At 43.5% G+C, this 72,089-nt stretch overlaps 2 protein-coding genes across 8 annotated transcripts; both read left to right on the top strand.

Annotated features, from left to right (window-relative positions):
* The first annotated feature begins 21,544 nt into the window (after positions 1–21,544).
* Positions 21,545–41,026, top strand: LOC125543687 (ARM repeat superfamily protein). Of its 7 annotated transcripts, none has more exons than XM_048707137.2 (30): positions 21,545–21,729; positions 22,565–22,593; positions 22,877–23,186; positions 23,727–23,887; positions 24,892–24,957; positions 26,320–26,437; positions 26,548–26,657; positions 26,751–26,846; positions 27,172–27,295; positions 29,666–29,733; positions 30,707–30,793; positions 30,878–31,030; positions 31,127–31,228; positions 32,710–32,769; positions 32,835–32,956; positions 33,042–33,129; positions 35,581–35,685; positions 35,784–35,888; positions 35,962–36,014; positions 36,097–36,163; positions 36,251–36,385; positions 36,467–36,579; positions 36,661–36,754; positions 36,871–37,090; positions 37,539–37,669; positions 38,445–38,597; positions 38,875–39,003; positions 39,082–39,180; positions 39,291–39,329; positions 40,407–41,026. In XM_048707137.2, the coding sequence occupies exons 3-30, from the start codon at positions 22,937–22,939 to the stop codon at positions 40,542–40,544; spliced, it is 3,186 nt and encodes a 1,061-aa protein (XP_048563094.1). In that variant the 5' UTR covers positions 21,545–21,729; positions 22,565–22,593; positions 22,877–22,936; the 3' UTR covers positions 40,545–41,026. The 7 variants fall into 7 exon arrangements, with proteins under 7 accessions (XP_048563094.1, XP_087402966.1, XP_048563098.1 ...); XM_087546840.1 differs by having other exon boundaries at positions 22,565–22,619; XM_048707141.2 differs by having other exon boundaries at positions 22,565–22,783; positions 35,787–35,888; positions 36,100–36,163.
* Positions 41,027–53,704: 12,678 nt separating this feature from the next.
* Positions 53,705–57,159, top strand: LOC147979323 (protein FAR1-RELATED SEQUENCE 5-like). The gene is made up of 6 exons (XM_087516729.1): positions 53,705–53,819; positions 53,954–54,280; positions 54,737–55,001; positions 55,132–55,822; positions 55,928–56,385; positions 56,482–57,159. The coding sequence occupies exons 1-6, from the start codon at positions 53,779–53,781 to the stop codon at positions 56,869–56,871; spliced, it is 2,172 nt and encodes a 723-aa protein (XP_087372855.1). The 5' UTR covers positions 53,705–53,778; the 3' UTR covers positions 56,872–57,159.
* The last annotated feature ends 14,930 nt before the right edge of the window (positions 57,160–72,089 follow it).

Below are 72,089 nucleotides of genomic sequence, written 5' to 3'. Positions count from 1 at the left end.
GGTATTTAAACCTGAGGACACACAGTCCCGGACACCCAGTCCTGAACACGCAGCTCAGGACACTCAGTCCTCACCGTATTCCCCTTGAGCTAAGGTCACACAGACCTCGCCCAATCACTCTGGTAAGTCTTCAAGGTAGACTTCCAAACCTTCACAGACTTCGTTCATGGGAGATCCACAATGACTCTTGGATGCTCAGAACGCGACGCCTAACTGGCTGGAGGATTCACAGTCCTCAAGTGTAATAAGTCTTCAAATCACACAGACAGGAAGACTTCAGTGATGCCTAACACTCTTTGTTTCTGGGTGTTTAGGGCTTTATGCTCGCAAGGAATTCTCTCTCAAAGGCTTCGAGGTGGGTTGCTCTCAAACGACAAAAGCCGTACTCTAACTCTGAGCAGCCAACCGTTTATGGTTGTAGGGGGTGGGCTATTTATAGCCACTGGGCAACCCGACCTGGTTTTTCCGAAATGACCCTTGGTCACTAAGGAACTGACACGTGTTCCAACGGTCAGATTTCAAACACACACGACAACTTTACTTGGACTACAAGCAAAGCTAACTTATCCAACTCTGGACAAGATTTGCTCTCATAGTCTTCACTCGAAGACATAGGATTTTGGTTAAGCATCACTTCAGTCATTCTGACTGGTTCTCTTGGACCCACTTAACAGTACGGTGGTTCCTATGACTCAACAAAGAAAAACACAGAACGACGAAACTGCTAAGTCTTCGCGCTCCATAGTCTTCACGCGATGTCTTCTCTTATCATAGTCTTCAATGTGAATGTCTTCACATACCACCTCTGACTTCAATGTCTTCATACATTTTTAGGGGTCATCTCTGGTAGGAAAACCGAATCAATGAGGGACTTCTACCTGTATTATCCTGCAATTCTCACAAACACATTAGTCCCTCAACTAGGTTTGTCGTCAATACTCCAAAACCAACTAGGGGTGGCACTAGATGCACTTACACTTGGGCATCCCCAAGCTTAGGCTCTTGCCACTCCTTATTTCATAGTCCATCGAATCTTTACCCAAAACTTGAAAACTTCACAACACAAACTTAACAGAAAACTCGTAAGCTCCGTTAGCATAAGAAAATAAATCACCACTTAGGTACTGCCGTGAACTCATTCTAAATTCATATTGGTGTAATATCTACTGTATTCCAACTTCTCTATGGTTCATACACTCCGATACTACTCATAGATTCATCAAAATAAGCAAACAACACATAGAAGACAGAATCTGTCAAAAACATAACAGTCTGTAGCAATCTGGAGGTTTTGAATACTTCTGTAACTCCAAAAATCCTGAAAAATTAGGAAGTCCTAAATAATTTGTATATTGATCTACTGCATTTGGAATTGGTATTTTATCGCTCTCTGGTAAAAAATGAAAATTATTTTCGTGAGCACATACTTTCTGTTTTTATCAGCAAGATCAAATAATAATCACCCAAGAAGATCCTAAAGGCTTTACTTAGCACAAACACTAATTAAAACATAAAAAACACAATATTAACATAGGATAGATGAATTATTTATTACTAAACAGGAACAAAAGGCAAAGAACAAAAATAAAATTGGGTTGCCTCCCAACAAGCACTATCGTTTAACGCCCCTAGCTAGGCATGATGATTTCAATGATGCTCACATAAAAGATAAGAATTGAAACATAAAGAGAGAATCATGAAGCATATGACTACCACATTTAAGTCTAACCCACTTCCTATGCATAGGGATTTTGTGAGCAAACAACTTATGGGAACAATAATCAACTAGCATAGGAAGGCAAAATAAGCATAACTTTAAAACTTTAAGCACATAGAGAGAGGAAACTTGATATTATTACAATTCCTACAAGCATATATTCCTCCCTAATAATAATTTTCAGTAGCATCATGAATGAATTCAACAATATAACCATCACATAAAGCATTATTTTCATGATCCCCAAGCATAGAATTTCTATTACTCTCCACATAAGCAAATTTCTTCTCATTCGGAATAGTGGGAGTATCATAAGAAACTCGAATACTATAAATTGTTTCCACATTAAAAGAGTAATGTTCAGATAAAGGGTAATCATAATCATGACAAGTTTGATAAATATAATCATCACTACTTTTTATAGCATAAGTGTCATCACAATAATCATCATAAGTAGCAACTTTGTTCTCATCATAATCAATTGAAACCTCTTCCAAGATAGTGGAATCATTACTAAATAAAGTCATGACCTCTCCAAATCCACTTTCATAATTGTCACAATAAGATTCAACACCCTCCAAAATAGTGGGATCATTACTTCCTAAAGTTGACACTCTTCCAAACCCACTTTCATCAATATAACCATCATAAATAGGAGGCATTCTATCATCATAATAAATTTGCATATAAAAACTTGGGAGGTTAAATATATCATCTTCATTAAACATAGCATCCCCGAGCTTGGGACAGACATTAATTGCAGCAAATAAATTCTCAACATGTCGTTCTCATCCAACATAGCATCCCCAAGCTTGGGCCTTTTCATATCATAAGCATAATCACTCTCATCATTAATAGTATGGATAGCACCAATAGTATAGCAATTATCATCATCACAATGAGTAATAGGAGCAACATAATTTGGGAGGGATACCTTTTACCTTTGCTTCTCCGTCTTTTCTTTTTCTTCTTCACATCATGTGTGAGTTTAATCCTCTTTTTGGAGCTCCTTATTAATGAGATTGGTTGAATAGAAGGCTCCTCCTCGTTACCTGACTCGTCATAAGAAATAATAGGAGGATATTGGGAAGCCTCTTCCCTTTCATTAGTATTCTCTTCATCTTCTATTTGTTTTCTTGTCTTTATGTAATTGGCAACATAAGGATTTTCAATGCAATTCACTGCACAATACATATAAATTTCCTCTAGATCAAAATCAAGAACTTTATTAAGGACAAGTTCTGGAAGATCCTTAGTTATACGTTTCATTTCTTCATAACCCACAAGCAAACTAAGTTCATTATGATTCGCAAGGGAAATCAAGTCATCACAATTTTTGGACACGATTCGATCATGAAACAATTTGCATTGGGTATTTAAACAACCACGTTCATTGCAAAGTTCACAAGGATGGCTAAGAAAATTTAAATTTTCAGCACAAACATCTAGCCTTTCTTGCAACCATTTAGTTTCTAAATACTTATGCCTCTTGCAAAATATATCTTCCCTATTTGGTGTGTACTTGCAAACTCTATGCACTCCAAAAAAATTGACATGCTTATAAGAGACATTTTCATCATAACTAGTGTAATCATCATTAGTACTATAGATATTCAAAGATTTCCTACTAACAACATTGCAATCATGCTCATCATTCAAATATTTAGTGCCAAACATTTTAATGCATTCTTCTTCTAACGCTTTGGCACAATTATCGGAATCCTTATTTTCACGAAAGACAATAAAAAGATGAAGGATATGAGGCAACCTCAATTCCATTTTTTTGTAGTTTTCTTTTATAGACTAAACTAGTGATAAAACAAGAAACTAAAAGATTCGATTGCAAGATCTAAAGATGTACCTTCAAGCGCTAACCTCCCCGGCAAAGGCGCCAGAAAAGAGCTTGATGTCTACTACACAACCTTCTTCTTGTACCTTGTTGGGCCTCCAAGTGTAGAGGTTTGTAGGACAGTAGCAAATTTCCCTCAAGTGGATGACCTAAGGTTTATCAATCAGTGGGAGGCGTAGGATGAAGATGGTCTCTCTCAAACAACCCTGCAACCAAATAACAAAGAGTCTCTTGTGTCCCCAACACACCCAATACAACGGTAAATTGTATAGGTGCACTAGCTTGGCGAAGAGATGGTGATACAAGTGCAATATGGATGGTAGATATATGTTTTTGTAATCTGACAATATAAAAACAGCAAGGTAGCAAGTGGTAAAAGTGAGCGTAAACGGTATTGCAATGCTAGGAAACAAGGCCTAGGGTTCATACTTTCACTAGTGCAAGTTCTCTCAACAATAATAACATAATTGGATCATATAACAACCCCTCAACGTGCAACAAAGAGTCACTCCAAAGTCACTAATAGCGGAGAACAAACAAAGAGATTATTGTAGGGTACGAAACCATCTCAAAGTTATTCTTTCTAATCGATCTATTCAAGAGTCCGTAGTAAAATAACACGAAGATATTCTTTCCGTTCAATCTATCCTAGAGTTCGTACTAGAATAACACCTTAAGACACAAATCAACCAAAACCCTAATGTCACCTAGATACTCCAATGTCACCTCAAGTATCCGTGAGTATGATTATACGATATGCATCACACAATCTCAGATTCATCTATTCAACCAACACAAAGAACTTCAAAGAGTGCCCCAAAGTTTCTATCAGAGAGTCAAGACGAAAACGTGTGCCAACCCCTATGCATAAGTTCACAAGGTCACGGAACTCGCAAGTTGATCACCAAAACATACATCAAGTGGATCACGTGAATATCCCATTGTCACCACAGATAAGCACATGCAAGACATACATCAAGTGTTCTCAAATCCTTAAAGACTCAATCCGATAAAATAACTTCAAAGGGAAAACGCAATCCATTACAAGAGAGTAGAGGGGGAGAAACACCATAAGATCCAACTATAATAGCAAAGCTCGCGATACATCAAGATCGTGCGAATCAAGAACACGAGGGAGAGAGAGAGAGATCAAACAAATAGCTACTGGTACATACCCTCAGCCCCGAGGGTGAACTACTCCCTCCTCGTCATGGAGAGCGTCGGGATGATGAAGATGGCCACTGGAGAGGGATTCCGCCCCTCCGGCAGGGTGCCGGAAAGGGTCTAGATTGGTTTTCGGTGGCTACAGAGGCTTGCGGCGGCGGAACTCCCGATCTAGGTTATTTTCTGGAGGTTTCTGTATATATAGGAATTTTTGGCGTCGGGAACAAGTCAGGGGGGTCCCCTAGTCGTCCATGAGATAGGGCGGCGCACCCGGGGGGGTAGGGCGCGCCCCCCGCCCTCGTGGACGGCCCGGGACTCTTCTGGCCCAACTCTTTTACTCAGGGGGCTTCTTTTGGTCCATAAAAAATCATCAAAAATTGGCACGTTAATTGGACTCCGATTGGTATTCCTTTTCTATAAAACTCAAAAACAAGGAAAAAACAAAAATTGTCACCGGGCTCTAGGTTAATAGGTTAGTCCCAAAAATCATATAAAATATCATATAAATGCGTATAAAACATCCTAGATGGATAATATAATGGCATGGAACAATCAAAAAATTATAGATACATTAGAGACGTATCAGTCTACATAGTTCTCGAACCCGTAGGGTCCGCACGCTTAACGTTCGATGATGATTTGTATTATGAGTTATGTGTTTTGGTGACCGAATATTGTTTGGAGTACCGGATGAGATCACGGACATGACGAGGAGTCTCGAAATGGTCAAGAGGTAAAGATTAATATATTGGACGATGGTATTCGGACACCGGAATGGTTCCGAAGTGTTTCGAGTATTTTTCGGAGTAGCGGGAGGTTATCGGATCCCCCCCCCCCCCGGAAGTAATGGGCCAACATGGGCCATAGGGGAGAGAGAGAGGAGCCCGCAAGGGGTGGCGCACGCACCCCATGGGCTGTCCGAATTGGACAAGGGGAAGGGGGCGCGGCCCCCCTTTCCTTCCCCCTCCCCCTCTCCTTCCCCCTTTCCCCCTCCGAAAGAAGGAAGGGGGCGACTTGGACTAGGAGTCCTAGTTGGTTCCCCCCATGGCACGCCCCCTTAGGCTGGCCTCCCCCCTCCTCCTTTATATATGGAGGCAGGGGCACCCCAAAGCACATCAATTGTTCTCTTAGCCGTGTGCGGTTCCCCCCTCCACAGTTTACTCCTCTGGTCATATTGTCGTAGTGCTTAGGCGAAGCCCTGTGCATATCACATCACCATCACCATCACCACACCGTCATGCTGATGATACTCTCGCTTGACACTTTGCTGGATCAAGAGTTCGAGGGACGTCATCGAGCTGAACGTGTGCAGAACTCGGAGGTGTCGTACGTTCGGTGCTTGATTGGTTGGATCGCGAAGATGTTCGACTACATCAACTGCGCTAAGCTAACGCTTCTGCTTTCGGTCTACGAGGGTATGTGGACACACTCCCCCCTCTCGTTGATATGCATCTCCTAGATAGATCTTGCGTGATCGTAGGATTTTTTTAAATTGCATTCTACGTTCCCCAACACTTTGAAGATGTCCTGGCGGGTGCCCGAATAGTAGAGGGTCAATGCTCAAAGGATGTTATGTTTGAGTGGATGTATTAGGGCTGTTAAAACTTTGTTTTGTAAACCAAAGCTTGTAATATATTTTATGCCTTTATCTGAAGTTGTTTTCCTCCCGTGCGGCCATTTTAATTCTAAAAGATTGCCAAACATCGGCTCCAGTCCCCACGTAGATGCTACCGGGATGTTCGGTGTGGCACATAATCACACTTGACCCAACGTCTTGGTTCGTAAAGGAGGTGTTTGCGGCTTTATCTCTTTCACTTAGCAATAGGAGTTTTATGGTGGGGCTAAGTGCTAGCCCTTGGTGCGTAAGCGGCCGTCCGGAATAGGATGCCTTTGTCGCATGACTGGGTGAAGACCAGCTCTTCTCATAATCACAGAGTAAATCACAAATGATTTGTTGTAAGTCACCGAATCGCCGACCAGCTCTCGCCATATCATGACAATCAATTTTCAGCTTTCTCTACTAAGGTGTTTGACCGGACGAATCAGAAACACAACCACAGTAGTTCTCCCTTTACTACCTTAGCCGAACTAGCGGAACGTAAGGTGGTAACCACAGGAGCCGGGCAACCCAACTATAGACCAAAGACATGATTCAGAGCTAATGCATATAATGCAATATTCGGGATGCCGAAGTATACCCAAAAGAGGTCGGACTTTTGAAAATATATGTGGCCGAATAGAGCCCCCGGCATTTAGGCTGAACCAAAGTATATGTGGTAATCTGAAGCAAGGAGGGAATACATATGGTAAAATAAGCCAATACCGAACAGGGGCTAGCGATAAACTGTTTCCTTTATACTTTGATTAATACGTCAAGACGTGCTATTACAGATAATGCCATAAACATCAAGGCTATTTTACATGCCGAGAATTTGCACACAAGGGAAGCTGTATACAGGGCCTAGAAAGAAAAGGAGTCTTGAAGATCCCATTGATGCCCTGCCGCACGTCTGCGTCGTTTCACCTTGGTAGAGAATCCTTTAAAAGGAGCAGTCGACGGTCGTTTATACAAAAGGATCCTGGAAAAGAGCCCTTGCCTGACCGTAGGGTATCTAGGTTATAATGAACCTATAGTATGAGAGGAAAAAAGGATTAAGGTTCAAATAGGGTCGAGTCGCACTATAAACCTTGTCTGCAGTGTGCCTCCGTCGGTGCCCAGGGTATTGTAAGTGCGTAATTATGCACGCGTGGTACATATGCCGTGTTTTTACCGGTGACCGACGGAGGCGAAACTACTAGTCCTACTCTGGATCCACCAAGCTGTCGTTTTGTAGAGTAGGCCGGGCTTGCTTAGCAGTGTCTGGGGTCTTGATGACCGATGAAGTGTTCGGCTTGATGAGGCCGCTCTGCACCTCGGCCACAAGGGCCGCGGTGTGCTCCTCAGTACGGAGGGAGCGCTCCATGTTTCCATTGACCGTGATAACCCCGCGCGGTCCAAGCATTTTGAGCTTTAAGTAAGCATAGTGCAGGACTGCGTTAAAACGGGCGAAGGTAGTTTGTTCGAGCAGCGTGTGATAGTCACTACGAAAGGGGACGATGTTGAAGATCAAGTCCTCACTTCGGAAGTTGTCCGGCGATCCGAAGACTACTTCCAAGGTTAATGAGCCCGTGCAGCGGGCCTCTACGCCTGGTATCACTCCTTTAAAGGTGGTGTTACTACGCTTGATTCTTGAAGGGTCAATGCCCATCTTACAGACAGTGTCTTGATAAATCAAGTTAAGACTGTTGCCGCCGTCCATAAGGACTCGAGTGAGATGGTATCCATCAATGATTGGGTCGAGTACCAGGGCTGCCAAACCTCCGCGATGGATACTGGTTGGGTGATCCCTGCGATCGAAGGTGATCGGACAAGCCGACCATGGATCGGATTTTGGGGCGACGGGATCTATGGCGTAGACGTCCCTTAGTGTGCGCTTGCGCTCCCTCTTGGGGATATGTGTGACGTATATCATGTTCACTGTTTTCACCTCAGATGGAAATTTCTTCTGTCCCCCTGTGTTCGGTGGGCGGGGCTCATATTCGTCCTCGCTTTGAGGCCCTTTCCCCTTGTGTTCGGTATTTAGCTTACCGGCCTGTTTAAAAACCCAACAGTTTCTGTTGGAATGGTTGGCAGGCTTGTCGTGGGTGCCATGAATCTGGCAAGGCCTATCGAGTATTTTGTCCAAACTGGATGGACCATCCCTATTTCTTTTGAATGGCTTCTTCCACTGACTGGGTTTAGAGCCACTGAATCTGGCGTTGACTGTTGTATCTTCAGTTTCGTCATTGTTGTTCCGATGCTTGTTTTTGTTACATCGTGGCCTTCTGTTACCACCCTAGCCTCCAAAGTGCCAGGTTCGCTGGTACTTTTGCTTCTATGAGCCAACCAGCTATCTTCGCCCGTGCAGAAGCGGGTCATGAGTGCAGTAAGAGCTGCCATAGTCATCAGCTTTTCCTGATGAGGTGTCGGCAAGCCACTCATCATGGATGCTATGTTTAAAGGCCGCTAGGGCTTCGGCGTCCGGACAGTCGACGATTTGGTTCTTTTTAATTAAGAACCGAGTTCGGAGTTTGCGGGCTGACTCTCCGGGTTGCTGTACTATGTGACTAAGGTCATCGACGTACGGTGGCCGTACATAAGTACCTTGGAAGTTGTCTCGAAAGGCATCCTCCAAATCTTCCCAGCTGCCAATAGAGTTTTCTGGGAGGCTGTTTAACCAGTACCGTGTTGGTCCCTTTAGCTTTAGGGGGAGGTATTTAATGGTGTGGAGGTCGTCACCGTGAGCCATGTGAATATGGAGAAGAAATTCTTCAATCCATACAGTGGGATCTGTCGTTCCATCGTATGCTTCAATGTTTACGAGCTTAAACCCTTTTGGGAACTAGTGCTGCATTACCTCATCGGTAAAGCACAAGGGGTATGCGGCGCCTCTGTATCGGGCGACGTCACGACGGAGTTCGGATGACATCCATGTTCGGTTTTTGGCCCGAGTTTGGTTATGCTTATCGCGCCAAGCTTGATGGCTATTGTCTCGTGTTGGGGCACGTCCCCTTGATCCGTAGATTGATCTAGTCTGACCGGCTCTATTGTCCAGGTCCTAACGTAAGTTGTAGGTGTAGCCCGGAGCCGCTACCTCTTTGCCTTGATGACAAGGTGGCACATGCTGGTGTTCGACATAAGCGGCCGCTTTGTCCCGCCCACATGGTGGTCGGTCTGGTTTGTTAGTGTGATTATATCTTGACGGTATTGGCTCGAGGGCCTCGTCATCAAATTGTGATAATAGCCTACGTTTCGGGTAGCTCTTTGTTGGGCGCTCAAGGCCGTATTCTTCAGTGGCCAGGATCTTGGTCCATTTGTTATTGAGCGTATCATGTTCAGCTTGAAGCTATTGTTGTTTCTTTTTAGGCTCCTCTCATAGTGGCGATTAGCTATTGCTTGAAGCGCTCTTGCTCGAGAGGTTCCTCTGGCACGATGAAGTCTTTGTTGCCGAGGCTGACATCCTCCTCAGAGACCGGTAGATAGTTACTATCTTCCGAATCCTCATTCTCGACAGGTTCGTCGGGGTTAACTTGTCCCTCCTCCCGTTCACCCTGCTCGGGCGCAGGCTCGGCGGGGTCTTCGGGGTCTTCGGCATCATCCGGAGTGTTGTTGTCTCTGGTGCCGGTATTGCTTTCCTTTTCGTGACGCGATCGAGAGCGGCGCCGCTGACGTCGGTATTTTGGTGGTCCCTCGACAGGCTTGTCCTCAATTGGGTTTTTAGCGCTGTCGTCGTCCTTCTTTTCGGGGGTATCCACCATGTACACGTCGTAAGTGGAAGTGGCCATCCAACGCACAGTGAATGTCGTGTTTTGGCCTAGTTCGGCTCCGGCATCATCGTCCATATCGTCGATGTCTTCGGAGGCGTAGTCTAGCATGTCGGTCAAGTCCTCGACTGTGGCTATTAATGTTGGAAATATGCCCTAGAGGCAATAATAAAATGGTTATTATTATATTTCTTTGTGCATGATAATTGTCTATTGTTCATGCTATAATTGTGTTATCTGGAAATCGTAATACATGTGTGAATACATAGACCACAACACGTCCCTATTGAGCCTCTAGTTGACTAGCTCGTTGATCAAAAGATAGTCATGGTTTCCTGACTATGGACATTAGATGTCATTGATAACGGGATCACATCATTAGGAGAATGATGTGATGGACAAGACCCAATCCTAAGCATAGCTCAAAGATCGTGTAGTTCGTTTGCTATAGCTTTTCCGAATGTCAAGTATCATTTCCTTAGACCATGAGATTGTGCAACTCCCGGAGACCGTAGGAGTGCTTTGGGTGTGCCAAACGTCACAACATAACTGGGTGACTATAAAGGTGCACTACGGGTATCTCTGAAAGTGTCTGTTGGGTTGGCACGAATCGAGACTGGGATTTGTCACTCCGTATGACGGAGAGGTATCTCTGGGCCCACTTGGTAATGCATCATCATAATGAGCTCAATGTGACCAAGTGGTTGATCATGAGATCATGCATTACGGTACGAGTAAAGTGACTTGCCGGCAACGAGATTGAACGAGGTATTGGGATACCGACGATCGAGTCTCGGGCAAGTAACATACCGATTGACAAAGGGAATTGTATACGGGATTGATTGAATCCTCGACATCGTGGTTCATCTGATGAGATCATCGAGGAGCATGTGGGAGCCAACATGGGTATCCAGATCCCGTTGTTGGTTATTGACCGGAGAGTCGTCTCGGTCATGTCTGCGTGTCTCCCGAACCCGTAGGGTCTACACACTTAAGGTTCGGTGACGCTAGGGTTGTTGAGATATTAGTATGCGGTAACTAGAAAGTTGTTCGGAGTCCCAGATGAGATCCCGGACGTCACGAGGAGTTCCGGAATGGTCCGGAGGTGAAGATTTATATATAGAAAGCCAAGTTTCGGCCATCGGGAAAGTTTCGGGGGTAATCGGTATTGTACCGGGACCACCGGAAGGGTCCCGGGGGTCCACCGGGTGGGGCCACCTATCCCGGAGGTCCCCATGGGCTGAAGTGGGAGGGGAACCAGCCCCTAGTGGGCTGGTACACCCCCCTTGGGCCTCCCCCTGCGCCTAGGGTTGGAAACCCTAGGGGTGGGGGCGCCCCACTTGGCTTGGGGGGCAAGCCACCCCCTTGGCCGCCGCCCCCCTTGGAGATCCCATCTCCTAGGGCCGGCGCCCCCCTAGGGGTCCTATATATAGTGGGGGGAGCGAGGGCAGTCGCACCCTAGCCCCTGGCGCCTCCCTCTCCCTCCCGTGACACCTATCCCTCTCGCTAAGCTTGGCGAAGCCCTGCCGAGATCACCGTTGCTTCCACCACCACGCCGTCGTGCTGCTGGATCTCCATCAACCTCTTCTTCCCCCTTGCTGGATCAAGTTGGAGGAGACGTCTTCCCAACCGTACATGTGTTGAACGCGGAGGTGTCGTCTGTTCGGCGCTAGGTCATCAGTGATTTGGATCACGACGAATACGATTCCATCAACCCCGTTCTCTTGAACGCTTCCGCTCGTGATCTACAAGGGTATGTAGATGCACTCCCCTCTCCCTCGTTGCTAGATGACTCCATAGATTGATCTTGGTGATGCGTAGAAAATTTTAAAATTCTGCTACGTTCCCCAACAATGGCATCATGAGCTAGGTCTATGCGTAGTTTCTATGAACGAGTAGAACACAAAGCAGTTGTGGGCGTCGATATTGTCAATTTACTTGCCGTTACTAGTCTTATATTAATTCGGCGGCATCATGGGATGAAGCGGCCCGGACCGACCTTACACGTACGTTTACGTGAGACTGGTTCCACCGACTGACATGCACTAGTTGCATAAGGTGGCTAGCGGGTGTCTGTCTCTCCCACTTTAGTCGGATCAGATTCAATGAAAAGGGTCCTTATTAAGGGTGAATAGAAATTGGCATATCATGTTGTGGTTTTGGCGTAGGTAAGAAACGTTCTTGCTAGAAACCTATAGCAGCCACGTAAAAACTTGCAACAACAATTAGAGGACGTCTAACTTGTTCTTGCAGCATGTGCCGTGTGATGTGATATGGCCAAAAGGATGTGATGAATGATATATGTGATGTATGAGATTGATCATGTTCTTGTAATAGGAATCACGACTTGCATGTCGATGAGTGTGACAACCGGCAGGAGCCATAGGAGTTGTCTTAATTTATTTATGACCTGCGTGTCAACAGAAACATCATGTAATTACTTTACTTTATTGCTAAAGCGTTAGCCATAGTAGTAGAAGTAATAGATGACGAGACAACTTCAAGAAGACACGATGATGGAGATCATGATGATGGAGATCATGGTGTCATGCCGGTGACAACGATGATCATGGAGCCCCGAAGATGGAGATCAAAAGGAGCAAATGATATTGGCCATATCATGTCACTATTTGATTGCATGTGATGTTTATCATGTTTTACATCTTATTTGCTTAGAACAACGGTAGCTTAAATAAGATGATCCCTCGTAATAATTTCAAGAAAGTGTTCCCCCTAACTGTGCACCGTTGTGAAGGTTCGTTGTTTCGAAGCACCACGTGATGATCGGGTGTGATAGATTCTAACGTTTGAATACAACGGGTGTAAGCCAGATTTACACACGCAATACACTTAGGTTGACTTGACGAGCCTAGCATGTACAGACATGGCCTCGGAACACGAAAGACCGAAAGGTCGAGCATGAGTCGTATAGAAGATACGATCAACATGAAGATGTTCACCGATGTTGACTAGTCCGTCTCACGTGATGATCGGACACGGCCTAGTTGACTCGGATCATGTTTCACTTAGATGACTGGAGGGATGTCTATATGAGTGGGAGTTCATTGAATAATTTGATTAGATGAACTTAATTATCATGAACTTAGTCTAAAATCTTTACATTATGTCTAGTAGATCAAATGGCCCATGCTAATGTTGCCCTCAACTTCAACGCGTTCCTAGAGAAAACCAAGCTGAAAGATGATGGCAGCAACTATACGGACTGGGTCCGGAACCTGAGGATCATCCTCATAGCTGCCAAGAAAGATTATGTCCTAGAAGCACCGCTAGGTGACTCACCCATCCCAGAGAACCAAGACGTTATGAATGCTTGGTAGTCACGTGCTGATGATTACTCCCTCGTTCAGTGCGGCATGCTTTACAGCTTAGAACCGGGGCTCCAAAAGCGTTTTGAGCAACACGGAGCATATGAGATGTTCGAAGAGCTGAAAATGGTTTTCCAAGCTCATGCCCGGGTCGAGAGATATGAAGTCTCCGACAAGTTCTTCAGTTGTAAGATGGAGGAAAATAGTTCTGTCAGTGAGCACATACTCAAAATGTCTGGGTTGCATAACCGCTTGACTCAGCTGGGAGTTAATCTCCTGGATGACGCGGTCATTGACAGAATCCTTCAGTCGCTTCCACTGAGCTACAAGAGCTTTGTGATGAACTTCAATATGCAGGGGATGGAAAAGACCATTCCTGAGGTATATTCAATGCTGAAATCAGCGGAGGTGGAGATCAAAAAGGAACATCAAGTGTTGATGGTTAATAAAACCACTAAGTTTAAGAAAGGCAAGGGTAAGAAGAACTTCAAGAAGGACAACAAGGGGGTTGCCGCGCCCGGTAAGCAAGCTGCCGGGAAGAAGTCAAAGAATGGACCCAAGCGTGAGACTGAGTGTTTTTATTGCAAGGGAAGTGGTCACTGGAAGCGGAACTGCCCCAAATACTTAGCGGACAAGAAGGCCGGCAACACTAAAGGTATATGTGATATACATGTAATTGATGTGTACCTTACCAGTACTCGTAGTAGCTCCTGGGTATTTGATACCGGTGCGGTTGCTCACATTTGTAACTCAAAGCAGGAGCTGCAGAATAAGCGGAGACTAGCGAAGGACGAGGTGACGATGCGCGTCGGGAATGGTTCCAAGGTCGATGTGATCGCCATCGGCACGCTACCTCTACATTTACCTACGGGATTAGTTTTAAACCTCAATAATTGTTATTTAGTGCCAGCTTTGAGCATGAACATTGTATCAGGATCTCGTTTAATTCGAGATGGCTACTCATTTAAATCCGAGAATAATGGTTGTTCTATTTATATGAGAGATATGTTTTATGGTCATGCTCCACTGGTGAATGGTTTATTCTTAATGAATCTCGAGCATAATGTTATACATATTCATAGTGTGAATACCAAAAGATGTAAGGTTGATAATGATAGTCCCACATACTTGGGGCACTGCCGCCTTGCTCACATAGGTGTCAAACGCATGAAGAAGCTCCATGCAGATGGACTTTTGGAGTCTCTTGATTACGAATCATTTGACACGTGCGAACCATGCCTCATGAGTAAAATGACCAAGACTCCATTCTCAGGAGCAATGGAGCGAGCAACCAACTTATTGGAAATCATACATACTGATGTGTGCGGTCCAATGAGCATTGAGGCTCGTGGTGGCTATCGTTATGTTCTCACCCTCACTGATGACTTGAGTAGATATGGGTATGTCTACTTGATGAAACACAAGTCTGAGACCTTTGAAAAGTTCAAGGAATTTTAGAGTGAGTTTGAGAATCAACGTGACAGAAAAATCAAGTTCTTGCGATCAGATCGTGGGGGAGAATACTTGAGTCACGAATTTGGCACGCACTTAAGGAAATGTGGAATAGTTTCACAACTCACGCCGCCTGGAACACCTCAGCGTAATAGTGTGTCCGAACGTCGTAATCGCACTCTATTGGATATGGTGCAATCTATGATGTCTCTTACCGATCTACCGCTGTCATTTTGGGGCTATGCTTTAGAGACTGCCGCATTCACTTTAAATAGGGCTCCGTCGAAATCCGTTGAGACGACACCGTGTGAATTATGGTTTGGGAAGAAACCTAAGCTGTCGTTTCTAAAAGTTTGGGGATGCGATGCTTATGTCAAGAAACTTCAACCTGAAAAGCTCGAACCCAAGTCGGAAAAATGTGTCTTCATAGGATACCCTAAAGAAACTATTGGGTATACCTTCTACCTCAGATCCGAAGGCAAGATCTGTGTTGCCAAGAATGGATCCTTTCTAGAGAAAGAGTTTCTCTCGAAAGAAGTAAGTGGGAGGAAAGTAGAACTCGATGAAGTATTACCTCTTGAACCGGTAAGTGGCGCAGCTCAAGAAAAAGTTCCTAAGGTGCCTGCACTGACTAGAGAGGAATTTAATGATGATGATCATGAAACTTTAGATCAAGTTGCTACTGAACTTCGTAGGTCCACAAGGACACGTTCCGCACCAGAGTGGTACGACAACCCTGTCCTGGAAATCATGTTGTTAGACAACGGTGAACCTTCGAACTATGAGGAAGCGATGGCGGGCCCAGATTCCGACAAATGGCTGGAAGCCATGAAATCCGAGATAGGATCCATGTATGAAAACGAAGTATGGACTTTGACTGACTTGCCCGATGATCGGCGAGCCATAGAAAATAAATGGATCTTTAAGAAGAAGACAGCCGCGGATGGTAATGTAACCATCTATAAAGCTCGGCTTGTCGCTAAGGGTTATCGACAAGTTCAAGGGGTTGACTACGATGAGACTTTCTCACCCGTAGCGAAGCTGAAGTCCATCCGAATCATGTTAGCAATTGCCGCATTCTATGATTATGAGATATGGCAAATGGACGTCAAAACGGCATTCCTTAATGGTTTCCTTAAGGAAGAATTGTATATGATGCAGCCGGAAGGTTTTGTCGATCCTAAGAATGCTGACAAGGTGTGCAAGCTCCAACGCTCGATCTATGGGCTGGTGCAAGCATCTCGGAGTTGGAACATTCGTTTTGATGAGATGATCAAAGCGTTTGGGTTTACACAGACTTATGGAGAAGCCTGCATTTACAAGAAAGTGAGTGGGAGCTCTGTAGAATTTCTCATATTGTATTGGATGACATACTGTTGATGGGAAATGATATAGAATTCTTGGAAAGCATAAAGGCCTACTTGAACAAGTGTTTTCAATGAAGGATCTTGGAGAAGCTGCTTACATATTAGGCATCAAGATCTATAGAGATAGATCGAGACGCCTCATTGGTCTTTCATAGAGTACGTACCTTTACAAGATATTGAAGAAGTTCAATATGGATCAGTCAAAGAAGGGGTTCTTGCCTGTATTGCAAGGTACGAGATTGAGCACGGCTCAATGCCCGACCACGGCAGAAGATAGAGAAAAGATGAGTGTCGTCCCCTATGCCTCGGCCATAGGGTCTATCATGTATGCTATGCTGTGTACCAGACCTGATGTAAACCTTGCCGTAAGTTTGGTAGGAAGGTACCAAAGTAATCCCGGCATGGAACACTGGACAGCGGTCAAGAATATCCTGAAGTACCTGAAGAGGACTAAGGATATGTTTCTTATTTATGGAGGTGACGAAGAGCTCGTCGTAAAGGGTTACGTCGATGCTAGCTTCGACACAGATCTGGATGACTCTAATTCACAAACCAGATACATGTATATTTTGAATGGTGGGGCAGTAAGCTGGTGCAGTTGCAAGCAAAGCGTTGTGGCGAGATCTACATGTGAAGCGGGGTACATGGCAGCCTCGGAGGCAGCACAAGAAGCAATCTGGGTGAAGGAGTTCATTACCGACCTAGGAGTCATTCCCAATGCATCGGGCCCGATGACTCTCTTCTGTGACAACACTGGAGCTATTGCCCTTGCCAAGGAGCCCAGGTTTCACAGGAAGACCAGGCATATCAAGCGTCACTTCAACTCCATTTGTGAAAGTGTTCAAAATGGAGACATAGATATCTGTAAAGTACATACGGACCTGAATGTAGCAGATCCGTTAACTAAACCTCTCCCTAGAGCAGAACATGATCAACACCAGAACTCTATGGGTGTTCGATTCATCACAATGTAACTAGATTATTGATTCTAGTGCAAGTGGGAGACTGTTGGAAATATGCCCTAGAGGCAATAATAAAATGGTTATTACTATATTTCGTTGTTCATGATAATTGTCTATTGTTCATGCTATAATTGTGTTATCTGGAAATCGTAATACATGTGTGAATACATAGAGCACAACACGTCCCTAGTGAGCCTCTAGTTGACTAGCTCGTTGATCAAAAGATAGTCATGGTTTCCTGACTATGGACATTAGATGTCATTGATAATGGGATCACATCATTAGGAGAATGATGTGATGGACAAGACCCAATCCTAAGCATAGCTCAAAGATCGTGTAGTTCGTTTGCTATAGCTTTTCCGAATGTCAAGTATCATTTCCTTAGACCATGAGATTGTGCAACTCCCGGACACCGTAGGAGTGCTTTGGGTGTGCCAAACGTCACAACGTAACTGGGTGACTATAAAGGTGCACTACGGGTATCTCCGAAAGTGTCTGTTGGGGTGGCACGAATAGAGACTGTGATTTGTCACTCCGTATGACGGAGAGGTATCTCTGGGCCCACTCGGTAATGCATCATCATAATGAGCTCAATGTGACCAAGTGGTTGATCACAGGATCATGCATTACGGTACGAGTAAAGTGACTTGCCGGCAACGAGATTGAACGAGGTATTGGGATACCGACGATCGAGTCTCGGGCAAGTAACGTACCGATTGACAAAGGGAATTGTATACGGGATTGATTGAATCCTCGACATCGTGGTTCATCCGATGAGATCATCGAGGAGCATGTGGGAGCCAACATGGGTATCCAGATCCCATTGTTGGTTATTGACCGGAGAGTCGTCTCGATCATGTCTGCATGTCTCCCGAACCCGTAGGGTCTACACACTTAAGGTTCGGTGACACTAGGGTTGTTGAGATATTAGTATGCGGTAACCCGAAAGTTGTTCGGATTCCCGGATGAGATTCCAGACGTCACGAGGAGTTTCGGAATGGTCCAGAGGTGAAGATTTATATATAGGAAGCCAAGTTTCGGCCATCGGAAAAGTTTCGGGGGTAATCGGTATTGTACCGGGACCACCGGAAGGGTCCCGGGGGTCCACCGGGTGGGGCCACCTATCCCGGAGGGCCCCATGGGCTGAAGTGGGAGGGGAACCAGCCCCTAGTGGGCTGGTACACCCCCCTTGGGCCTCCCCCTGCGCCTAGGGTTGGAAACCCTAGGGGTGGGGGCGCCCCACTTGGCTTGGGGGGAAAGCCACCCCCTTGGCCGCCGCCCCCCTTGGAGATCCCATCTCCTAGGGCCGGCGCCCCCTAGGGGTCCTATATATAGTGGGGGGAGGGAGGGCAGCCGCACCCTAGCCCCTGGCGCCTCCCTCTCCCTCCCGTGACACCTCTCCCTCTCGCTAAGCTTGGCGAAGCCCTGCCGAGATCACCGTTGCTTCCACCACCACGCCGTTGTGCTGCTGGATCTCCATCAACCTCTTCTTCCCCCTTGCTGGATCAAGTTGGAGGAGACGTCTTCCCAACCGTACGTGTGTTGAACGCGGAGGTGTCGTCCGTTCGGCGCTAGGTCATCGGTGATTTGGATCACGACGAGTACGACTCCATCAACCCCGTTCTCTTGAACGCTTCCGCTCGCGATCTACAAGGGTATGTAGATGCACTCCCCTCTCCCTCGTTGCTAGATGACTCCATAGATTGATCTTGGTGATGCGTAGAAAATTTTAAAATTCTGCTACGTTCCCCAACAATTAAGTGGGTGGTGGGTGGGACGCAAAATTCCCCGCTCTCAGCCCCTGGTCGGGCTGGGCGTAGTTCGGAGGTGATAATTCCGTAATGGCGAGAGATCGCATTAAATCTAGGGCCTCGTTCAGGAGCGAAGGCTGGACAGGTGACCAAGGACCTGCGGAGCTGGGCATGGTAAACGCCACCTGACTGTGCTCAATGGACGCAGGCCTCGAGGGGTTGGAGTTAGCATCCAGAGGTGAGTTCGGCCTCCCGATGACAGGGAGAGTCCTGTTTGGTTCCTGCCTGCCGGTAATATAGTCACCTCTGGGTCTCCGGCAGGGAGCTCCGTAGTTGGAGAGGGTCTGGCGGGGCTCATGCTCCCATCTTCAGATAGGGTGGTCCGCTCTGGATCTGAGTCTAGGGAAGGAACAACAGTTGGTTCTTGAACGGAGCCTGATGGTGGATCCGATAGGTTTCCCCCTTGTAGATGAGGAACAGCGGTCGGGGCCGAGAATCCTTCAAAGATCAAGTCTCCTCGGATATCAGCGATGTAATTTAGGCTTCCGAACCTGATCTGATGATCAAGGGTGTAGCTATCGATTTGTTCAAGGTGACCAGCTGAATTGGCACGCAGAGCGAAGCCGCCAAACACAAAAAGTTGACCAGGAAGGAAAGTTTCCCCGGAAGCAGCATCGTTGTTGATGATTGAACGAACCATCGAACCTTCTACCGATGACACAGTGGACCTCTCAATGAAAGCACCAATGTCGGTGTCAAAACCGACCGATCTCAGGTAGGGGGTACCGAACTATGCGTCTGAGGATCGAAGGTAACAAGGGACAGGGGGAACACGATGTTTACCCAGGTTCGGGCCCTCTTAATGGAGGTAAAACCCTACGTCCTACTTGATTGTATTTGATAAGTATAGGGGTTACAAGAGTTGATCTACCTCGAGATCGTAATGGCTAAACCCTAGCTGTCTAGCCTCTATGGATTCTGATAGCCTCTATGGACTAAACCCTCCGGTTTATATACACACTGGAGGGGCCTAGGGTTGTACACAATCGGTTTACAGAGGAAGGAAATTACATATTCAGACAGCAATCTTGCCATCCATGCATAGGAGAGTCCTACCCGAACACGGGGGAAGACCTTCTGCCTTATATCTTCATGGTCCAACAGTCCGACCCATGTCACATAGCCCGGACACACGAGAACCCCCTAATCCAGGACTCCCTCACCCGTCATCTTCACCCTCCGAATCCTTCCCCAGCGCCCAGAAACGGCCGCCACACCCATGGCCAGGACCCACGTCACTGGCATGCCCTCCCCGCTCGCCCCACCCGACGTGCCGGCCGCCGGTGTCTCCCTTCCGGCGGCGGCACACAGGATGAGGGGCGAGGCGAGCGCGTCGGGAGAGCTTCTCTCTCCAACGGTCATTTCTTCCTCCTTCATCAATTTGTGACATACAAAATCCAAACCAAGCAAATTTATCTAGTATTACTTAGTCTAATCCAATGTATATTTTACTATCTGCAATACTTTGAGGCAATGCCTCTTCTTTCGTTTCAACGACGTATGATTATGATAATATCTTTGTAGATTGTGTCTTAGTTAATAAATTGATGAAATATCAATAATTGTACTCCATTTACCTGAGGACGAAATTAGCAATATTTATTCTCTTAGATGCACAAACATGTATAGTTAGCACTATTTTTCTCTTAAATGTACAAACATAAATAATACTATTAAATATAGGCTTACACGAATCTTGTAGCAACCCGTATTTTGTGTAATTCAAAGAGAAAGAAAATAGGATCCTGATAAGTGTCACACATGTGGCACAAACACACGACAACTTTCAACGATTTTATGGCAAGTTTAGTGTCGCGATGATGACACCTTTAGTTGTCAAGCATGACAACTTCTTTTTGGATGATAAATTTCAGTTTTTTCTTTTCAAATAACAACTTTAGTTGTAAAAAATGCCAAGATCAGAGTGCTTCATGCCACACATATGCCACTTATCATTTGAGAGAAAATACAGTTGACGCAAGCAGCAGTACCGGACGATAGCCTACATGAATCTTGTAGCAACCGCTACAAAGCCGAACCGCGACACTTCATTGGTGACATTATTTGAAACACTTGCTATGAGTGGTAGAAGATGGGGAACAATAGTTTTAAGAGAATTACCCCCGACTTAGCTCGAGTCCAGGTGGCACTATAGATCTGGCGGCCGTCTTGTGGGTTGTGACGCTGATCCACAACTCTTGTAACTTGTGACTACTCTCTATCTCAATATATCGGCATACAAATTTCCTGCGTGTCAATTATAATATGTGTCATTCAAGTAGAAACACAAATTAGGGCGTACAAGATTTATTTAACCCGTTGCGATGCACTGGCTTTTTTATTAGTTTAGTGTAAAACAATGACAAAGAAAATAAAAACTTGTCCTAAGCTGTACCGGACGGTAGGCTAGCAAAAGTGACGATGCGTGGATGAACCCTAGCAGAGAAATCTGCAGACGCAAAGTCCAACCCGGCCCATCACTTCCCGTCACCGGCACACCACAGCGCCGCACATCATCGCCTCCCACTCCCCACCGCTGCACGCACACACGCTCCCCACCCCACCCCCACCCCGTCGTCCTCCCTCCTATTTAGCTTCCTCATTTCCGTTTCCCACACCCCTCCCTCACCCAAAAACGCACGCCTCCGATCCCCACGCCGAGACGGCAGCCTTAGACCTAGCCACCACAGCCGCCGTCGGACAGTGACCTCCGCGGACTCCGCAGGCACGGGGATAAGGTAGGTCCGGCACGCCCCCGATCACCGCGGCCGCGATGCTTTTGCTGCCCGACGTCTACCGTAGAGTTGCCTGTCCCGCGATTTAGCCTCGCCTCAGCGCGGGGAGCTCGATCGGGCCCGTGGTGGTAGCTCAGGCCGCGAACGCGGTGCCCGTTCCGGCGTTTTAGGATTGGAATGCCGTGAAATTCGGCGCGTTCGCGGCGGGGTCGCTCGGGGTTCGGGGGATCTCGACGTGCTGGGAGTTCGCCGGATCTCCCGAGGATGCTTACGTGGTCGTTTATGGGTAGATGATTGCTTGGTTTGTTCTCTGATGGTGATCGGATCTTCGGTTTTGCTTTCTCGTGGCTTGTGCTGTGCTTAGATCCTTGGATAAGGAGGCGAAGTAGAACGATTTTGATGCATTGACGCTGTTGTGTTGCAATCGGATGGGTGATTTGACGATTAGGGGATGATACCACAAACTTCTAGTGCTGTGATTCTTTTGCCGATTGCATATATACCGAAATGGGTTTTGTATGAATAATTTGCATAGCAAATGCAGCATGCATTTCCAGTTCAAAGTACTTGTCAACTTGTCATCTCATCGTGCTGTTCAATACCCGTGATCTGGTATTTGTGTTTGTTTGTGCTCTGTAAAATAGAACGGCTTACAGATGCATCATTTAGTTAATTTGTAAGGTCGCCACTCTGCCATTATGTTTTGCTGTACCCCTGGGTGTTTGTGTTAGACAGCACTTGTGCATTATAGAAAATCCAACAGAAACTTCTTGGTAGATGATTATTTGTCATTGTGCTTCTTTAGCCATCACTGAGTCTTGCATTTCCATCCGTGCAGATCACTCAACCCTGGGCTGATTGTGGCTGGTATTGGCGATTTAAGTGTTTGTTAGGTGTTTTCTCTTGTGTCTTGTGTCTTAATCTTTGATTAAGCTTCACTGAAAAGACTGTACCTGAGAAACTCTGTTGTTGGAACATTTCTCTTGTAATATGAATGTATTTTGACAATCCTTCTTCATGTGCTAGAATCATATATTTCAGCTTCAGAGCTTTTATGGTACTTTTTAAGTTCCCTACTGAAGCGAATACCTAATGCATTAACTTTAAGTTTGTGATGACCATTCATGCAAATTCGTGGATATTAATTCAGAACCTGGTGGCATATTAATCCTGGATACTTGATCAAAAGGAAAATTGGAGCTCCTTGTTCATGTCTTCAATGGAGAGCCTAGCACAGTTAGAGGTGTTGTGCGAAAAGCTTTACAACTCTAGAGACTCGGCTGAGAGAGCACATGCAGAAAGTACGCTCAAGTGCTTCTCAGAGAACAGTGACTACATTTCGCAGTGCCAATATATATTGGACAATGCGTCAACTCCATATGCCTTGATGTTGGCCAGTACAAGCTTGGTGAAGCAAGTCTCAGACCGCAGTCTTTCTCTGCAATTGCGCCTTGATATCCGTAATGTTTCTTTTCCGACAACATAGCATGATATTGCATGTCATTGAGTTTTGATTCTTTCAACTGTTGCATCTGCATGTCATGTTGGATTTATGTCTCTTTCTATATGTTCACATTCATGTACAAGTTGCGTGTTGTACTTGTCATGTTAAATATAAGTTACCAAATGTCATGTACAAGGTAGTTGGGCATTTACAAATGTTAAGTATACGTTACCAAATGTCATTGAGTCCTTACTTAAACCATAATGGTTTTGTTGTTTCCTTGATTCACAGCTTATTTTATTTGTCCTTAAAAGCATTTATGTTTATTACAAAGATGAAATGATAATTTACGTACTCTATGCCTACCTTTTTTGTGTGCTTCTGTAGCATACCTGGAAGGGATAAGTATTTATGTTCATTTTATCTCAATTTTTATGTTTATGCATTTTAGCCGAAATAGATAACTTATTTATCTATATCCTCCCTAACACACTTGTGCTCTGCGCCATCTTTTTGTTGCTAATTAAAGACTAATCTATTTGTAATCTGTGTGAAGGGAATTATGTCATGAACTACCTTGCGGCAAGAGGACCTAAATTGCAGAACTTTGTGACTATTTCCCTAATTCAGCTTGCATGTCGGATAACAAAATTTGGATGGTTTGATGATGACAGATTCAGAGAGATTTTTAAAGAAGCAACAGATTTCTTAGCTCTTGTAAGTATTTCTTGTGTTTTTTTGCATTCGTAATGGAGTTGCCTAATTTCCTATCATGTATGAAGTATGGACTCCATACCTGGGACAAGTATTGTTGCTTAAAGTAGAGTTGTGTCATGTTTTAAATAAGGACTCCATACTCATAGTTGACTGAAACCTTCTCCTCAGAACCAACCGTCAAAATATAACCAGCTGTGCCAGATACACATGCATCTGTGTGTGAAAATGTATGGATGTTATGACCATTGTTTATAAGGTGTCCTGCCTTGGATGCTTAGGTGACGCTTAGGTGGCAAGGTGCCCAGGCAACGCCTTGCAATTATGCCCGCTTTAGGCACTTAGGCATCGCTTAGGTTCAGGGCGGTTGGTGCTTGCCTTAGGTCGCCTTACCGCCTTATAAACAATGGTTATGACTCTCATTAGACGGAAAGACGGTATTTTGTAAGCAAAATATATAGTGCTTAATTCCTGATGGCTTTAAGAATTTAACTTCTTGGAGGTATTTAACAAAGTTATTATGTTTGTTTTGCATCTCTTTGGTAAATCGAACTTGATTTTCTCAATGTACTATGAGGAGCAAGCACCAGCTTTCAAGTTTAACAGTGTTTCAGTTGATAATATTACTGATAACTGGTTTGGTTTGAGTTATTTGATCACATTTTTAATTGCTCCAAAATGCACTTTCTTGTGCTGTGTACTTGTAGTATAGTTATTTCCATTTTCAGATACAAAAAAGCAAAGAGGGTGACAAGTCAGTGTGATGAATTGTACTTTCGAAAGCACCTTTGGTTTTATAAAGCAAAAGTCTTGTTCATGCCAAAACCTGATTGCATGTCTTTAGCATGTAGCATAGTGCCAATTACAATCAACCTATTTATGGAAAGCAAATTGAAATGAAGCAGGTTTCCGCAATAAAATTTCACTTGGAACTTTTTTAAATCATGCCATGTCAAATGTTATCTGATTCAGTTTTCTAAATTTGTTGCTTATGCTTATGTCTTCAGGCATCTCAGGATCACTATTTAATAGGGTTGAAGATACTAAATTTTCTCGTAATGGAAATGAACCAGGTGAGATCTGGAAAATTTTCTACTGTATATCTTGTTTCCATAAACGGTTTCTTCTCTATTCAATATAGTTAGGCATTTATATTAACACTTAATACATTGGTTGACTTCCCAAAAAAGGTATTGACATTGTTCCTTCTATAACGCTGCACAATATTTTGTTGTCTAACGTTATTTGTCATGCACAGTTTTATTGACGTACATATCTAGCTTCCATGGGCATAGAACCACTAACACGTACATTCATCGGAAACTGCGTGTGAGTTAATAGTGTATAAGTACTAGCGAACACGATGGACTTACGACTCACCATTGTTTATAAGGTGTTAAGCCGACCTAAAGCGCTCCCGCAAAAAAAGGCGACCTAAAGCTAGCACCACCTGCTCTGATGCCTAAGCGCCTAAAGCGGGCATATTTGTAAGGCGCTGCTAGGGCGCCTTATCGCCTAAGCATCTAAGGCAGGATGCCTTGTAAACAATGTGGCTCACTACATTCATACTACATAAGAAGTCATTATTGGCATGCAAAAGAGCATGCAGTCCTAATGGTTAGAATATTACTCCCTCCGTAAAGAAATATAAGAGCGTTTAGATGACTAAAGTAGTGATCTAAACGCTCTTATATTAGTTTACGGAGGGAGTACTGTTTAATCCCACCAATATGAATAAGCGGGTGTATTTAATATTAATTAATAGGGATGGTTGGCTCATCGATGTTCAATCTCCATTTATATCTCCATGCTAATTTTAGAAACTACAAGTTTAAGTTTGAGATATACGGGGAAAGTGGATCCAATCATCCTGATTATTTCCCTCAGATTTGAGTGCTATCATTCAAAGTTGGTCTCTTCTCCAGACAGCCTGTATGTTGTACATATTCAGAGATTAATTACTGGTTTACATCTGTTGTATGCGTGCATGCTTTCTTATTTTTGGAATAAATTCTATAATTTACTCCATACCCTATGGATAGCTAACTTTCACGCACTCCTGTCCATGGCTAATTCTTTGGTGAAGCTTACTAGCTTAATGCAAAAGAAAAATATCCTAATTGCGTCTCTACTAGTTTCAATCGAACATATTACTTCTTTGTGTTTCTGTAACCACTCTATGAATAGTTGGACCAATTAAAGTTATCGGTATGCAGTTAACTGTTCTATTCATATTGGAAACTACCTTCAGCTTTTGGTGTTTACTACTAGCATCATCGCTTCTGGTCATGATTTTTAGTTGTTATAGTTGACTTTTTTTTCCTTTTTTCATTGCTATTATAGTGTAATGCTCATTTCTTGTATCAATCATTTTCCTTTCTTAAGGCATACTGTATGAGGAAGTTGAATGTTTATTATCTTTTTTATGCATGTAGGCGAACTCTGCAATGCCTTTGACACTTCACAGAAAAATTGCAACTTCATTCAAGGATCAGTTTCTTCTGCAGATTTTCCAAATTTCTCTTACCTCATTACACCAACTGAAAAGTGAAGGTGATGTTTGAGGTGTTACGTGGGCATGATTTGTCATTCCATTAGACTTCATTAGAATACCTACTCTGATTTCATTTCTACCAACTAATACAGTTCTTCTTACATTACAGTACCGGATGAGCTAAGGCGTGTTCCTATTTCGCTTGCATTGAGGTGCTTGTCATTTGACTTTGTTGGTTCTCCAGTGGATGAGAGCTCTGAAGAGTTTGGAACAGTGCAGGTATATTGGTTGCTTAATTGTTAGCTTCCTATTAAACGGACACTTTTTTTTTGCCTTTTCTTGTAGTTTACGCATATTTATATCTTCATGCAGCTTCCTGCATCCTGGAGGCCTCTCCTTCAAGATCCTTCCACTGTTCAGATCTTTTTTGATTACTACAAAGTCAATGATACATCTGTTTCAAAAGAGGTACATTTTAAGTGTTTTGAATGCTGTGTGATCAGTAGTACATTCTGCAAATGTACCACCAGTGACCCACTGTTCCACATGCTTAAACGACCTTTTGATTGGCTGGTTATTGATATATTTATTATTGGTATGTTACTAGCTATTAGAACCTGCAAGTCATGAAATATTGATGTTTAATATTTTGATTGACTCCGATGTAGGAGCAGTATTTTCCTGGTGATATCTGAGTCTGAGAAGCATATTTTATTTTTGTTATATACATCGATTTTTCTTCTTCAAGAAATGCTTGCCTTATGTATGTGTGCATGGACCTTGTTTTCTACAGGCTTTGGAATGTCTTGTCAGACTTGCTTCTGTCAGGCGAAGTCTTTTTGTGGAAGACCCCGCCAGGTCCCAGTTTCTCTCACATCTGATGTCAGGCACCAGGGAGATACTCCAAACAGGCCAAGGTTTAGCACTTCTACATTTTGCTCGCAAGATTGTTAATAGTGCTGTTTTTCAGTTCAGAACAATAGTCTTGGATTGAAGTCCTTTAGTGAAGGGAACAAGCCTGTTATTCACCAGTTAAGAAGCATTTAAGTTGACTAGCTAATTACTACTCCCTCCGTTCCAAATTACTTCTCGCAGGTATGGATGTATCTAGATGTATTTTAGTTCTAGATACATCCATTTCTGCGACGAGTAATTTGGAACGGAGGGAGTAGTTGCGTGAACCTAAAGTCTTGAGTTGAATTACAAGTCACTAGCAAAAGGGCCCGTGCGTTGCAACGGAGGAAAAAAAAACTCAAACCTGCAACGGAGGAAAAAAACTCAAACCTTCAACTTAAAGGTATTTTTGTTATGAGCATGTATGTAAAGCCGATCATGTTATCATGACCGATGTCTTCGCATCTGCCAACCATGCCTATTTTTTATTTAGTACGACACCATTATCACTGTTGAAAACTTAGGAGATTCACACGGTTAGTCAAAAATGCAATACATAAAAAAGAACATACACAATGTGTGAAGGCCCGTCGGGGCACACTGTTTCTGAATAAAGGCAGCCGCGGCTTGGCCTCGTGCGGTCTCGAAATACAAATTTGGAATAATGTCTATAAGGACCGAGTCAACCAGACCTTTCCTTGGAACATGGAATTTTCTTATCCCTGATTCTTTACTTTTTCTCATAAGTGCAACATGGCTGGGCATCTTAGGCTTCTCTTGCGTCAGTACCACATATGCTGAACTATAATGTTTGTTTCATATTATTTTTGCTGGTCATGTCATCATGCTTTAATTTGAAATGTGGTTGTTTAAAAACACTCACTTGAAATCTTATTAAATTTGCCAACCCAAAAGAAATTCAAACAAATAATTTGTATGGATCTTTGATCTAGGGAATTCACATGGTGGTTCTATTTATAACTCATGAACATAGCCTCCCAATAATATTAGGTGGCTAAAAACAAATCATTTCATTTATTTGGAGTTAACCATAACCCACTTTCAATTTAGACCTCTTAACTAAATAGTTGGAATTATATTTGTATAGCAGTGTAAATGTAAGTTCCACGTGGAATAATTTATTTGGAGTTGGTACAACCCAAAATAAAATAGTTTTTAAGTTCTTTTTTTAGACAAAGTTATTAAGTTCTTATAAAACAGCATATACCTCACCGCTCTCTCTGTGTGTTTCTTTTTGGCCCAAGCAATGCATAGCAGCAATTTGCAGGCCCCTTTTCCTCAGCCCGTCACCAGCGGCAGCCTCCCTGAACCTTATCCCGATCCCCAAATTCCTCTTGTATTTCTCGATCCCGTGTGCGCCGCCACACTCGCACACTCACAGAGGTGAGGTGCCTTGCACCCGATCCCCCACGCGGGCTCGCTGCACGGCCACCCGGCGACTGGCCCGGCCGCACACGCCGACGAACCCCGCCGGACCGCCGTTGGCCTCGCTCTTCCTCTCCTCCTCTCCCGCTGTGCATCGCGTCACCATGCCCGAGCTGCCGCCTTCGGCCATGGCAGCCATCGCCCAGCTGCGGCTCCCTCGCGCCCCCTTGTGCATCCGGTCGCCCCTTCTTCTCCTCTCGTCGCCCAACGCCTGGTCGCCCATGCCGCTCACCTCAACCACCTCTGATGCCCGCACTCACGCGCAAGGGCGCTCACCTCTCCACCGAGCGTCGGCCCTGCCGCACCGTCCGTCCTTATGAATTTTCCATCCAAATCTCGCGGAGGAGTCCTCATGGCCAGCGGCGCAAGGCGAGCAAGTGGAGCTGGTGCAAGGCAAGGAGGAGGCCCACGGCGACGGAGCTGCTCGTTGTTGTGGTGGCCGGAGGTGCTGCACCAAAGGACGGGTGCAGCAGCACGCTGCCCGTGCGGAAGGAGGGGAGGCGCGAAAGGGCGACGCACGCCGGCGAGGGAAGGAGAGGAGGCGCAGACGCCATGGAAGGTGCGAGCTCGCGTCGCGTGCAAGCTGGGAGACGGCGCAAAGCAGCTGCGGGGGAGAGGAGGGCGATGCGAGGGACGTGGATACTGGATAGAGAAGAAGGAGCTGGCTGCGGCTGGAGTAGCGGCGCTCCGCGCGATGGCCAGTTTTTTTCTTTTTACAAAACGAAACGTTCTGGATTGACTAAAACAGGGACTGCGGGTTAATAAAGAAAAAACATAAGGACTTTTTTGCAAAAAAGCCGCGACGATGAACCCGAGAGACTCAACCCGTGCTTTATTATTAGGGAAAGATAGCTAAATTTATGTGCAAGGAGAAGCCAAACTTACCCATGCACCTGTGGAAAGAATTAAATAATTCTATGTAATTTATTTTGACTTACCATTAACAGGTCTCGCTGATCATGGAAATTACCATGAGTTCTGCCGTCTTCTGGGACGCTTTAAAGTGAATTACCAGGTTGTGATATTGCTACTTAAATTAAGAATAACCCTACTTTAATTCTTGTCTATTCTGTGACTAAAGATATGTTTATGTTTGTTTCTTTAAGTATTTAGTAGACTATAGACAAACTTATCCATTGCAGTAATGATAGTGGTGCAACAGTTGTGAAGTATGCATGTAGTTTTCCTACCCAAGTTCGCTCTCCTGGCATGTTGGATGCATGAGGTAGTACTATTTTGGTTTTGTAGCTTCTCCAAATCTTTTAGCTTTATCAATGACAAAAATCGGTCAACCAATTATGCTACACTTGAGTTCCATCATTCTGTGCTGTGACTGCTGATGTATTATTTGAAATGTTAGCCATAAACAAACATCACTGTACTTGATGGAACATTGTATTCATATCACGATCATTATTCTTGTCAATGTCTTAAGTGGTGACCTGTTGTGGTTTATGGCTCCCCCATGCATGATGTTTTTTTGGGGTTCATTTTTGTAAATAAACTTGTTGCTGGATAATGACATCTCTCAGTTTCGTATGGTTGTAGTTCTTGTTTTTCTCTTGCCAAATATACCATGTATTAGTGAGCTATATGACTTATTTCTGTTGTTATGTTCAAATTGCCATTTTACTTGTCTTCAAGCGAAAACATATTAATGTCGTTTTTCTATTCAAAGTTTGCCATGAATTGATTTGTTTAGTCAAAAATAGTGCAACTTAATCTGTGATTTGTAATTGAAGCAACATCCTATCAAACTGTATCATATTTATTCTGTGATACTCCCTAGTTGTTTATTTTTGTGAATCTAATTTATGTCATATTGGGAATACCTACATCCTGATGATTTGGTTTAAATTTGGTTGTTATCCATTTTCGGGTCAAATTATTAATTAGCTTACTTCATGGTTGTACTGGCATCCTTCAGGCTAGGAATGATTCAATTTTTTATTAAATGTTTTGAACATTTGATCTATTATACCTCACAGTTATCAGAGCTTCTGAATGTTGAGTTCTATGGTGAATGGCTTGGTCTCGTAGCAGAATTTACAACTAAATCATTGCTATCATGGCAGGTTTGTCTTTCTTCTTGCTCACTTAATCTTTGTTGATTGTTGTCTGTTATGACTTTGGTATGTTACCGATTATTTATTTTGTAGTGGGCCAGTAATAGCGTCTACTATCTTTTAAGTCTCTGGTCAAGGCTGGTGACATCTGTGCCTTACTTGAAAGGCGATACACCGAGTCTGCTTGATGAAACTGTACCCAAAATTACAGAGGGTTTTATCACTTCTAGAATTAATTCTGTCCAGGTACCTTCTTCTGTGAGAGGTCAACTACTTTTTTATTTCAGTCTAAGAAGAAACTGTTTGCCATTTTTATTATTATGTCATTTCTGTTCATCACAGGCCAGCTTTGCGGATAACTCACCAGACCCAGATAATCCGTTAGAAAATGCGGAAAGTCTCCAGGATCAGCTGGAGAGTCTTCCTTATCTTTGTAGATTCAAGGTGCTGCTACATCATAAATTTTTCTTTCTGATTTAATATATTATATCTTTTGTATTCAAAACATTGATTTGACTCAGTAAACATGTACACATTCGTTAGTAGGATTTAGCCCCTATTCCAGTTTTTCAGTAAATGTGGTTAAGGGTTTGCATGTGTCAGTTTTGGATCGAGCATGTGATATGCACCTTTGTGCTCTGACTAGCATGTCCAGTAAGTTTATGTATTCAACTCAAGAGTTTTCGGGCTGCCAAAACTGCGCAATCTACACAAAGATAATGCAATAGATGACCATTCTGCTACTCATCTTCATTTGTTAAGATGCTGAGAAACTGTTTGCAACCTCAGAATATTCTCTACATTGAGTGCTTTGTTTGAATTCAGAGTCTACACAAAGATAAGGCAGCAGACAAGCACTATAGTCTTCATCTTGTTGCATTTGTTAAGTTGTTGACGAAATTTTAGTGACCGCACATGATATTTTTGCTGAATCAACTGTGTTGTTCAACTCTGAGTTTTGGACTGACTGATGTGAAGGACTATATGTACTCTACACCCTGAGCTATTAGAGAAATCTGGCCAACTCATGTAAAACTATTTTTAATTACATTTCAGTATATGAGATCGTATTCATCCATAATTCTTTACCTGTACTATTTCTTACTATGAACCATGATACAATTTCTTCCTTACAGATTATAGCTGTATGCCCTTCAACTCGGTACGAGGGTTTGGTACTTTGATTAGGATTGTTCTACCGATTCCCATAATCATCATCCCCCTTTTCATCGATTCATTTTGATTTATATTTTTATAGAATGGTGGACGTATATATGAAGGCTTATAATTCCTTCAATTGAGATTTGGATGGAGTTGTTATGCATGTCCAGTCACCAGTCACCACTCACCACTGAGTGTTTATATCTGATTTCATTGTTTCCTAAACGCTATTGTGCCTTCTATAGAATTACTTCAATCACAAGTGATTTCTTTGATAGTAGTATGCAGTGGTTAAATGATTGTTCTACCAATTCCTGTAATCGTCGACCCCCTTTTCATGGATTCATTTTGATATATATTTTCATGCATTCATGGATTGTTATACATGTGTTTATATCCAATTTCATTGTTTCCTAAACGTGATAAATATAAGTTTTTTTGTAGCAAAATGCGTGCTTCCTTTTATCTGTTTGCCTTCTATAGAATTACATCAATCACTGATTTCCTTGACATCAGGATGCAGTAGTTACATGAAACCCCTTAGGACACTGTTGTTTTTCCGGCCTGGCTTGTTCGCTGAGAAGCTTTGTGACCTCTTGTCGGCCTTCCCTTCTATATGTTGTTGTTTCTCCCAAGAAATTTATATGCAAGGCTTTGCATGTTCTGTAGAAAAAGGAAGTCCTTGTTTCTTTGGGATTTTTGGACTTGCTTAAGTTTTTTATATTGCATGCCCTGATAGTTACTTTCTTTTGATGAGTTTGCAGTATGAAAGCTGTAGCCTCTTCATCATTAATATCATGGAGCCTCTTCTACAAGCTTATACGGTATGTCAGTCTTGTTTCTCATTTTTCTTTTCCCAGAAGAGATTCAAAGTAAAATATTTGTACAGGCAAGGTCAAGATTACCAGCTTCTGGAGATGCAGCTGAGCTGTCTGTCATTGAAGGGCAAATTGCATGGATGGTCCACATAATTGCGGCTATTCTCAAGATTAGGCAGACTGTTGGTTGCAGGCGAGTAATTAATTTTGTTGCTGTTTGCCTTCTCTTTTTCTAATATATTCTTTTCACTAACAAGGTTCGCCATTTTCTTCTGCAGCCAAGATTCACAGGAGTTATTCGATGCAGAACTTGCGGCTCGTGTGTTACAGTTGATAAATATTACTGACACAGGGGTGCATGCACAGGTTAGGTGAAATTATCTCATCGCTTGACATGAATGATGAGCTAGTTTGCTTGCAGGAAGATTTTCCTTTTTTATGTGCTATCTGATATACGTAGATGCCTGCGAATGTAGTATTGGACTATTGGTAATGGTATTAGACATGTTCTTTTGGTTTTTGGAACAACATTATTTTTCAAGAATCTTCACAGTTTAACAGTGTTGACCTTTTACCCAACTATACCATAAATGTCCAACCACCTATTTCTCCATTCCCTTGTAAAATTGCAACTGCCCTGCTTCAAATGACTAATTTTGGAAGTGTTCAGTGCTCTTTACAGCAACCATATTTTTGTCCCAATGCTACCTGTTACATTCACTTTAGGCAAAATAAACTGAATTTGAGGGTATAGTGAAATGGTAGAAACAACAGCCCCCATAAACACTTGCTGTTTGACGTGCACCCTAATCCAGTGCCACTTGTGTTACTGAAATAGTCTACTTGTATGGGCTAGAGTCTGAGTAGACATTCAGTTAAGCCGAAAACTTGGTTTTGGTTTTTGTACTAATGTGCATAGTTGAAAGCAGCAACAGAAGCATCTAGTACTAGTTTTTTGTAAACAGAAACTTTGGTGACAATTCGGCTTGGGTTTTTGGTTAAAACACAATGCACATCAGATCACGTACAAAGAATTGCAGCCTGCAGTCTGAACTATGGACGTGTTTTTGGAGTTGTCTCACCCTAGTGAGATTTGCGACCCTCTGTCCCACCTACTGTAGCACGCGTTTTGCCCAGGGCATGATGACTTGGCCTCATCCCCTCTTCCTTGGCTCAACACTGGCAGTCTGTTGAGGTTTGCAAATTCATAGCGGGGAGCTGGGGAGTAGTGCACGGTTTGCTCCAGTAGGGAGCTTTGACTGAAACACCTTACCATGCTACATTGTAGGACACATCTTTGACTTGAAGTGGTCGAAACACCTTACCATGCTACATGGTAGGACACATCTTTGACTTGAAGTGGTTGAAACACCTTACCATGCTACATGGTAGGACACATCTTTGACTTGAAGTGGTCAAACACATTATACACTCACCTGGAAACCCACAACCAAGAGATGCTCATCACACAAGGTATGCAATCAAGGGAGGAAGGCTAGGTTGGCAAAAATTGCTGGCCATATCAATGGCTGCCGTCGGCCTTTGCTCTCGCTGTGGCTGCGAGAGACAGAGGGAGAGGGAGAATATTCACAAGGAGTTGCTTGTGACATGGCAGCCTCTCCTTACGTTCTAGTGTTTGTTTGTTGAGGACTTGTGATTGGATCTAACTGCTGCTGATCTGGTGCATGTGCATGCATGATGAGGTTGGGGATTGTGGATGGCCATGGGCCCTGCTGTGATGCCCACAATCTGCCACGGGGCCATAGAGCTTGTTCCTTAATCCAAATAGTTTGCTTTGTAAGCCAATGTTCTGGTGGTTTAAAACCAATTTCACCAAAAATCATTTTTGGTTTTGTAAATTTGGTTCTGAGCAAAATCAGTTAATTCATCTTCAGTTTTGGTTTTGGCCCTATGGTTTTTACGCCCATTCCTTGGCTGGAGGTGAATTTGATGGATTGCGTTGTGAGAGTGAGGTTGATGTAGACAATATGGGCGAGAGGAGAAGACAAAGACTAATTTGGTTCTGAGCAAAATCAGTTAATTCATCTTCAGTTTTGGTTTTGGCCCTATGGTTTTTACGCCCATTCCTTGGCTGGAGGTGAATTTGATGGATTGCGTTGTGAGAGTGAGGTTGATGTAGACAATATGGGCGAGAGGAGAAGACAAAGACTAATTATGTAGTTGCTTGCTCCTCATTAACATTGCTCATTGAAGACAGAAGATTAATTATGTAGTTGGTTCATGAATACGTGGGCTACGCAAACTTGATCTCTTAACTTCCCTTCAAAGATCTCAGCCTCTAGCTGCCTTAAATAAAGTTTAACTTTCACAATTCAAAGGTATTTAGATAACTAGTAGATTTCCACCCCCTTTGGGTGGGTGGAGCTTGTACCAGCAGAGCTATTGCCCACAGTCCCACATGGCATCAACAAAGCATGGTTTGGGATGATTATTACGACATAAATGTTGGTTCCATATGCATATATCCTACTTAGATATTATCTCTTGATGACTCAAAATTCTTTTCCCCCGTAGGATAAATTGTACTCCCTCCGTTCCGAATTACTTGTCGCAGGTATGGATGTATCTAGATGCATTTTAGTTTTAGATACATCCATTTTCGCGACGAGTAATTTGGAACGGAGGGAGTATGTGATATTATCTCTTGCGTTTGCTGAACTTGCATGAGTTTGTTGTTGTTCTTTCATCCTTATATGGCATGCCATCAGATCAGGGCTTTACTTTGCTTACCAGTATTTATTTATAAGCGGCGCAAGCTTATTATGTGAAGTGTAACTCATTATCTTTTCTTTGCAGAGATATCAAGAAATAAGTAAGCAAAGGCTTGATCGAGCTATTCTTATCTTTGTTCAAAATTTCAGAAGGTCATATGTAGGGGACCAAGCCATGCATGCTTCAAAGGTTTAGAAACATGAAATTATACGACAGACTGATATTATTTGTACTGTATCTTGATATACCCTTCTGTCATATTATAAAGCATTGCTTCTTTGCTGCAGCAGTTGTATGCAAGATTGTCTGAACTTCTTGGACTGACTGACCATTTAGTTTTACTCAACGTCATTGTTGGGAAAATAGCTACAAATCTGAAATGCTATGCTGAGGTGACTATTCATTTACTGATTTCAGCTTTGACTTTGATCTATAAGGTGTTGCTAACCTTTGATGTGTATACAGTGCGAAGATGTTATTGATCATACTCTGTCACTGTTCCTGGAGCTTGCATCTGGGTAAACTTGTAGATTTATGTATTCAGTTTCATTTTCTCATGTTCAGCATCATGATTTTTATTTTCATCTTGTATTGCCATAGCAGCTATATGACTGGAAAGCTTCTTCTCAAGCTGGAGAGTACAAAGTTCATTATCGCAAATCATTCTGTAAGTGCTTCACACTACTTTCATTTGATAGATATCTGTGCTTCTCGGTCTTGGAAATGATTATGTTTTTACTATTCATACTGCCAGCGGGAAAATTTTCCGTTTCTTGAAGAATACAGATGTGTCCGCAGTAGAACTAACTTCTACTACATCCTTGGCTGCTTGGTATTCATGGAGGATGGCCCAGTAAAATTCCGAAGTTTCATGGAGCCACTTCTGCAGGTGCATAGCTTGTTATTTTTGTGTTAGTATAGATTTTTTATCACATTTGTTATCTAATTTTATTCTTTGTTTTCACTATAGGTTGCAGTTAATTTGGAGGCAAGTGCTGATGCTGCTTTCCGGACTGATGTTGTAAAGTACGCATTTACTGGTTTGATGAGAGATCTACGAGGCATTGCTATGGCCACAAACAGGTGTATTCTCTGAACATACACAAGTGTCCCAATAGTTTGTAAAATTTGGAGACTAACTGCTCTTTTGTTGATCTAATTCAGCCGCAGGACTTACGGCCTCCTATTTGACTGGTTGTATCCGTCTCGCATGCCTCTTCTGTTGAGAGCCATCTCCCTGCTGACTGATGAACCAGAGGTTGTCAATGATCACTAATGTTACATTTTTTGGGACACTTCGCTTTTATTGGGCTTAACCTTGTTATCTAGAATCCACGGCTTATTAATCTTCTCCTTATTCATCATCACATGCAGGTCACCACACCCTTACTCAAGTTCATGTCTGAATTTGTTTTGAATAAGGCTCAACGATTGACATTTGATTCGTCATCACCAAATGGGATCCTTCTGTTCCGGGAGATTAGTAAGCTGATTGTGGCTTATGGTTCACGGATTTTATTACTTCCAAATGGCACTAATATTTATAGAAGTAAATACAAAGGCATATGGATTTCATTGACTGTTCTTTCAAGGGGTGAGTATGCGTATTGTGTTTTGAAACATATTCTTTTGTGACCGCTGGTTGCTTACGTTTTTGCCGATGTTAATTTCATTGTATATGATACAAATGCTCAAGGACTTATGTAGTAGAAGTATATTTGTTTCAACCACTTGAAAGAGATCCTTGTTTCAAGGGACTATTAAGGGCAAATTTTGTGAATTATACATTTTGGCTGGTTTCTGTGAAAGCCTTTTGGTTATAGGAGGCAACTTTATTCAGATTCTAGGAAATTTTACGGGGCCATGTTTTTAACCTAAGCTCTATTTGCATTATTAGGGTTATAATAAGATAATAGTGCTGCCTAGTACTGTGTTTATACCGTTGTCACATAAAAATATTTGAATCGTTGTGGAATTGTAATCTCTTCTTGCCGATAATTTACTGTTCTTTTGACTGGCATTCACTTGAATTGTATGTGCAGCCCTATGTGGGAACTATGTCAATTTTGGTGTCTTCGAGCTTTATGGTGACAGAGCACTTGCGGATGCCCTTGATATATCTTTAAAGATGACCCTGTCAATTCCGTTGTCTGACATATTGACATTTAAAAAGGTATCGAGTTATTTATGCCATCTTTGGAATTTAGTTACAATTGTTTTTCCTATGTTATGTTTGTTAGCTATCTGAAAACATTTGTGGTAAGTTTTATAGCACCGAAGAAGTGAAGTTGTTGTCTCTTGTCACATAGAACGTGTATACTTGGCATATGCAACAGTTCGGTCATCAGAAACTGGACCAAAATTGTGGTGCCAATGCAGCTGAGTAAATCCTTTCTTAGTAAAGTAATCTCATGTATTTACATGGTTGGTGTGTTAAAATAATATGCTGTGGGTGCATATGCAACCATGGTTCACATACTGAACGGTCTATGGGAAAGTAGTGGTGTCCAGAATTTTTTCCATGAGGAATTTTTGTTATGTTCTATGACCTAAAGATTTAAAACAGTATAATTCGTATTCCAACCTGTATTATTCTACATTTCAATCAAATATAATATACTCCCTCTGTTCTTTTTTTGTAAGACGTTTTGGACAGCTGACACTGAACTGTTTTGGGCGCTGTGTGAATTGTCTAAACGTCTTATAAAAGTGAACAGAGGGAGTATGTAAAAACAGGAGTCAGGATTGTAAGCCATATCCTTTCTTTGTACCTTGTTTTTTTTTTTGCTGTGCGTTGGTTATGATAGGTCGTGTCTAAATAGTAGTAGTATCTTTGTTTGTATTGTGGATCGTGTTTTTGTAGGTTAAACCATGGACTATATGCAAATACACTTTGTGGTCACTTAGGTGCATCTATTTTACATATCATTGCTGTTGATTTCTTTCAGCTTTCAAAAGCATACTATGGATATATGGAAGTTCTTTTCAACAACCATATCACTATCAATTCTGTCCTCAATTTGGACACAAGCACATTTGTGCATATTGTCACCTCGCTTGAATCTGGCTTGAAAGGATTAGATACAGGAATATCAACACAGGTATCTCACTATGAATCTCTTTACCACCTGGAAATGTTCCTGTAATGACAACATGACACTAGTAATGGATCAGTGCCTGAGCTATGGTTTTCTAAGGGATAACTTGCTTCACAACTTGTAACCACAACAAAGACTAATGAAGTTCTATTATCTACTATGTATATGCCTGAAGCTAGTTTATTACGTTTTGTTGCAAGAAAATCCTTCTATTACTTATGTATATGCCTGATACTATTGCTGTTTGGGTTATATGCATTCTATTTTTTTCTTTTGGCAGTGTGCTTCTGCCATTGATAGCTTGGCAGCTTTCTATTTTAACAATATAACAGCTGGTGATAATCCACCATCACCAGCTGCACTGAATCTTGCTCGACATATTGGGGAGCTCCCAAGTTTATTTCCTCAGGTTTGTGACGCTAATCTTTTGTACCATATTCGAAAAGGTTGCTTTGTAATGATAATAATAATATTTTTTCTGCAACAGATACTGAAGTCACTTTTTGAAATCATTATCTTCGAGGATGCGGGTAACCAGTGGAGTCTCAGTAGACCAATACTTAGTTTGATAATGATCAGTGAACAGGTGCCTTTCTTCTTATTGTTGTTGGTAACCATGTTCCCGTTCTCTCTTTCTCTTCCTAGTTCGTACTGTTTTCATGTAATTTTGATTTATTTTTCTGTTTTGGCGTGCAGATGTTTAGTGATCTGAGAGCGCAGATATTAGCGTCACAGGTTAGATTGCTCTTTTGCTCTAAGTTCCATTATACATTTTGTCCTTTCCCCTTCCTTTTCTTCATTTGTTGAACTTCATTTTGTCATCAGTGTTTAGGTCTATTTATCTCATGGCTAGGATATAATTTTCTTGAGTAAATATCAGAAAACAAGTCAAAAGTAAGCTTTTGTGAAATATTTTCTTGAAAGTGTAGCTCTGTCTATGATTTTGATGAAACAAATGTACCAGGAAAACTATATTTGAGATTTGTTATGACAATCATGTCGCATATCAAGTTTCGGTTGAATATTTGGTATTAATGATTTTCACTCTTATCAAATACTACCTCCGTTCCAAAATAGATGATTCAATATAAAGTTGAGTCATCTATTTTGGAACGGAGGGAGTAGATGGTACACATGGGCACATACATCTGACGTAATTCAGGAGGGCTAGGTTTCTTGTTCCAGGTGTTCTTCTTAGGTGGTATTAATTTTTAGGATTGCACCAGAAACTGTGAATATGCAGATACCATCAAAGCTTTCAACAATGTTTGCTTGATATTCACATTGCAGAATAAGTAACTTCTTAAAAAGTGATCCTTATACATTTCAGCGACAGTTAATTCCGGACGGAGGGAGTGTGCTAGAGGCTGCAACTAGTCTAGTTTGAAGTTACCTTGTGATATCTTGATTTCACATGTAGTAAAGCATATCAAGTTGGTGTCGGTGAGGAAATATCATACATATTTCTAACTGAACTATCTTTTGATAACATCTTAATTGTATATAGTACTGGAATATTCTATTTCAAGTACTCGCTTAGAGTTGTACTAAGTGTGTGACAATTAATATGGATCGGAGGAAGTAGCACATGTGAAATAAAAAATATACTGGGCCTCCCTGTCAGAAATAACATACTGGGTGAACTATTGTTTGTTTCCTTAAACAGGATATCTTCTGCAGTTTGAACTGTGTCATCTCACTAGAGTTATGCTATGATAGTTACACTGATCCTTCCAGTTTTCTTTCTTGTGTTACTGTAATTAACAGAGGGTTTTTTATTGATCTAAGAGCTAACACATCTGTTGTCTGCAGCCTATAGATCAGCAACAACGCCTCTCACAGTGTTTTGATAAGCTCATGACTGATGTCACAAGGAGCTTGGAACCAAAGAACAGAGACAGATTCACTCAAAATCTCACAACATTCAGACATGATTTCCGAGCAAAGTGACAGTCGTTCAGAATTACCTGCAAGTTTGAAGGAGGCGCTTCTGCATTGCTGTAAATACCAACTTGTTTGCCTCATAGGAATCACCATTCGTTGGAAAAAAAATACTTGTGCTCAGAAAACCCAGTTTAGTTTGCATTGGCTGAAAGATATAGGGCTCTGTCGCTCCATGCTGTGGTGAAAAGCAGTTATAAGTCTCTTAGCTTGTTGTTCGTGTCAGAATGGTGAATGGTGGGGATTGACTTGTTTTACCTCCTTATCCCTTTGCTTGTACAGCAACATTCATCGTGATTGCTGTTTCCCCAAGTTGTTAGGGGGACAACAGCCATCACTTACCTAATTCATTGGTTTAAAAGTTAGAATGGAAATGATGTAAATGGCCATGTTGGCTTGCTAAAATGTGGAATTGGTAGTCTGGGAGGGAGGGGAAAATCTTGCCCCATGTACATCAATACCGTCTTTTAACATCTTTTGTACAGTATCAATCTGTCGCCATATATTGTTTGTTGTCTCTGTCGGGTTTTGTGCAGGTGATGGGGGTGGCCGCCAATTTATTCAGTGGGTGCTTTGCAGAGTTCTATTTCAAGTGCTTGGAAGTACCAAGGAGCTGCAGCCGGCTGGCCTACGGAGTCCTGCTTGACCACGACTCATACCTATTGTTTGGTTTATGGTATTCGACATAGTAATTGTTTTAATCAACACCAGCCTTTATTGCCCGTCCATTACATCTGTGTATGCTTCTTACTCTTCTGCAGTTTGTTGCATTGAAATCAGGCCACTGTGAATAGGGATGCCTAGCTCTTGCGAAGATTAGGAGAAGCGAAGAAACACCCAGAAATAAGTGCACAAAGTTGCGAGAAGAATTTTGGATGCCATGGAGCCAATTGTATCAATGTTTCCAAACGAACCTTGCATTGTATGGTAACTTGGTCAAATGTCATATCTGCAAGTATTAAAAATGATTTTGTAGAAAGCAACAATAAGAAAATTAGGAGCAAGCACAATTAGTGAACGGAAGGTATCAAAATAAGTGCAGTTTGTCTAAAATCTTCGAATCCTTGCGGTCGCCATCTTCCTATGAGGTGGGATGTTGTCCTTGTGCGTCGCCTTCCCCTCCCAGCGTGGCAATCCCACATGCAATGGGGAATTGGGGATCGTGGTGTACCTAAAGGACGGGCAGGGGCAGGTTATGGGTGCCTCATGGGGAAGGTGTTGGAGGCAACATCAAGCCATCCACATAGATAAATTTAAATGAAGCTATTGTTGTATGCCACTATCACCCAATGGAAGCTACTCTATGTGATGTCATCATCTTACTTTTTCTTTCTCATCTCTCCAACACATGAAACCTCCACTACATTTAAACAATACCAACATCCATTTGAATCAACGATATCAACAAGGGAAATGATTCAGATCACCCGACGGATAATCACGCTCGCGTCCGCCGCCTCGGTTGCGTGCCACGCGTCCATTCTGGACCCCACCACCACATTATTTGCAACAGTCACACCTCGCCTTGTACCTTATCCTCTTCTCCCGAATCTCCTTCCTCATGAATCAGCGCTGCCAAGCGAAGCGGTTCCCCGTGCCACTCACATCTCTCTTCCCATGGGCGCGAATCTGGCTCGAGCTCACCGGGAAAGTAGGCGGAGGACTCAATTGCCGATGGCATGGTTCCTGTGAAGAGAAGGAGATGGAGGTGAGAGAGGGGGGAGGGGGGAGGGGGGGGGGTCATAGGAGGGGAGATGCGTGGCGCGCCGGAGAAAGGGCTCGCCGGCGGGCAGTGCAGAAGCTTCAGGTGCGAGCCCTCCTGGTGTTTGTGGCGCCATCTTATCTCTGCAACAACGATGTTGTTGCAAAATAGTGGCAGGCTGCGCAAGTACGCGAGCGGCCGGGGATGCTGTTGCAAATTTTGTAACATGGGCCCTGTTGCAGAAAACTAGATGCGGCGAAGATGTTTTAATTTTTGCAACAAGGGTCTTGTTGAAGAAAAAATAGACGCAACGGAAGATGTAGTTGCAATTTTTGCAACAAGGATCTTGTTGCAGGAAATTAGACGCTTGAAAGATGTTGCGGAAAATTAGACGCATGAAAGATGTTGTAGAAAATTAGACGCGTGAAAAATGTTGTTGCAGAAAATTAGATGCGGCGGGAGATGTTATTGCAATTTCTCTAAGGGTCTTGTTGCAGAAAACTAAAAAAGAAGAGGTTTTGCAACATAGGTCTTGTTGCAGAAAATTGTAAAAGATGAGGTTTCGCAACAAAAGTCTTGTTGCAGGAAATCAAAGAAGACCAGATCTTGCAACAAGAGCATCATTGCAGGAAATTAGAGAGAAGAATTGAACGGCTTGCGTCACGCAATCGAATGTTTCGCGAGGCGGCAGATCTTTTTAAAAGATCCACCGGCCGACGCATAGCAGCCCCCTATCAACAAGCATACACAATGAAAGTTATCAAACACCTTGATTTCCAAACAAAAATCAGCACTCTTACCATGAGCTTGACCTCAATGCATGGCACATTTGGGGATCCAAGGCACCAACCAAGGTGAAGATCTTCCGCTGGCTCCTCTGTCGCGATAGGCTAAGAACGATGGCGAACTTACATCGCAAGACCATTACCTCGGGATCGTCTTGCCCTCGCCGCGACTTGTCTTCTAAGGATGCGACACACCTCGCTCTACTTTGCCCATGCGCGGCCCAGGTCTGGTCCCTCCTCACACTCCAGGCCCCTAACTGGGATATTCCTACTCCGGTAGGCCTCGACATCAACATTTGGCCTACCGTCGCCCTCGCCGTTCTCTAGAAGCTCTAGGATTTCAGAAACGCTTGTGTGTTTCGTAATGAGATACACTCCTCCTTAAATACTATTTAGAACATTATCTCCGATTTCATGCTTTGGTCCTTCAGATTTAAGGACCATGTTAGTAGGGAGGCTGCCTTGTCTTGGCGCCTGTACCTTTCCTTTTGCTGCAATCTATAATGTAATCTGTAACTTGCCCTCAGGCACCTTTGAGTAATATATTCAGGTGGGAATCCCCTCCCCCCGGTGATTGTTCAAAAAAGGAAAATCAGCACTCTTGGTATGCAAACAGTGTCAACAAGTATGTCTTGTCCATGACACTACAAAATCCCATAGTAACAGAATAATCTTAAGGTTTCCAAATACTCATTAAGGAAAGATTTGTAGACACACAAAGCAAATTTCAGACTGAATTTGTTGCTGTATTCTTTGATTCTTCTCATTCCAAAAAAAACTCTCAAAACTTCTACACTTCCTGACACATGAAACCCACTTTTGTTGCACATATATGTAGAGCATCTACGTGAGAAGCAAGACACAAGTTGGAAATTACAGAGGAGCACCTAGGTGCTCCACCCACCCACATTAGTACCGTTGCTATTCATATAGATTTGGGACGATGGTGTTTAATGCGCTGTATTTAGCTCTGTATCGCTCAAGTGGTAGTTTGATTAACAACCCGTATATGCATGCTATTCCGTACGTGCTGGTTCCACCGGCACACGTTGAACGCAACGGTGGTGGATGGTATTTACTCCTGCCTGCTCACTGTTCCTCTTCCTCATCTTCATCTCGTTCCCCACTTCTCTTCTCCTCCCAGATGTCACCGACGAGCTGGATATTTCTCGCCCCTACCAGCGATACTCTTTCTTCTTCATTCTTCTCCTCCGTCCCCTTCGCGAGCTCCATACAAATCTGCATCACCACCTCTCATGTTCTGTCACCCACCTCTTCCCCAACGAGCTACCGCCAGGCTCCGGCCCGCACCGTGGTGCCCCTTCACTATCCATCAACCCACGCGTCGCCGGCGCTCTGGACGAAGCTCTGCTGCCACATCACCACCAGCCGTGAACAAATATGACTCCGCACGCCACCCCGCACGCGGCAAGCGAGGAATCTAGTTTTCTGGATTTTTTCTTCTCTGATTTTTTTCTTTCATCGATTTTTTTCTGAGGTTTCTGGATGTTCTCTCGGACCTCCAGCTGTTCTCATTTACAACGCCGCAGTCCTTGATATTTCCATCTGCGTCCCACTGTTCCTCTTCCTCAAAGGTCAATCCCTTCCCCTCTTTCTGCTCCTTCCCGATCTAAACCAGTGAGCTGCTAGATCCGCCGCCATGTGTGCCTCCTCGTCCACATCATGGCATCCTAGCTCCTCTTCATGTATAGCCTGGCACCGCCTCCAACACCACCCATGCGTCGCCGGTGCTCGGGACGAAGCTCCGCTGCCACATCGCCCCCAGCCACTGACGGATCCAACCTCCCACGCCACCCTGCACACAGCCACCGATGAATACAGATACAGTGGAAGCACGGCGCCGACGAACTGTCACTGCACATGAAGCCCGGGAAATGACTACGGGGATGAAGGCCAGCGGCCAGGCAAGGACCGACCCGTCGAGCTCTTCTCCAATCATTTTCTTTCCTCGCCTATTCTCTCTCAGAAGTTTCTTTCCTCGATTTTTCTCTAGAGGTTCCCTGGTATTTTTTTTGTATGAGATTATAGATTGTTTCAATGAGATCTTCTCCAAGTTATTTCCATTCCTCGTTTTTTCTCTCTGAGAAGTTTATTTCATCGATTTATCTCTCCATGATTCCTGTAACTTTTCTATATGAGTCATATTGTTCCGAAGAGTTTTTCTCAAGTCGTTTTCTTTGCTCGTTTTCTCTCTCTCTCAAAAGTTTCCTGGGATTTTTGTGTGAAAACAGATTTGTGGTTTTCAAATCTGGGAAATTAGTAGGTTTCCCATGACTGTGATTTTCAGCTTTCACCTTTAGAGTTTGGATTGAACGGTCCCTCGGAATTTGGATTGAACTGTCCTAGCCTAATTTTAATTTTTGATGATTAACCAGTGCATTTTTATCAGTAAAATTCACAGTGTTTTTTTCGAGTAAATATTATTGCCTGATTAGTGTGTCTGTTGATGGATTTGTAATTATAATTATTTTTTGTTGCATCATAGAACAATGTTACCAAGTATTATCACTGTCAATGTTGTAAATTTGCTGATGGATCTATCGTCTTGGAATGTATTTGCTGACGAACCATGCTATCTCAAATGTATGTGATGATGGTAAATCAGTGCATCGAGATTCATTGTCAATTTATTTTTGTCAGTCATGTATGATGGGATGTATGTGATGATGGTAAATCAGTGCATCAAGATTCAGGCAGTTGTTTTCAGCTAATCAGAATTAGGCAATGAACTTGTCTTGCCAGCACGCACTTGGCTGTTCTTGTTTGTATCACTATTTATCTTCTGAAAATTCCGCAAGTCACTGACTAAATTGCTATGTAATCAAAATAAAAACTAATTCTCTAAAAGTTAGTGACTGATATATAATTCTAAAAATTACAAAACACGTTGCTGTTATGTTTCATTTAATGAAATGAATTTATAATCAGGTAAAACCCGGTTCTCACAAAAAACTTCCACTCTTCACAGCAGGCTTTGGGTTCCAGTGCCCCACATCCATTCTTAACTGCACTTTAAGACAGACCCACCGGACTCGTATTGAACTGATGTATCCCTAACGTATCTCTGAGTTGTTAAATGATTCTAGCATTAAATGTCTTGATCTGGCTAGAGTAACGAAAGGCATGGATATCAGTGGGTGGAGCACCTCGGTGCCACAAATCCTCATCCGACACAAGTTAAGAGTATAATAACAAGCATGCCGAAAACATAGATTTGTTCTAAGTTGGCCATTTGGTTTGGCTAGAGCATTTCCTGTTAAATTTGCATGGAGCAACTAACAATAGTACAAGTATCCTGTTGTAGTCCAACTACAGTTTTAAAAACTGCTGGTGAGTTTTATAGCACAGCCATCATTTTAATTAAAAAAATAGCATTTCAAAAACAATAGTGCAGATTTTTGGGTACAGTACAATGCAGATTTCAGGGTACAGTGCAGATTTCTGAGTACAGTGCATATTTCAAAAACAATAGTGCAGATTTTTAGTGGAACATATACGTGTACTTCCTAACGAACACATGCAGATTCTAGCATTTGTTTCTAAAGTACATCAAGTGAAACTTTCTGAAGACGCTGATGATTATGAAACTGTAACCCTACATCACGTATGTGTTCTAAGTTCTTAATCCTAACAGGCGAGGATCCTATTGCTGCAACATGCATCCACAGCAGAAGAAAAATATGGGGACTTCCACAAGCATAGCCTCCTGACCCAAATAATTGAAAAGAAGCTATTTATCGATAATCATAAATCTCCAGAATCCATCAAACCCAAGCCTAGTTTACTGAGCCGGTGCTGATAATTGCTCCTGGAGATGGATTCTACTAGCTTCTGCACACGTACTAAATAATACGATTTTCTACCCGCAACTGCAAAGTGCAGAGTAATAGCACAGATCTAACACATTTCTCCCAGGGATTAATAAGAAGAAATAGATGGGGATTTGTACAAGCATGTCCACCTTATCCAGATTGATTGAATCTAAATCATAGGACAGGGGAATCAATCTTGTTCTTGGAAAAGCTCGAATCGACGATGTCAAATGCGGGCTGAGGACGAGGGTGCGCCGCCTTCTCCTCTTGTTCGTGTGTCGCGCCTCCACTGCCCTAGTTCACGTGCTTCCCTTCTCCGTTCCCGCGCTTCCCTTCCTGTTCACGCCCTTGCGCCGCCGAATTTTGTTGGGTCTGCATGGTCCTGTGAGGAGTGGAGCGACCGATCCCACACTGCGTCGCCCGAGCGGTTGCCTCGTTGTTGTCGCCAGAGAGGAGGCGAGCTCTTCTGCAGGAGACTGCTTTGCTCTGCAGGCGATAGGTTTGACGGACGTGGCATCGGGCAGGTCGATGTGGCGGCTAGGGCACCGATACAGACTGGAGCGTTGGCCATGCTCATGGTGATTTCGAGCATGTTTAACAATGCCATATGAGATGTTGTCAGCCTGCCGCTGGACTAGGACGCCGAGGAGGGCATTGTGTTGCCTGTGTCCGAGGGGCATCGATGGGCCCTGACCGATATACGTTCTGTCATAGACGCTTTTGTCCCACGACATGTTTGGACCGTGGGAGGGGTGAGGGGGGGGGGAGGGCATACGTCCATAGCATGGCTGCCGCCCATGTCGTTCTAGCTCTACCTAGCTAGGTTACATTTTAATGTTCTCAAACTTCGTAGCTTCCCATGTTGTTTCTTGGATCAATTAGTTCTCCTCTCTGATATTGGCAACTATGTAGCTCGGGAGGAATTATGTCAGCCCTAAACTCAAAGTTTTCCCCTCCCCTCTCGTTGCAACGGTCAATTCTCCACCAACATCACTCTCTTGCTAAGCCTCCACCAGGCAATTTATCATCACGAGGTTCATCCCTAGGGTGATGGCTGGCGTTTTTTATGGAGGGGTGATTGATCTTGCTCAGGGACGAAGGCCACAGCTGTGTGATCTAGTCGTTGTTTCGGTCTCTCTTGCTTGCATGTTTGCTTCACAAAAACACATCCCTTGGCATCCCATTCCTCAAATCATCCACGAAAGCATTCCCTGCGGTGTCTAGGGCGCATGGTCATACATGCCAAAACCCTAGCCAGTTTTTTCTTCGTGTTAGGCTAGCTCTGGAGGTAGAATGTAGGAAGTGTAAGCTCTGTTGGTGGAGGGACTGAAGCTGTTGGCGACAGAGAAGAGGGGACTAATGATTAGGAAAGGGAGAAAGATACGAAATTCGACTAGGTGTCGGGTGATCCGCGAGCCACGGGGAGGTTATTCTCGGAATGCCCAATGCATGCAAGGGTGATAGGGCAGACTATGGGGAGGATGTGGTGTCTGGTCAAGGGTTTGGGATGTAGGAAGCTAGGGGAGAACATCTTCCTCTTCACCTCTCGGCCAACATCAGGTTGAGTGCAACCTAATCCGATTCGATTCTTTGGGCTACTGCTGGGTTCACCGAACAAAGCTACGGGGGAGATGGTCAGCAAAGATTTTCAAAGAAGTGCTCGACATGGATGTATTGACAAGTTTCTCTGTGTCAAGGTGAAGCTGGATATCAATGTACCTTTGATGAGGGAATTTACACTAGACGGAGAGAAAGACAAAGGTGTTGAAGCTGATGTAGCAACAGAGAATGAAAATGAGAAGAAAAATAATAAGTTGCTTAGGAATGTTTTGAGTATGAGCACATGCCGGACTTCTGTTACACATGTGGCATTATCGGTCATAGGGACAAAGAATGTGTGATGAAACCAACTATCGAGAAGCCTCAGTTTGGGCCATGGATGAGAGCTGAGGAGGAAGGTAGATGATGGGAGTAGGGGGAAGTGGACGGATAATAGGGGAATCGATGGGAGCAGGGGGTTTAGTGGAGGGAGAAAGGGCTCGGGGTGTATAGGCAGGGAGACCGCAAGTAGTGTGAATCGCTCTCCGAGTTTCCTTCTTGATCTTGCCCCAAGTAAGGGTTACTCCTGATCGGTTGGCAGCTTGGCACTCCCTCCACCAAGTGGCTGTTTCTCTGGCTAGATATGATCGGGCATAGTGAACATCGATCCATCTCCCAGTCACCAGTACACAAGGGGGCTATTAAGCCCCCCCGACAATTGCACATTGCACACGATGGGGACAAATTGTGTTCAATGACAATGCCACACACACTACGAAAATTAAACCATGTATCCAGAAAATAAACGTGTGTGATCAGTAGACCATCATGCGTGGAAGGAAAAATAGAAACTGTGTGATAACGTGCACACGGTTATACAGAATGAATTGTTTGCGAAGTGGTCAGTTATCACCCACAGTTTCAGAAAGGGAACCATGTGCATGTGAGCACACACAATTTCGCAAAGAGAAGTGTCTGTGATGTCTTGAACCATTCCACACATAACTTACGAGAAAAACATGTGCCATAAGACGCAAACAATTCATATTGGTGCATAATGTGAGATATGTTTTCCATCACACACAGTTATCCTTATGACTATGTGCGACATCATATACTTTCATACACGTCTAATGTAGTAACTGTTTGTGATACCATATGCTACTTCTTGAGTTTGCATTGGTTTTTCCCTTAAAGTGGAAAGGGTGTTGCGGCAAAGTAGAGATAAGTATTTCCCTTAGTTTGAGAACCAAGGTATCAATCCAGTAGGAGGTACAAGCAAGCCTCCAATCTATGCACCTGCACAAACAATCAAACACTTCCACCCAATGCGATAAAGGGGTTGTCAATCCCTTCACGGTCACTTACAAGGATGAGATCTGATAGAGGTAGATACAAAAGATTACTAAAACATAAAACAAAGTAAAATCAAATAAATTTTAGCAAGGTATTTTTTGGATTTTTTTGATTTATAGATCTGAAAATATATGATGGAAAATAGACCAGGGGGCCATAGGTTTTCACTAGAGACTTCTCTCTTGAAAGAAAATAATACGGTGGGTGAATAAATTACTGCTAAGCAATTGGTAGAAAAGCGTAAAGTTATGACAATATCCAAGGCAATGATTATGAATATAGACATCACGTCCGTGTCAAGTAGACCGACTCCTGCCTGCATATATTACTATTACTCCACACATCGACCGCTATCCAATATGCATCTAGAGTATTAAGTTCATAAGAATGGAGTAACACCTTAAGTAAGATGACATGATGTAGAGGAATAATCTCAAGCAATATGATGAAAACCCCATCTTTTTACCCTTGATGGCAACAATACAATATCTGCCTCGCTACCCCTACTATGTCACTGGGTGAGGACGCCGCAAGATTGAACCCAAAACTAAGCACCTCTCCCATTGTAAGAAGAACCAATCTAGTTGGCCAAACCAAACCGATAATTCGAAGAGAAATACAAAGATATCAAATCATGCATATAAGAATTCAGAAGAGACTCAAATAATATTAATAGATAATCTGATAATAAATCCATAATTCATCGGATCTCGACAAACACCCCACAAAAGAATATTACATCAGATAGAACTCCTAGAACATCGAGGAGAACATGGTATTGAAGATCATAGAGAGAGAAGAAGCCATGTAGCTACTAGCTATGGACCCGTAGGTCTGTGGTAAACTACTCGAGCTTCATCGGAAGGGCAATAGAGTTGATGTAGATGCCCTCCGTGATCGAATCCCCCTCCGGCAGGGTGCCAGAAAAGGCCCAAGATGGGATCTCACGGGAACAGAGGCTTGCGGTGGCGGAAAAGTATTTTTTGGATGCTTCTGGTGGTTTGGGAATATTTGAGAATTTATAGAGCAAAAATTAGGGTTGGAGGACTCCTGGGGGCCCACAAGCCAGGGAGGCGCCCCCCCCGCAGGACGCGTCCTGAGGGCTTGTGGAGCCCTCGGGACTCTTCTGGTCCCCTCTCTAAGCTGTGTGGATGTCTTCTGGTCCAAGAAAAATCATTGCGGAAGTTCTATTCCATTTGGACTCCGCTTGATATTCCTTTCTGAAAAGTCAAAACTAAGGAAAAAACAGAAACTGGCACTGGGCTCTAGGTTAATAGGTTAGTCCCAAAAATAATATAAAATAGCATATTGATGCATATAAAACATCCAAAACAGACAATATAATAGCATAGAACAATAAAAAAATTATAGATACGTTGAAGACGCATCACCATATAACTGGATAAGATGTATCTTTGTAATGGCGCTGACACCCGTACCAGTCTGTCAGGCTCGCCTCTCGATGCGAGTAATGGCGGCCACGCGTTTCTGCGTTTTTCACGCCGCCCGTGGCATTTTCCGCGGTTGTTTTCACGCCAAAACAGATTTACCGCCCCTCTCCACCAATGATACAGTGTATGCGGTTGGCTTAGGGATGAGAGAGTAGACATGCAAGAATAGATACCCATACAAGCATCACACTAGTACGTATATATAAGCCTTAGCATGACGGTAAATATAACACAGTGGTAGTGGTTCACACCTAACGCGTCTGTTGGTATAGTTGGGGTCTTATGTTCTCATTGTCCTCAAAGTTTCCAAGTCTCCAATATTAATGCTCAACTTCTATGATGGTGTCTTCTCTACTTATAGTCTTATTGAGGTGGTGAGGGTCTAATTGTAGTCCTATTCCTGTGAGAATTTCATTCACACCATACGCAACATCATTTAATGCATCTCATCATTCATTAACTATGCAACAGTTAATTCACACAGACAACTCCTAAGTAAGATCATATCACATCTTATATGATCTCATCAAACTACTCCTAAAATGTTTTTTCAGGTTGACATACTATTCCATATGTCATCTAGTTGTTGTCTCCTCATTCTGCTTCCTCCCCGGTGTCACTCTTGCACTTCTTCTTTGCCAATTCCTCCATTAGTACTTCCAGTCCCTCTTCTAATTCCTTAAGGTGTTTTTAGGTTCTGTGCAGTTTTGCCGGAGTCTTTCTCCAAGCTTCTCAATAGCATTCCATGGAGCATTTTGTGCTGACTTGAAAAATGTAGTGTGGAGCACTAGGTTAGTGACCATGTTGTGTCCCATCTTTTGGTGGTCGTCTCCTTTGTTCTCATATAGTTGCAGTTGCACCCACGGATATTCTTGGCCTTCATCCATGACTTGAAATCCTTTGTACACAACTTCTCCTTTGAGTCCCATACTTAACATAGTATTCCTCAGTGCTCTTTGGAACTCAATTTCGCATTCCAAGTTCATGGTCATCAGTGGTCCTTTCTTGATGGATTCAATGAGACTGGCCATCTACAGTTTTGAATGCAATGAGGTAAGAAGGTGCGAGATCAAAGCAGAAAAATGTACAAGTGGAGTCAAAAATATGTTTTTAGTCATATGGCTTTCCAACTCCATTTCTAGTGTCATGACCTACAGTCAATATGCTCTCTGATACCATTTGTGACAACCCGACCCCTGATAAGAAAATGACTCTTTGCGCTTTCTGTGCCAGTGTAACATCCCAATTTTCCTAATTTGGATGTAAATAGATTGTTCATATGCATCTCATATTTTCTATGCACTATTTACTTTCTCAGAATATTCAAGTCATTATGTAACTCAAGTCAAATTATTGGAGTGGAGATAACATGACTTCTCCCGTGTTAAATAAGAAGTTCATAATGTCCAGAATATTATTTTTAGTTCACCTGATATATTTTGGGAATTATAGAGACTTTGAATGATTTTAGATGAATATTATAATGCTCTTTGTGTGGACTATTGCATAAAAGGATTTTTTTTTCAAAATTTGTATCAGAGCAGGAACTAGTGTTCCTATACTCCATATTACTAGTAAACATGCCCGTGCATTGCAACGGGAATAAGAAAAATCGTATGCCCCTAGAACAAATAATACGCAAAACCAAATAAAGTGTTTAGTTAATTAGTTCTCTTCTCGACTTGAAGGATGTAAAAAAAGTAGCAAAAGAGCAAGAATAAAAACACTGTAGATTACATACCATGTGCTCACTTAATCATTTTGACATAATTGATTACATGCATGCGGTTGCAGTGGGTTTAGACATATTTCATGATTTAACATCAATTGTGTGTAACATATACGTCTAGAACTCTCATGATCCTCATGCGACGACTTTCTTTTACCATTAAATTACTCTTCTTTCTCCGTATATATCTCACTCTAGAAAAAAATGTGATAGGCTCTTAGATGGGAACTAATTTGTAGAATTCACTAGCCCTACAACTTAGGAACATAACTAATGAATAACCAAGCTTAAAACTTAGAAAAGGGTTGGGAACCATAAGTTGAATATGAAAGGCTTCAAAGAGCTAACTTATTACCATCTCCGACTCAAGAAATGCAAATATTTCCTCATGTCCAGTGTAGAGTATGCAAACTTGACGAAGAAATAAAAGGTTTCCTAAAAAAGAATAATAAAAGGCTAAATAAGAGAGGGGCGTTTTGGTGGACGAGCTGCATGGAGGCCGGTATTTGTTTCCGTCGGCCTGGCGTCGCGATGCGTGGACTCTGTTCCTTTTTTTATTTATCGTTTGCTATATGGTACAAATACAGCGGTGCTGACAACTCCTGTTCCCGCTCTATACATGGGCCTACGATTGTTGTACTGCCGCGCACGCACAGGATGCTCTCCCCGTGCGGCTTTGAATTTGGCCCACCTCGCGGGCCGGCAAGGTTGGTTGGTGGGGGAAATAAATGTGAGGTTGCTGCTTCCGCTCGGCCACCAAGGCGACCATTAAGCTGCTGCCTGTCCCTGTTTGGCCACTCGACCGGAAAGTGGGCGGCGCCGGGACCAGGGCTGCGCCGCTTCTCGCCATGGATGGCATGGAGTTCTTCTTTGAGGAATCTCCATCAGGGTAATGTTCCCCCGAAAACTCGCAAGTTCCCGCTATGCGATTCATTTTTTTGATCTGGGATTCTATCGACTGGAGTTTCTCTCGCTCTGTTCCTGAAACCGCCAGATCTGGCTGGCTCTCCTTTGTCTGTGTAGGTTCGTGCCGCGATTGGACAGCGGAGATTTCTTAAGGGGTCTAGATGCCGGGGAGCAAATGACTGAAGGGGGCACAAGCGGAACAGAGGATGCGGACGAGGCCTTGATTTCATCTCTGCCCATGGGGCGAGCTGAAGGCGGCATGGATTGCCAAGAGGGGCAAGGTGCTGGTACGGTGGGCTGCGCATCGTATAGTCTTGGCGACGAAGGGATGGGCGATTCCTGTGAGACGGGCTGTGCAAATACAGTCCATAACGCCATGCCCCAGGATGCAGACGAAGATGGTGTGGGAGTGTCAAACGCAAAACAATCATCTTGGACCAGGAGGTGAATATTCAGTTATCCCTCACCTTGAAGCATCTCCTCTATTTACTGTCAACTATTTTTCTGCTCGGCTATATGCATCATCACCTTCTTAGTCGTAGTTTGGCTGCACAAAAAAAGCTGATTCGTGTGGTCGGTGCTGAATTTTATGGAAGTTTTCTGCATGTTATATGAGAGGGTCAGCTGTGTTGCAGTACGTGGCAGAAACATGTTCAGAACTAAGGAATAAGCCAATTTTCGAGACATGCCTGTTCGACCGTGTCGCAAAAAAGGAGACTCTGATCTCGCACACACAGGAAAATGATGATGCTAGCTGCCGTTTTTTGTTTTGTTAAAGATGAAAATTTTCTGAATCTCGTACTGCTACTAGCACGGTGACACACGTATATCTAGCAAATTACTTTGCGTCCTTCTGCCTGTTTTAATCAGCTAATGAGTTGGTGTGTCGTTTGTTGCCAGGGTTAGAGTTGGAAAAGCGGCAGATGAGAGAGAGCACAACTCTTCAAGGATGCCTGCGCTCGAAGCTTCTATCCGTGCATTTGTCGATAAAAAGTCAAAAAATGTTGTCAATCCATCTATTGGAACTAGTTTTGATTCGGTCGAAGAGGGCTACGAGTTTTACAATCTTTATTCATGGGAGGTTGGGTTTGGTGTGCGCTATGCAAAAAGTCGTTTAAATGTACACCGAAAGAAGTGCATGCAAGAGATAGTTTGTGCCTGTGCGGTGAGTCGGAAACATGTCGTTCCTATTACGTTTCAATGCTTTGCTAGCTTCAACTGATTCTCTATGATTGAGAGCCACGTTTAAAAAGTGTAGTTATTAATCTACAATTCTTTTTACTCTTGATTTTCAGGGTAAACCGTTGCAAGCCAACAGTAGGTCGACGAGGTGTGGCTGCAATGCCATGATACGACTGCTGAGATCGGACGACAGTGGATGGTATGTATGCGAACACAGGGCTGATCACAACCATGATCTATCTATTGATTGTGGGGAGAAATTGCACTGGAAGTCCCATCGACACATAGATAGCTATACAAGAGACCTGGTTAGGCAATTGAGAGAAAATAATATCAGCATTAGCAAGGTCTACAGTGTGATAGGGAGTTTCTTCGGCACGATTAAGGACGTGCCATTCACGAAACGATCCTTAAAAACACTGTGTGGTAAACTTAACCAGGAGCAGTCTCTCAATGATGCAACCAAAACCATAGATGTATTCAACGAGATGAGGGCGGAGGACCCGGAATTTAAATACAGTGTTCAGGTTGACACCGAGGGTAGGATTAAGACATTGATGTGGGCTGCTGGCAGAGGGATTGAGCAATTCAAGTGTTTCGGTGATGTTGTAACTTTTGATACAACCTACAAGACAAACTTGTACGACATGCCATTTGGGCTATTTGTTGGTGTCAATAATCACTTTCAGAGCATAATTTTCGGGGGCGTGTTGATGAGCGATGAGAAGGTGGACACTTTCAAGTGGATATTCACGGAGTTTTTCCAAATGCTAGCAACACCACAGCCAAGAACTATCTTAACAGGTATTGCATGTTCTGATACAAAGATATGAAAAAACTATATCCTGTTAGAGTGCTTGCTGTCTTGAATTCTGATGCTATTACTTGGTTTCGTTGTGGCTGCGACAGATCAAGCTCGCGCAATGGAAATTGCAATAGCCGACGTCATGCCACGGACCGCGCATCGGTGGTGCAAATGGCACGTCCTGAAGAAGGCAAAAGAGAGCCTTGGGGCACTGCTTGCAAAAGGGAGCGAGTTCAAGCCAAAATTCAGCAAGCTAGTCCACCATGTAGTTAGTATTGATGAATTTGAGAAGGGCTGGGCATCCATGATTGAGAAATATGGCCTCCAATCCCATACTTTCCTGACTCAACTTTACGAGGTGAGGGGGAAGTGGGCGAAGCCATACTTCATGGGTGTCTTCTGTGCAAAGATGACAAGTACGCAGCGAAGTGAGAGCGCAAACCACCTTCTCAAAGGCTATGTACCGCCAGGCTGCCCAATGCATTTGTTCATTCGGCAATACGAGAAGATGCAATTTGACCGCGACTCAGAGGAGAGTTACGAGGAGAAAAGGACAAAACTAGTAAGTTTGGTTCAGTCTTCAATGTATCCCTATGCTGTTGCCATAGATGCCACTTGTAAATTCTGAATTCATCTTGTTTGCGCTTGTCATATGCAGGGCGGGATTGTCTTGAAGCAAAATATCCCAATTGAGGTACATGCATCGCAGGTTTACACGAGAACAATGTTTGAGAAATTTGGTGAAGCATTGTACGAGTGTGGGTCGTACGATCTGACAGAGGTCAACCCCCGACTGGAGTATATTGCTAGGCACATAAAATTCCAGGCAAGGGAGAAATGGTGCAAGAACGAGTTTGTTGTCTCCGTGAGTGAGACAGCTGATGAGTTCATTTGCGAGTGTGGGACGTTTGAGCACTATGGAATGGTTTGCATCCAACGGCTAGCAGCCCGTGATGAACACGAGCGCGTTGGCGTGCCCATGTTCGTGAGCGTCTGTGAATTATGCTGGCACTGCATGGCCATGATGGGGGGTGGATCGCACGTCTAACCAGCCTGTTGGCGAGCCCTGGACGACATGGAATGTCACTGTAGGAAAATACAGAATACGGTGGTGTGGTTGAAGCTGCTAGCTAAAATACATGCCATAAATGCAGCACTGCAGCGTCTCGATGGGGATACTGACGAACCTGATAGCGAGCTGCATGAAACTCGTCCTCCAAACGGCATTTTCGGCTAAATAAGTAAAAAGATGTGTTTGACATCTTAAAGTTCTTTATGAACTTAGAATCACGAGGGGCACACATCGATTAAATCCCTAAACACTGAATATGTCATTGTAATATTTTAACACTCTTACGAACACCTTTGAATATGACCGGTAAGCATATAGTCAAAGACTTGAGAGTCAAAGATTCCTGAAAATACGAAAATTAAAAATGTACTTTGAAGAAAGGATGACAAGCCAGATAGATGTTTCAGTTTACCCATTTGAAGCCTAAACGTACATAATAAACTATTTACTGATCACGCTGACAAATAAAAAAGAGAGAAAGATAATTTCATAGGAGTGACGGACATATTCCATGTACTCAAACTGATAGACGACATCGTCATGAAACACTAAGCAACCAGATGTCCGCGTGCAATCAAAATATTTCATTAGAGCTGCACCAGTGTTTCCAACAACCATTACAGCTCCACCTGCATGGGAAACAAACTGTAGCCAGATAGTGACAACCAAATTGATTTAGCCTCGACAAATGAAAGTAAAACTGAAGTCAAGTGCATCAAAATAATGTTCAGTTGAATTAACATCCTAACATAGCAGAAAAATATTAAATAATGGATAGACATGTGTACCGATTGCTAATTCCTTCGGGTTTGATTATTGGGACTGTGTGCGTCAATCTTTACACTAAGGAAACTCGTGTCCTCCAAGAGCGCCGCGGTGAGATGGATCGATGCATCAGCGGCGCCGCCGTACCCGCGCTACCCGGCAGCTCCTTCGTCTCCTTTGTGACGCCCATGTCCGACAGTCGTAGGGCCTTGCCTCGCACCTGGCTTGTCCGCCGCCCGCTGTCGATCCATCATGGGATGCTGGACGTCGCACCTCCGGTCCGCCATCAACCCCGCAACCGTGTCTCTGTTTCCCATTGTCGTCGCCCCCATCGCCATGTCCGCGGTCTTCGCAGAAATTTCTTTCTGTTTCTTAGTTTTCACATCCGATCACGGAACCAATCTCTTTCTTTTTTCCATCCGAGGCATACCGCACCTTCCCGTTCGATCCGTTCTCTCTCTCTCTCTCTCTCTCTCTCTCTCTCCCGTTGGCATAACTCCGAGGCGTGTTCCCTTCTCTATTTATTGGTATTTATCGGTTTTCTCCCCTTCATTAATTCCTTCCCATAATTCATGAGGTGGCTTGCTGATTTCAAATCGTGCACATATATAAATTGGTAAGTTAAGATGTAGAAGTCCGAGGTGGTACTTTCTAAACAAAAGCCACGAGGTAGCTTAGTTGGATGTTGCCATTATGACTGGTTGGCAGGTGGGAAGTTTTATCCCTAGTACTGATGATTTTAATTTTTGCCTCCTCTCCTAGGTAGCATGGGCCTGGGCTGCACCCCTCCTCCACGGAAGGACGCAACGGAAAGGTGGCCTATCTTCGTTGAGCTAAATCGAGAATGAATCGTTGAATCCTAAAAAGTGAAGTGTGGGTAGATTACCCTAAAATTCATGATTTTTTTTTTTACAAAAGCGCAGGATGGACCAATAATACATATTGCCTTTAATAGTAGTTATAGATTAGTTATATTTTACTATATGTCTGTAGTACTTTAAGAAATTATTTGTTGTGTTATTTTAGCCAAAATGTATTTCCTGAATCTCTATTTCTAAAAGGGGAGTTAGTAGTCTCGCCTCACTCTCACCAACTCCTTGGCAAACTCTATATTACGCCACTAGCGTTTTACAGATGACATTTCGCTTAAGCACAACCAATTTTGGCTGACCCATTTGGCGCGTGCATTAATTCAATCAAATCGACACTTTCCCAAACAACTTCACATTAACTTATTCAAATCAAATCTTAAAAGAAGTCTCAACTAACTCCAACTTTCCTCACCTTCCATTACCCATACCTAAATCAAATCAAATTTTACCAAAACATCAACTATAATCAAAGTTGGCCGACCCATTTGACGCATGCGCATGTTTTATTTTTCGTTTTCTCTATGTTTCGTTTTTGGTTTCCTTTTTTCTATGAGCAATAGCTTGGTTTTTGCTCGGCATACTATAGAATCGACACAGACATGTATGCCATGGTGAGTTGGTAGCGTCGTCTCCATTCCGGTTAAACCTCCCCCACTGATTTTTTTCTATCCCACCAATTTATTTAAACTGTTTTTTAGCCCACTGATCTATTTAATCCAATTTTTATCTGCACATAACCCAAAAACACCTCAAGGAATTAGAAGAGGAACTGGAAGTAATCATGGAGGAATGGCAAAGAAGAAGTGCAAGAGTGACACCGGGGAGGAAGTAGAATGAGGAGACAACAACTAGATGACATATGGAATAGTATGTCAACCTGAAAAAGAACATTTTAGGAGTAGTTTGATGAGATCATATAAGATGTGATATGATCTTACTTAGGAGTTGTCTATGTGAATTAACTATTGCATAGTTAATGAATGATGCCATGCATTAAATGATGTTGCGTATGGTGTGAATGAAATTCTCACAGGAATAGGATTACAATTAGACCCTCACCACCTCAATAAGACTATAAGTAAAGAAGACACCACCATAGAAGTTGAGCATTAATATTGAAGACCTGCAAACTTCAAGAACAATGAGAACATAAGACCCCAACTATACCAACAGACGCGTTAGGTGTGAACCACTACCACTGTGTTATACTAACAGTCGTGCTAAGGCTTATATATACGTACTAGTGTGATGCTTGTATGGGTATCTATCCTTGCATGTCTACTCTCTCATCCCTAAGCCACCCGCGTACACTGTATCATTGGTGGAGAGGGGCAGGAAATCCATTTTAGCATGAAAACAACCGCAAAAAAAATACCGCGAGTGGTGTGAAAAAACGCAGAAACGGGTGGCCGCCATTACTTGCATCGTGAGGCGAGCCTGATAGACTGGTACGGGCGTTAGCGCCACTACAAAGGTACATCTTATCCAGTTATATGATATCACAAACAGTTAGGACATTAGACATGTATGGAAGTATACGATGTCGCACACAGTCATAAGGATAACTTCATGTGATGGAAAACATTTCTCACATTGTGCGCTAATACGAACCGTTTGCATCTTATGCCACACATTTTTCCGGTAAGTTATGTGTGGAATGGTTCAAGACATCACAGACAATTGTCTTTGCGAAATCGTGTGTGCTCACATGCACATGGTTCCCTTTCTAAAACTATGGGTGATAACTGACCACTTCGCAAACAATTCGTTCTGTATAACCGTGTGCACATTATCACACCGTTTCTATTTTCCTTTCATGCGTGATGGTCTACTGATCGCACATGTTTATTTTCTGGATACACGGTTTAATTTTCGTAGTGTGTGCGACATCGTCATTGAACACAATTTGTCCCCATCGTGTGCAATGTGCAATTGTGTGTGTGTGTGTGGGGGGGGGGGGGTGGCGCTTAATAGCCCCCTTGTGTACTAGTGACTGGGAGAAGGATCGATGTTCACTATGCCCGATCATATTTAGCCAGAGAAGCAACCAGTCGGTGGAGGGAGTGCCAAGCTGCCAAGAGATCAGGAGTAACCCTCACTTGGCGCAAGCTCAAGAAGGAAACCCGGAGAGCGATTCATACTACTTGCGGTCTCCCTGTCCATACACCCCAAGCCCTTTCTCCCTCCACTAAACCCCCTGCTCCCACCGCTTTCCCTATTATCCGTGCACTCCCCCCTACTCCCATCATCTCCCTTCCTACCTTCCTCCTCAGCTCTCATCGATGGCCCAAACTGAGGCTTCTCGCATAGTTGGCTTCATCCCACATTCTTTGTCCCTATGAACGATAATGCCACATGTGTAACAGAAGTCCGGCATGTGCTCATACTCAAAACATTCCTAAGCAACTTATTATTTTTCTTCTCATTTTCATTCTCTATTGCTACATCAGCTTCAACACCTTTGTCTTTCTCTTCGTCTAGTGTAAACTCCCTCATCAAAGGCACATTGATATCTAGCTTCACCTTGACATAGAGAAACTTGTCAATCGCATACCCCTCATGTCCTACATCCATGTCGAGCACTTCTTTGAAAATCTTTGCTGACCATCTCCCCCATAGCTTTGTTTGGTGAACCCAGCAGTAGCCTAGAGAATCGAATCGGATTAGGTTGCACTCAACCCGATGTTGGCCGAAAGGTGAAGATGAGGATGTTCTTCCCTAGCTTCCTACATCCCAAACCCTTGACCAGACACCAGATTCTCCCCATAGTCTGCCCTATCACCCTTGCACGCGTTGGGCATTCCGAGAATAACCTCCCCGTGGCTCGCCGATCACCCGACACCCAGTCAAATTTCTTATCCGTCTCCCTTTCCTGATCGTTAGTCCCCTCTTCTCCGTCGCCAACAGCTTCAATCCCTCCACCATCAGACCTTACACTTCCTACATTCTACCTCCAGAGCCAGCTAACACAAAGAAAAACCTAACTAGGGTTTTGGTCGTGTATGACCGTGCGCCCTAGACACCACATGGAATGCTTTCGTGGATGAATTGGGGAAAGGGATGCAATCAAGAGAGACTGAAATGACAACTAGATCACGCGGCTGTGGCCTTCGTCCCTGAGCAAGATCAATCACCCCTCCATAAAAAACACCAGCCGTCACCCTAGGGACGAACCTCGTGATGATAAATTTCCTGGTGGAGGCTTAGCAAGAGAATGATGTTGGGGGAGAATTGACCATTGCAACGAGAGGGGAGGGGAATGTTAGGAAATGTTGCATGGAAAACAAAAAAAAATATATGCACAATCAAGATGTATCCATGGAGATGCATATCAACAAGAGGGGAGATTGTGTCTACGTACCCTCTGTGATGCCCCAAGACCGACGCTCCAGATGCCTTCCTTGTTTTTCATTGTCCCTGTGTGTTTTATTTGTTTGTTACATTGCGTCATGGCATCATCCGCATTGCATCGGCACTCGTTGCCGTCATTGTTTTTAAAACTTGCATCCGCTCGTAGTTGCCGCGTCCCCCTTGCTTTCGTGACCGTTCCGAGACCAACCTTGTTCTTCGTTTTCCCTCTTGCTTAAACCGGAGTCTCTCTGTACAGTGCACAGACCCCCCTCTCGTGTGCGCGTCCGAAACTTACCCGAACCCGACCCGGGCAGTCGTCACCGTTGGGTCCGGATCATCCCCAAACATCTGGAAAATATCTTCGTTTTATTTATTGGACTCCCTAGCCTTTTTTTCTCGACCGCCCGATTACGATCGGAGGGACGGATTAGCCCTAACCAAAAACCCACCTACCATATAGTTAGTGTAAACCTACCTAACCCTAGACCAAGTCCCTCATTTTCCTCACCCGCCGCCACTCTCTCCTCGGGATCCCTCCCGATCCAAACCCACCAATCACCTGCCCCTCTCGATCCCCTCCATCCCGAGCTCCTCGACCACAGCCTCGCGCGCCCGAGGCCCCAGCAGCCCGAGCACCGACCGGCCACCGAAGTTCCTCCGCGGCCTCCTTCCTCGTCCGACGTCGCCGGCGGCCAGCAGCTCCCGGCCCCCCTCTCCTTACTTATCCTCCCTCCTGTAATCCCTCTCTTCCTCTGGCCTCTCACCTCTCGAACCCTCTCTCTTCTCTTCTACAGAAGCTTCTGCCGCCGCGCCATGGATGGCCATGGTGCTCCACGCTGGCGCTGCCCTCACCTCGTCCCGATCCAGTGGACCCAGACGCAAGGACCTTGCCGCCCCGGATCTCCTCCACCCGCGCCTGTACCCATCGTCGCCGCCCTGCGCCATGGACGCCCGTGCCAGCTAGCCCCTGCCGTCGAGCCGCCCCTAAGCTCCATCCGCGCCGCCGTTTCCTGGATCCGGTTGTCTTCACCGTCTCCGGCGCTGCCGGAGCCCCAAGTCCCCTTCGCCAAGACCAGTCGTGGCCGTTGTCGTGCCCCGCCGGCCTCCCCCGCTTCTGCTTCGGGAGGAGGACGAGCGCTTCGCTCACCAATCACTGCTCGCATGCACGCTCGTGGGCCGATGCGTCCCCAAGTCTCTGCACCCGTTGACCCGACCTCGTGGGCCTCGTCCCTGTCCGGCCCAGCCAGCGCCCTCCTCACCGAGCTGGGCCTTGGCCCAGGGTGAGCAACACCCGCCCCTCTCCTGCGCATGTTGGGCCAGCCAGATTCGGCCCGAGACATTTTTTTCCGCAGAATGTTTTTGCTATTTATCCAGTGCAGGCATATTTTCAGAAAACACTCTCATGGTCATGCATATAATAATCATTTAACCATGCATCGGAGTAAAACAAATTATATATGAAAAATGCTTATAATTTCATCTAGTTTCATAATATCCAACTTTCATCCATGTTAAAAATGTTTAATATGTTGTTTGATTAAATTTGCTCATATGCCATGTTAAAATGATTTATTTCATAACTAAATAACCGTAGCTCCGAATTTAATAAACTTTATATGTGAATTGGGTGGAAAAATGCATAATTTAACATAGTGGCATTACTTTGCATGTTTAACAACTCTAAAATTGTGTTTAGGGGCAGAACAATACCTTAACCAAAAATATGCACATGGGGATTTTCTGGATTTGTTGTTTGTTATATCCGACCCCATTTAAATTGTTTAGATAGTATAGTTTTGTTGTGCTTCACCTCTTGCCATGTTTAACAACATTTAATATTGTTGGGTACATAAACGGGAGGGGACTAAATAAATGAATGTGGTGTTTCATTGATACGTCTCCATCGTATCTACTTTTCCAAACACTTTTGCCCTTGTTTTGGACTCTAACTTGCATGATTTGAATGGAACTAACTTGGACTGACGCTGTTTTCAGCAGAATTGCCATGGTGTTATTTTTGTGCAGAAATAAAAGTTCACGGAATGACCTGAAAATCAACGAAGAATTATTTTGGAATATATAAAAAATACTGGAAGAATCCACGTCAGGGGGCCTCCACCTGTCCACGATGGTGGGGGGCGCGCCTGCCCCCCTGGGCGCGCCCCTTCCTCGTGGGCCCCCTGACGCTCCACCGACCTCAACCTTGACTTCATATATTCACATTCGGCGAGAAAAAAACCAGGGAGAAGGATTCATCATGTTTTATGATACGGAGCCGCCGCCAAGCCCTAAACTCTCTCGGGAGGGCTGATCTGGAGTCCGATCGCGGCTCCGGAGAGGGGAATCCGTCGCCATCGTCATCATCAACCTTCCTCCATCACCAATTTCGTGATGCTCACTGCCGTGTGTGAGTAATTCCATCATAGGCTTGCTGGACGGTGATGGGTTGGATGAGATTTATCATGTAATCGAGTTAGTTTTGTTAGGGTTTGATCCCTAGTATCCACCATGTTATGAGATTGATGTTGCTATGACTTTGCTATGCTTAATGCTTGTCACTAGGGCCCGAGTGCCATGATTTTAGATCTGAACCTATTATGTTTTCATCAATATATGAGAGTTCTTGATCCTATCTTGCATGTCTATAGTCACCTACTATGTGTTATGATCCGGCAACCCCGAAGTGACAGTAATCGGGACCACTCCCGGTGATGACCGTAGTTTGAGGAGTTCATGTATTCACTATGTGTTAATGCTTTGGTCGGTACTCTATTAAAAGGAGGCCTTAATATCCCTTAGTTTCCAATAGCACCCCGCTGCCACGGGAGGGTAGGACAAAAGATGTCATGCAAGTTCTTTCCATAAGCACGTATGACTATATTCTGAATACATGCCTACATTACATTGATGAACTGGAGCTAGTTCCTGTCACCCTATGTTATGACTGTTACATGATCGATCGCATCCGACATAATTCTCTATCACTGATCCATTGCCTATGAGCTTTCCATATATTGTTCTTCGCTTATTTACTTTTTTGTTGCTATTGTTATGATCACTATAAAACACCAAAAATATTACTTTTGCTACCGTTACCTTTTGCCACCGTTACCACTACTATCATATTACTTTGCTACTAAATACCTTGCTGCAGATATTAAGTTTCTAGGTGTGGTTGAATTGACAACTCAGCTGCTAATACTTGAGAATATTCTTTGGCCCCCCTTGTGTCGAATCAATAAATTTGGGTTGAATACTCTACCCTCGAAAACTGTTGCGATCCTCTATACTTGTGGGATATCAAGACTATTTTCTGGTGCCTTTGCCGGGGAGCATAGCTCTATTCTTTGAGTCACTTGGGATTTATAGCTGCTTGTCATTATGAAGAACTTGAAAGATCCAAGAACCAAGATTTATCCCTCAACTACGAGGGAAGGTAAGGAACTGCCATCTAGCTCTGCATTTGATTCACCTTCTGTTTTGAGTAAGCTTGCGACACCTAAACCTGCTTCTGCTATTAATTCTGATATGTCGCATGTTATTGATGATGCCACTTCTACTATGCATGATACTTATGATGAAACTACTTCTATGCTTGATACTACTGTGCCACTTGGTGAATTTCTTGATGAATAACTTGCTAGGGCTAGAAAGAATGAAATTATTGAAACCGATAATATTGATGAAAGTGATGATGAAGATTCTCCCCCTAGATATGAATTGCCTGTTGTTCCTGAGGGTTATGTTATGGATGAAGAAATTGCTAGAGACTTTCTTGTTTGCAATGATAGGAGTGATCTTAAGAAATTATTAGCTAAGCTGAAACAAAAAACTCTAAATGCTAGAATGAAATATGATCATGCTTATGCTACTTCACCTATCTTTGTTACTAATAAGGATTATGAATTCTCTGTCGACCCTAATATAATTAATTTGGTTGAATCTGATCCTTTCTATGACTATGAATCTGAAACTGTTGTGGCACATCTTACTAAATTAAATGATATAGCCACCCTGTTCACTAATGATGAGAAAACTCGCTAGTATTATACCCTTATGATATTTCCGTTCTCATTAAAGGGTGATACTAAGATATGGTTTAATTCTCTTGATCCTGGTTGTGTGCGTAGTCCCCAGGATATGATTTATTACTTCTCTGCTAAATATTTCCCTGCTCATAAGAAACAAGCTGCTTTAAGGAAAATATATAATTTTGTGCAAATTGAAGAAGAGAGTCTCCCACATGCTTGGGGGAGGCTTCTCCAATTACTTAATGCTTTGCCTGATCATCCTCTTAAGAAAAATGAAATACTTGATATCTTTTATAATGGACTAACCGATACTTCCAGAGACCACCTGGATAGTTGTGCTGGTTGTGTTTTCGGGGAAAGAACACCAGATGAAGCTGAAATTTTATTGAATAATATGTTGACTAATGAAAATAATTGGACACTTCCTGATCCAATCCCTGATCCAATTCGTGAACCAATTCCCGAACCTACTCCGAAAAAAGGGGTATTCTATTTCTCAGTCCTGAAGATATGCAAGAGGCAAAGAAATCTATGAAAGAAAAAGGTATTATAGCTGAAGATGTTAAGAATTTACCTTCTATTTAAGAAATACATGGTCTTAATTTACCCCCTGTTGAAGAAATACATGGTGTTGATAACCCAACACAAGTAGTAAAGGAAAATTCTCTCTATAGATATGATAAAGCTGAAATCCCTCCTACTAAGTTTGCTAGCCAATGTTTGGATGAGTTTGATAACTTTATGGTTAAGCAAAAAGACTTCAATGCTTATTTTGGTAGAGAATTAAAATGCAATGCTTATATGATTGAACACTTGAGTGATTATATGGCTAATGTTAAAGGTGAACTAAAACTTATTAGTAAACATGCTTCTATGGTTACCACTCAAGTAGAACAAGTACTTAAAGCTCAGAATGATTTGCTCAATGAATTGAATAGTAAAAATAATGATTATGCTGTTAGAGTTATGAGGTGGAAAAATGACTCAAGAACCTTTGTATCCTGAAGGCCATCCTAAGAGAATTGAGCAAGATTCTCAGAGAAATAATATTGATGCACCTAGTCCTTCTAAAAGGAAGAAAAAGAAAAATGATAGGACTTTGCATGCTTCTAGTGAACCTGTTGTTGACACACCTGAGAATCTCAATGATATTTGTATTTCTGATGCTGAAACACAATCTGGTAATGAACATGAACCTAGTGATAATGTTAATGATGATGTTCATATTGATGCTCAACCTAGCAATGATAATGATGTAGAAATTGAACCTGCTGTTGATCTTGATAACCCACAATCAAAGAATCAACGTTATGATAAGAGAGACTTTGTTGCTAGGAAGCATGGTAAAGAAAGGGAACCATGGGTTCAGAAACCCATGCCTTTTCCTCCTAAACCATCCAAGAAAAAGGATGATGAGGATTTTGAGTGCTTTGCTGAAATGATTAGACCTATCTTTTTGTGTATGCGATTAACTGATATGCTCAAAATGAATACTTATGCTACGTATATGAAAGAAATTGTGTCAAATAAAAGAAAGATACCGGAAGCTGAAATTTCCACCATGCTTGCTAATTATACTTTTAAGGGTGGAATACCTAAGAAACTAGGAGATCCCGGAGTACCAACTATACCATGCTCCATTAAAAGAAACTATGTTAAAACTGCTTTATGTGATATTGGAGCCAGTGTTAGTGTTATGCCTCTCTCTTTATATCGTAGACTTGATTTGAATAAGTTGACACCCACTGAAATATATTTGCAAATGGCTGATAAATCAACTGCTATACCTGTCGTTATTTGTGAGGATGTGCCTGTTGTGGTTGCAAACGTTACTATTTTAACGGACTTTGTTATTCTTGATATTCGTGAGGACGATAGTATGTCTATTATTCTTGGAAGACCCTTTTTGAATACTGCAGGGGCTGTTATTGATTGCACCAAAGGCAATGTCACTTTTCATGTTAATGGTAATGAGCATATAGTACACTTTCCGAGGAAACAACCTCAACTCCACAGTATCAATTCTATTGGAAAAATTTCAACAATTACTATTGGAGGTTTTGAATTTCCTCTCCCTACTGTCAAGAAGAAATATGATATTTTTATTGTTGGGAACATGCATATCCCCGTTGAGGTAACCTAGTGTTATTCGAAAATTCTCCGGTTCCATGTTATTCGGAATGAGTTTGTTAACAAGACCTGATCAACCTTGTTAGTAGATTCCTTTTGATGAGCATGAGATGGATGTACAAAACACAATTCTCTGTACCCTCTTTTTACTTTCTATTATTTAAATTAAATAAAGCAAAAATAGTATATTCTGTCTATTTTCTGAATTATCCATGCAATAAAAAATACCCCGAAAATAAAAGTTCTCCAAATGCCCTAAAATTTAAATATGATTTTTTGGAATATTTGAGAATATCTGGCACTAAGAACACAACAGGGGGAGCAAGCACCTGGCCACGAGGGTCCAGGGCACGCCCACCCCCTGGGCGTGCCCCCTGCCTCGTGGGCCCATGGTGGCTCCACTCCACTTATTCCAGCTACCACACATTCCTTCTTCCTCCCACAAACACCACTAGCCAGCTCAAACCCGAGTCCAAGCTCACCTTGCTGCCATTTTCGATCTCCTAGCTCAAAGCTCCATTCACAGAACTGCTTTGGGGGATTGTTCTTTGGTATGTGACTCCTCCAATGGTCCAATTAGTTTTTGTTCTAGTGCTTTATTCATTGCAAATTTTTGCTGCTTAGGTGACCCTGTTCTTGAGATTACATGTCAAATTTATATGGTCAAAAGTAGTTTTAATGCATGATATATCCTCTTGGCACTTGTGGGAGTAGTTGCTATCAATTTTGTTGAGTTTGGTTCACTTTTATTTTGAAGTTACTAAAAATTTCAGATATTTTCAGAAAAAAGATGAAGAGATTTTTGAGGGGCTCATCGAGTCGAAGCTCGAAGGATAAGCAAAGTGAGGAGGATAAGAGGCCCAAGTATAATATCCCTCACACCGCGGAGGTCCGGCCGTGTGAATGGCCTTGTGATAATTTCTTGAGAGCAGCCGGGATTTATGATGATTTCTATGAATTGGCTGAGAATGCAGGCCTCACCGCCTTCCTCCAAGACCAACGCGAACAGTAGCTCTTACTCATCAATTTCTTTGTGCAAAACTTTCATTTCCATGCTAGGAGCTCACCACCTACGGTGGAATTTTATTTATATGATGAGCATAAGGAGATGTCACTTCGTGATTTTTGTCGGGTTTGTTTGATCCCTTTTGAGGGCAGTGTAGAGGAACCACATCGTGACGATGTGGATGGGTTTATTGATACCATTGCTGTAGGGGAAACGAGGAAGGTTTCCGACGCATGAATTACTAGCATACACTTTCCTGTTCTACGTTACTTTGCTATATTTGCTAGTAGATGCTTAATTGGGCGTGGAAACTGTGGAAACCTGAGTGCCCCTAATATTGTTATTTTGTGCCATGCCTTATTTCGTGATGACACATTTAGTATGGGCGCTATTGTTGCAAAGCGGTTAAACCTTAACCGTACTAAGGGCCCCATCTTGGGAGGCATCTTCGCCTCGTGCCTTGCTTCATACTATAACATACCCATTAGGCATTATGAGAAAGATGAAAAATTGCTGCCTCCTGTTTATCTAGATTATAAGAGTATGGTAGCACATGATTTTATTGTTAAGAATAGGGAAAAGGCGCTTAAGTACAAATTAATATTTGGTAAAAATCATCCTGAGACTATTACCTTTCCTGCTCCTTCCTTGTTTGATTTATCTGCAGGCAAGTACCTTGTTCCGTTGGAGGCAATTCACGCCTACCGGAACCCTACATCAGCTACAGAGCCAGAGCCGGAACCACAATTTGATCCTCCACGACAGTCTGATTACCAGTGGGATCCAAAGGTGATTGCCAACCCGTGGCAATCCGAGGCTTCTTCTCAGTACGACCCCAGCTACAACTTTGGATATCCGCCAGGCCAGCCGTGGCCATAGACCAACTTAGGCCAAAAGCCTAAGCTTGGGGGAGTACGTATTTCTCACCGTCGGTGTCAAAACCGGCGGATCTCGGGTAGGGGGTCCCGAACTGTGCATATAATGCAGATGGTAACAGGAGGCAGGGGACACGATGTTTACCCAGGTTCGGGCCCTCTTGATGGAGGTTATACCCTACGTCCTACTTGATTGATCTTGATGATACGAGTATTACAAGAGTTGATCTACCACGAGATCGTAGAGGCTAAACCCTAGAAGCTAGCCTATGGTATCATTGTTGTTGTCCTACGGACTGAACCCTCCGGTTTATATAGACACCGGAGGGGGCTAGGGTTGCACAGAGTCGGTTACAAGGGAGGAGATCTACATATCCGTATTGCCAAGCTTGCCTTCCATGCCAAGGAGAGTCCCATCCGGACACGGGACGAAGTCTTCAATCTTTTATCTTCATAGTCCAACAGTCCGGCCAAAGGATATAGTCCGGCTGTCCAGAGACCCCCTAATCCAGGACTCCCTCAGTAGCCCCTGAACCAGGCTTCAATGACGATGAGTCCAGCGCGCAGTTTTGTCTTCGGCATTGCAAGGTGGGTTCCTCCTCCGAATACTCCATAGAAGATTTTGAACACAAGGATAGTGTCCGGCTCTGCAAAACAAGTTCCACATACCATCGCAGAGAGAATAATATTTCCAAAAATCTAATCTGCTGACACGTTTTGACAGCATGACATCATGTGATGGCCCGGTCATTATTCGAACCGTTTTTCTCAACCAGCACCGCACATATCGCGAGGCGGTTTTCTTGACACGTCTTGTCAAAGCAGAGATTGTGTCCCCCTTATTACGGGATTCTCATCAATACGGACGTGGGTAACCCAACCATGCCATCAATTATGGCGCTTGGGGAATAAGCGATTTTACCAGGCAAGTGGGGAGGCGCATCGCCTCTTCCGCCCTTATAAAGGGACAATGATTCACCCTTTTTACCCACGCCTTCTTCCTCCTTGCTTATCCATTCTCACACACTTGAGCTCCAGCGCCCAAGTTCGCATCTTTCTCCTCAAACCAATCCAAGCATGTCCGGAGCGGGAGGCAAGTGGATGGTCTCCTCCGTCACGGAGGAGCACATCGCAAAGTTACGGGAAGCTGAATATCTGGCCGCGGATATCACGCAGCGGCTGCCAGATGCGGGGCAGATCCTTCCTACGCCCGAACCCCAAGAGAGGGTAGTTTTTCTTACCCACTTCGTCCACGGACTGGGATTTCCCCTCCACCCGTTTGTCCGCGGGCTCATGTTCTACTACGGGCTGGATTTTCATGATCTGGCCCCCAATTTCATCCTCAACATCTCGGCGTTTATCATCGTGTGCGAGGCCTTCCTCCGCATCAGGCCCCACTTCGGCCTATGGCTGAAGACCTTCAATGTCAAACCGAAGGTGGTGATCGGCCAGCAAGCAGAGTGCGGAGGCGCCATAGTGGGAAAATGCCTAACGTCACCTAGCTCGAAGGCTCCTATGTGGAGACCATAAAGGGGTGGAAATTGGGGTGGTTCTACATCACCGAGCCGCGCGACACCAACTGGGTGGCGGCCCCCAAATTTCGATCCGGAATCCCCATGCGGCTCACTTCCTGGAAAGAGAAAGGCCTGTCCTGGGGTTCCCCGGTAGAGCTAACCGGACTCCAGACCTGTATCCGGAACATGATGAGCAAGAAAATCAAGCTCGTCAACGTGGTCCAGGTCATGCTCTTCCACCGGATCCTCCCGTGTCAACGACGGGCGTTCAATCTGTGGGAGTTCAATCCAGCCAAGCACCAGACGCCGCGAGAGCTCTTTGACACGACGCACACGGACGTCTGGAAAGTGCTGTTCAAGGGCGCCGAGGTACCTCCTCCCCTTACTAAGGACCGCGGACTTAACGCAAAGCGCCATGCCAATCCGGTAAGTTTTTCATATCTCATAGGATATTTATTTGCCCCAGTTTAACTGTGTGCGGGATCTAAGCTTCCACGCCATTAACAGGACTGGGTAAAGACAGCGGAGCAGCTCGATTGCCCAGCCCCCCTGCCTGAAGATCCTGCAGATGCTCTCCTAACGGAGATGCTGGCTCCGGCACCTTACGAGGTGCCGGTGAAGAAGACCAAGAAGAAGGCCACGGGGACCCA

Source organism: Triticum urartu, chromosome 3A (genome assembly GCF_056163025.1).
Source record: "Triticum urartu cultivar PI428250 chromosome 3A, HENAU_Tu73, whole genome shotgun sequence".
In the NCBI taxonomy this organism is placed as follows: Eukaryota; Viridiplantae; Streptophyta; class Magnoliopsida; order Poales; family Poaceae; genus Triticum; species Triticum urartu.
This window is presented reverse-complemented; position numbering and strand designations above follow the sequence as displayed.

Bases quoted from the DNA above. Each gene is read 5' to 3' on its own strand.
- LOC125543687 (XM_048707137.2), top strand. From the start codon at position 22,937: ATGTCTTCAATGGAGAGCCTAGCACAGTTAGAGGTGTTGTGCGAAAAG. The intron at 31,031-31,126 runs GTACCTTCTTCT...TGTTCATCACAG, and splicing joins CTAGAATTAATTCTGTCCAG to GCCAGCTTTGCGGATAACTC. The intron at 39,181-39,290 runs GTGCCTTTCTTC...TTTGGCGTGCAG, and splicing joins TGATAATGATCAGTGAACAG to ATGTTTAGTGATCTGAGAGC.
- LOC147979323 (XM_087516729.1), top strand. From the start codon at position 53,779: ATGGATGGCATGGAGTTCTTCTTTGAGGAATCTCCATCAGG. The intron at 53,820-53,953 runs GTAATGTTCCCC...TTGTCTGTGTAG, and splicing joins TTTGAGGAATCTCCATCAGG to GTTCGTGCCGCGATTGGACA. The intron at 54,281-54,736 runs GTGAATATTCAG...GTTTGTTGCCAG, and splicing joins CAATCATCTTGGACCAGGAG to GGTTAGAGTTGGAAAAGCGG.